Below are 72,089 nucleotides of genomic sequence, written 5' to 3'. Positions count from 1 at the left end.
ATCCATAAAATCCCAATAATTATTTCTAAAATTATTATTTTTGATAATTCATCTATTGAATTTTTATATTTATGCCAAAATATGGCTAAAGTGATTTTTACAATTTTATTTATTATTTTTAAAGCTAAATTGCACATAATTGCGATATTGGCCCTTTTAAGGTTTAAATATGTTTTGTACGCATAAAATTGGGCCCTATATTTTTAAATTATTATTTATGTGTCATAAATCATTTTAGTACTTTCAATTTATTTTTAGAAACTATTTACTATTTTTTATAAATTAAAAAGGAAAAAATGGCTATTTAAATAACAGCCCATTGGTATTTCAATTATAGCCTAAATTAGACCCCAAATGCCCAGCCCAATTTTGATTTAAACCCGGGCCTAACCCTTTTAAAACCAACCCAAACCCGGATCCCCACCTACCCTATTTAATCTAGGCTATTGATCATTCAGATCAACAACCACCATTCCACCTTACCATTTTTAACCCCAAAGGACCCCATAACCTAAATCATTTCTCACCAGCCCGCTGCCCTTGAATCCCCTCTACTATCAAACTCTCTCTAAAAACCTAAGGCTAAACCTAGCCTCCGCCACCCAAATCCACCCTAAACCCCTTCAATCCTCACTCAATCCATGGGCTCCCATGGTTGTTTGAGATGTGTACACGTCTTCTACATCTCCTTGTGGCCTGCTTTCGTGATCCCATGGAAAGATCTCAAAGAGATCTAATCCGGATCCTGCTCGACTTCCGTCTATGGTCTTTTTCCTTCTATCTATGGCTGATCGAGTCAGATCCATGGCTTTTTCGGCTAGATCTGTAACTTTTCAATGTTTTCTCACTTTTCTGGGTTCTCTGAAACCCTAACCTTTTAGATCTTTCGATTTTATTTCAGATCCATTTTAGATCTGTGTATGCTATGAGCCTCTTAAGTGTTTTCCTCAAATCTTTTCCGATTTTTTCAAAGCGACTCTCCGTCTTCAAAAATTAGGGTTTTTCTTAAACTTTTCTAAAAGACTTCTTTCTCTGATTTTTCAGTATTAGCTTATGATTTTACTGTGTTTAAACGGTTTGCTTATGTTTTTTCTTCTACCTGGTTCATCGTGTTGAAAACCCTAAGTATTTTGGTTATATCCGGGGTTCTGAAACTCTCTTCGTTTATTTTATACGCATGCTTGGTTCGATTAAGTTCTTTGTGTTCGAATCTTTTTCTTTGTTTGACTTATCTGATTCTGAGTTCTTACCATTTTTTTAACTCGACTATTGTTAAAACCCTAACTGCTTGACATTGTTGATTACCATGCTTTGAATAGTCCTTAGCCTATTCATGTCACTCCTGTATGTTTATGTTCATCTAGTTTTCTCCTTTTTGTCAATATTTTTGACCCTGCATGTCTAATACGCATGTTCATTCCTATCTATTTATATGTTGAAGTGCAGAATCATGACCATTTCTTGATTGATTTTGATTTCCTTAAGTTATGACTAATTGCAAAAAGCTTTCTTATAAACCCTAATTTTACTCATTGGTTTAAATTAATTAATTCCTTTCCTTTATTTGTTGTGACATTGTACCCCTGCTGAATCCTTTACCCAATTAAGTATATTTTGTACTTAGACTTAATTTATTTACTCTATACTTTTAATATCCCCTATATGGTCAGAAATCAATCTTTCTCAAATTGGTTTTCTTTCCTTAATTATTCCTGTCAGTATCCGTTTGAACAGTAATTCCTTGATTAAAGGAAAGTACTTGTATTAATTGATTCTGATTGTGATTATTTCCATGTTTGTGCTAAAACATTACTTATTACCTTATTTTCTACTTGTTTTCAAAGCTATAAATACCCTACCCACTGTTCTCTAAAGACACGAACAACTAAGTTCAAAAACTCACACATACACATTCAAACTCTCTTTCTTTCTCTACTACTTGTGCTAATGCCTTGTCTAGCCGGCTGGAAGCCAAGTCTGGACTTTGGAACCCTGATTACTTTTTTTTCTGCACTTTTCTTTCTCAACTGGTATGTCCTAGTTTAATGTTAAATATTCGACAACAACATGCTTCTTTATTTGTTTCAGCTTCTTTCATTTTTGGTCTACTTTTGCTTGTGGTCCTGTTAAGATACATTACCAACATGCTGTAATATGTCCCCTTCCCTTTTAGATTAATGCACTCCCCTATGTCTATTTCAAGGCATACTCTGTCAGTCACTTATTGTGTACTTGCCATCCAAAACCCCTATCGCCTCCATGTGTTTGTGTGTGGCTGGTTTGTGATTATGCCAGTATCATATATTGATGCGCATGTCCAAACCAGACCCCTGCTCATTTTATATGTTTACAATCAATTGTCTGTGTGTCCCAAATCCCTTGACCCCTTGTATGACTACAAATTCTGTATGTGATCCCATCTTGGGATTTTGAGTTTTGTTTACTACTACAATTGCTTTCAATCACCATTGTTACTGATTGCTTTTCAAAAAAAATGGATTTTACAGTCCAGTTTTTACACAAACTCTTTTTTCCAAACTATGTTAAGCACTCTCGCATATACTCTTAGAATACTAGGTTCTGCCCCTCTTGTGTGAGCCTTTCCTTAGGATCTTTGAGCTCCCTCTGAACTTGGACACATAAGAGCTGGCCCTTCCACACTGCACTCACTCTCTTGATCATGCAATCTGGGTGTGAGCACTGCCCCGGATCCTTTGAGGTCCTTATAGAACTCTGACACACCTAGATATAAGCAAGTCTATTGTTTTCCGCATGTCCATTTCACTATCACATCACTTAGAAAATACTGCTTTAAATGTGTTAATAATCGTTGTTTCTGTGATCATGTTCTTACTGCCATACACACTTAGAGATCCTGTTTTAGGCTAAACTAATAAACATATCATCTCTGCATATTCTGTAAACCATGTTCAAACGCTGTAATATTTGTGCATATAGAAATCTTGCCTAGGATTCTGCATTATTCTGCATCTCTGTACAATAGATACCATGTCTTTAGGATTTCATTCGCTTCAGCACGCTTAGGCTAACCACGAATGCATAAAAGGAATAAAATAATCTCCAACATAGTTCTGGACATAGTTCTGTATGTTGAACACCTAGAACAACATGTTGTAGGTAATATAATAATCTCCAAACTATCTTAGCAATCCTGAATAACTACTGAATACTACTTACGCCTAGGCAAGCCTTAGGTAATTACCTAAATAAAACTGGAGCTGCTTTTGTTTAATTATCAACTGCTACATCTAGTAGGCAGGCTTGATTCAGACTTCTTTTTTAATTATATAATGAATCTGGTTCTGACTTAAATACCCTGCTTTAGGATTTTAAAATCCAGACCTTAACTGTGTACGAGTCGTGCTGTCTATGAGCACTGTTTGCGGAGGTATAACTAAGCATTCTATTTGCTTATATGTTTTCCCTAATTGCAGTTTTATATGTTTTGTATGTCGCCCTAGCATTTTAACTTTAAACCTAAGGGTCAGCCTAGAACCTCCTTCTTATAGGAATAGGTGTCCTAAATCCCTCTAGGACTGATAGGAATGAGACAAATAACAACATTCAATAGAGGTCGAGACCAACCCTTGCTTTAATTACCTTAACGGGACGAGAAAGTGTAGATATAGATATGATGACCGGTGCGCTAATACCACATGTATCCCCTCTTTTGAGGAGTGTCATGCCAGGTATTGCATTGATGTGATCTATATTACAAACAAACCTAGGACACCCCCTTTATTTTTTATAAGTATGCTTAGACTAAATCTCTTTTCAAAACCTTGCTTTTATTAATCGTTTTTCAAACACTTATGTATTTAAACTTAAAATCCCCTATTACTTGAGCCTTATTTGTTTACTTGCAAATTGCACAAATTCACAAAATCTATCTGGCCGGGAACCACACTAGTGGATCCTGAGGGGTTCCTAACACCTTCCCCTTAGGATAATTTCATGCCCTTACCCTATCTCTAGTTATCAAATGTAGTTGTAGATAAACCCTGTAGGTTCCCTAACGCACCTTAAAAAATCGTTAGGTGGCGACTCTTCAAAAATACCCAATTCCCAAAAGGAAATGAGTCATTACACCCCATGAACGTCGAAACCCGGACTCCTCTCTGCGGAGGGAAAAAAGGGGGCGCGACAAGATGAGGAAAAGCCTATAGCCTATCAAAGAGTGAAAGCTTTTAACAATCCAGGGAAACTGTGGTCTGGCGAAAAACATAGAGAGTATGGGCCTCGTCAGCACTACTAATGTGAAGCCACTTCTTGAGACATTACGCCAGTGCGGGATGCAAAAGTCAGTGGATAGCACCACCTCACTCCATGGAAAGCAAAAGGAGTGAAGCGCCACACCAACTTGAAGTTAATAGAGATGAGTAGCGGTTTACAGTCCCATATCTTCTGATGCAGAAAGAATTTGAGGCGTCTCTCTCACTATTTCGGGCCAACAACAACAACAACAACAAAAACAACAACAACAACAACCCAATATAATCCCACTCAGTAGGAAAAAGCTCTAAAAAAGAGCCATGGCAAAACTGACAAAGCCGCTGCCGTATGACCTTACGATCATGGGTTTGAACCATAAAAATAGGAGTTTGGAGGAGGATGTAGATAAGGAAAAGGGTTAAAGGCTGTTGAAGAAAGACTGAACGAAGTCTTGACTCAATCAATCCCCCATTTATAAAAAGACAGTAATGTAACCGATGGTGCAATCAATGCCTTTGGGGAAATGTACCAATGACGCAATCAATGCCTTTAGGGAAATGTACCAATGGTGCAATCAATGCTTTTGGGGAAATGGATCGGCGGTGCAATCACCAGCACGACGTTATCGTAAGAGGCTCAAGAAAATCGAGGTCGAAATCGTTTCATATAATTCTATTCTTAGAAATGCGGGGACTATCTATATACAGTCAAAATCAAGGAAGACTGATCTAAGGCTTCTGTGGCAGTTCAAGCTCGGCCTTGATGGGATCCAAGGCTCGTCCCCGAAGCACTCTCCACGATAGGGCACGTCGAAGATTCACCATGGTATACCTCCAGGCAGTGTGAAAATCGATGACTGTTATGAAAAGGTGAGAAACCCTCGAGGGCACGCGATAAGGACTGATAGAGTCTGTAAGAGTTGTACAAATCTGTACCGAGCCATTATACAACTATACTAGTAGCATTTCTTCATCTTTTATTAGACGTGTACTGTGTTGGGTTTCACCCCTCCTATATAAAGTGGATCCTTGTCATCTTGTAAAGGATTCAGATTATTATACAACATATTGAATACAATACAACATTTTCTGCTCTTTACTTAAACAATTATTCTACATATTTATTGTTTATTCTTTCATTGTTGATTTATGGTTCTTCAGTTATTGCTCATTATTAGCCGCAAATGGATATATTTGAGGCCCTCATTATCATTAGTTCTTCACCGGTTGTTTATTGCTATTAGCCCCATCTAGACCTCGAGGCCCTGTTCTAGCCAGCTCAAGGCCCAACCTTGTGACCGTATTGGTTTGCTTTTCTTATTTTCTTTACTTACACTTAGCATCTATTGCCTAATGACTTGTATTAAAATAAATCATGTATTTTTAAAACCACAATATCAAATGTAATTGTAATTACCATTTTCAAGGTAAATAGTCAGCTCGAACTGCCCATCTGTCTGAGGGTGAAATACGGTGTTCAACTCAACTTGCGTGACCAACTCATGCTGAAGCACATTCCTAAAATTCCAGGTAAACTGAGTGCCGTGATCCGATAGGATAGAAATAGGTACACCATGCAAGCGAACAATCTCCCGAATGTAGATCTTTGCCAAGTGCTCCGAAGTGTAGGAAGTCATTATTGGAATGAAATGTGCAGACTTTGTCCGTCTGTCCCCAATGACACAAACAACATCAAATCTCCTTAATGTTCGAGGCAAACCGACCACAAAGTCCATAGTGATGCGCTCCTACTTTCACTCCGACATGGCAATCTTCTAAAGCAAACAACCAGGTCTCTAATGATCATACTCGACATGCTTACAATTTAGAGATCAAGCAACATGTCCAACAAAGTCTTTCTTTATCCCCTGCCATCAATAATGCTGCTTCAAATCACGGCACATCTTCGTCGCACATAGATGAATATAATACCGCAAACTATGAGCCTCCTCAAGAATCAACTCTCTTCACCCATCCACATTAGGAACACAAATTCAGCATTAAATTCGTAATACACCATCATCATGGATAGTCACCTCCTTAGCACTACCTCGTTGCACCATGTCCTTAAAAAAATGCAAATAGGGGTCTTCATACATATGAGCCTTGATTCACTCAAAAAGGAAGATTGAGATACAACAAAAATAATGAATCTGTTAGGCTCCGATATATCCAATCTCACGAACCTACTAGCCAAAGCATGAACATCCATAGCGAAGGTCCTTTTCACAGTTGGAATGAATGCTAAACTCCACATATTCTCTGCCTTCCTACTAAAGGCATCTGCTACCACATTAGCCTTCCATAGTTGATAAAATTGTGATATAATAGTACTTCAATAATTCTAACCACCTCCCCAGCCTCATGTTTAGATCCTTTTATTGAATAAATATTGAAGACTTCGATGATCCGTATAAAACTCACAAGACATGCCATATACGTAATGCCTCGAATCTTGAGTGCATGTACAATAGCTACTAACTCCAAATCATGCACTAGATAGTTATGGTGCTTAAACTGACATGATGCATAGGCAATCACATTACCGTCCTACATCAACTCACACCTAATTCCAAGCCACAAAGCATCACAATAAACCATATATGGCCCCGATAACGAAGGCAAAACCAACACTTGAGCTATAGTCAAAGCTGTCTTGAGCTTCTAAAAGTTTTCCTCACACTCATCCGACCACCTAACTGGAGCGCCCTTCTGGAGCATCTTAGTCAATGGGGCTACAATAGATGAAAACTGCTCCACAAAATGGAAATATACCCATCCAAGCCTAAAGAAACTCTTGATCTATGTAACACTAAAAGGTGTAGGCCAACTCTAAATTTTATCAATCTTCTTCAGATCCACCTTAATCCCATCACTAGATTCCACATGACCCAAAACCGCCATCGAGTCCAACAAAATCTCGCACTTGGAGATTAGCATATCACTTCTTCTGCCTCAAAGTTTGAAGCACGATCCTCAAGTGCTGCTCATACTCCTCCCTACTATGGGAATACATCAATATATCATTAATGAATACAATGAAAAAATAATATAAATAAGGCTCAAACATATTGTTCATCAAATGCATGAAGGCTGCTAGGGCATTAGTGTCACGCCCGGACCTTAGGGAATGCGACCGACGCTCAACCGAGATATCCTAGTCGAGCAAGCCTGCACAATGCCATCTACCCAATTATCCCACAAATAAAGATAAGATACATTTCATTAATTAAACAGTAATAGGTCATATGAATAACACCAGTTCATTTCCATTAGTTACATCATTAACAATTCTTTAAAATAGTGCACTACACATTCATAGTCAAAGTGGTACATATGTTACATTTACTACTCTTTCAGTTTAACTTTCCCAAAACTAAATACAACTCACACTATATGTCTACGGAGCCTTTAATAGAAACAAAAGAGTGCTATGACAGTGCCCACAAGGCCCTGGCTATACCTCAAAATACTATGTACAAGGGACAATAGATATAGGACCCCAAAATGAAGTAGGACTCACCAAGTCAGCTGAGGAGAAGGTGTGCTGCTCTCACGGATAAACACCACTTGCTATGGAACCACCTGCATCCATTAAAGATGCAACATCCCCAGCAAAAAGGATGTTAGTAAATATAGAATAGTACTAGTATGTAAAATTAAACACCGTCTCAATAGAATGAGTAACAGTACACGGAGAAGGAAACATGAAATCAATATGAGACTCAAATAGTAATAAGGTATCAAATTAGGGGAAAGGTAAATCTCAAGTTAGTTATATTTTTATGTTATGAGATCTTTAGCCTTGATATACCACCGTGTTTTTATCACGGAGTCCGATCTAAGCCTGATCGTCTAAGCCGTCTCACCCCCACACATGCACTCACAATACCACCATGTGCGTGGTATGACATCCGATATCAACCCCATCGGCTAAGACATCTCACCACAATGCCGTGTGGGTCGATATCACATCATATCTTGCTAGCAATAATCTAATCCCATTCAAGGGGAAATATATCAACACATCATTATCATCCCATATATGGAGAAACAACCTCAACATATTAACAAGGGGATTTAACCCCCAATCACTCCTATACCAACACGTGTAGTTTTGGGGTTAGGTTATTTTGACCTACCCTTCCTCGGTGACTAAACGATACTCCTAAAGCATTTATTATTTAAATGGATTTACCACTCATTTCATAATCTTTTACATATCATTTACTTCATTGGCTCCAATGTCCATAACACAATATCATTATTGGCACGTTGGTCGTATTTCATATTTCATTCTTCTATATTTCGCTTCCAAATATCATCATGGATCATCAACAACAAAGCATTTTTATTCATGATTTTAAGTCCACATGTGAGCAAATAAGAATGTTAAGCACATTGGGATTCCTTACACAATTTAGCATCATAGCTTTCATTTGAATTACGATATGAAATTATAACATTTAGACATGCAACCCATACTTCAAACACTTTTTTCAAATAATAACATATTATAGCAAGAATATTTTGGAATACCTATTGAAGATATATCTTTTGACACAAGGCTTATTCAGAATAATCAATTTATAATGAACGACTCGGGACTTACAAGGGCATGATGGGATTCTATTCTAAAAGAGGAGTTTAGCTAACATACCTCACCTTGAGCTTTCTTAAATTACTACAATATTCCAAAAATCTTAGCCACATTGATCTATTTAGAAATACAGCAAAATTGAACACAAATTATGTTACACCCCATGTTTTCGTACATCAAAGTACGCCATAAGTAAATTGATGGAGGCTCAAAAATGAGATATTACATCCCGCATTTTTGTATGTTAAAGTTTCATCGTAAGTTAATCGATGTATGTCCGGGAATGAGATTATAAGTATTATGCTATTTCAAACAAGTGACGAGTAAATTGGTGAAGTGAGAGGGTAAGCAAATCGAAGAAAATGAATTTCCTCAAAATTTGACATTTGGGATAAAATATGGCCCGAGCTAAAATACCCGGTATTTATGGACTAGTATCATACAAGGCACCACATGGCCATGATAGTAAGGTGTATAAAGTGTATTTAAAGTGAGAAGTATTTTAAGTAAGTTGAGATAATTCTTAATTATGTAGGTAATTTGTTAATTATTAGATTTGTGGATAAATATTTAAGTGAAATTTGTTGGATAATTATAAGAGGGGAACTATACGTGTGGGGGTATGTAAGTGTGACAAAAAATTGCGAACTAATCAATGCCTAGGGAGGTGGTGGCACTGCTACATCAATATCTCATTTCTTGGTGTAAAGATCTAGATAAGAAGGCCTTTATTACTTTAAAAAGTGAAAAGGCCTAACTCAGAAAATTTCAAGGTTACGGATGAAAGCTTTCACAACAAGATTATGATCAAATTCATTATTTTGGAAAGGAATACACAGAAAGGAAAAATAAGGAATATTGGTAAGGGAATTTTCGAAGTTCATATGAGACCTCATGCTACTATAGTGACGGCAGTCTTAGATTGGCAAAACAATTCGTACGAAAGTGAAGTGCGTAATAACATTTTGTAACTCAAGGGGAGTACGGTGCAATCCTTCTCAAGAATACCATATAGATTTTTCCCTGCTCCAGGTATGTTAAGGCTATCCCTTCTTTCTTTTTGGCATGATCCATACGATACAAACTAAATGAGCAAATGCCCAACTTCCATAAATGACTTTATTCATAGAAATACTAGAGATGCTTATGTTCTTGATTCTCCATGTATCATATTATTTTATCATCTGTTCATGAGTCTCAAAAATACGTAAGTTGATAAAGTTTATTTCATGATATTAATTAGAGGCATAATGGTCTTATGACGTACCGAGAGATTTTATTAACGTATTTCATATGCATTTCATGCATTTATACATGCACATTAACCCATGACCAGATGGTGTTATATGCGCATATATATATATATATATATATATATATATATATATATATATATGTGTGTGTGTGTGTGTGTGTGTGTGTGTATGTGTGTGTGTGTGTGTATGTATATATATATATATATGTATGAATGTATTTATATGTATATGGGATATGGGAAAGGTTATAGCGCTATATCGCACCACCACCTGATCAGCTGGTATACGTTGATGATTTTGCCCACAGTGACCGAGATGATATGATGGGATGCCCTCAGAGGCCTGATGATGTTATAAAATATATGCCTATGCATGACACGACATTCATACGCATATGCATGACGCTATAATTATTTCATATCTTACAAAGTTATCCAGACTTACAGATTGAGTCATTTACTCTATATTTCTTCAATGTTTGTTACGTACTTATTTATGTGCCTTACATACTCGGTACATTATTCATACTGATGATTCTTTTGCATGGGTACGCTGCATTTCATGCCCGTAGGTCCTGATAGACAGGTCGAGAGTCCTCCAGGTAGGCTATTAGCTCAGCGAAAGATGTTGGTGCGCTCCATTTGCTCCAGAGTTGCTTGTTTGGTCAGTATGATTTAGACGCGTATTGTTTGGTTTGGCGGGGCCCTTTCACACCACCAAGACTTGAAATCAATCTCTAAGTTCAAATTAAAGATGTATTACATCTATGTGAAAGGCTTCAGTAAGGTGAGCTTCATTTAGCAATGTGAGTTGCTTCAATTTCTCACTCAAATGAAACTTTGTAATGTTATAGCAACGAGATTTTGTTATTCTAAGGGAGTCCGGTGCAATCTTTCTCAAGAATATCATCTGCATTTTCCCTACTTCGATCTGCCGTTATGTGTTCTTTGAAAAAGACATGTGTTAGAGGAATTGTCAAGGGAATCGGTCCAAGTATGTTAAGTCTATCCCTTCTTTATTTTGGCATGACCTATATGACACAAACGAAACGAGAAAATGCACAACTTTCATAAATGACTCTATTCATAAAAGTATTAGAGGTGCCTATGTTATTGAATTTCCACGTGTCATATTATTCTATCATCTGTTCATGGGTCTTAGAAAAATACGTAAGTTGAAAAAAGAAGTTTAGTTCATGATATTACTCGAAGGCATAATGGTCTTATGGCATTCCAAGAGATTTTTTTTGACGTACTTCTCATGCATTGTATTCATGTACATTGACTCATGACCAGATGGCGTTATATACGCGTATATAAATATATATATATATATATATATATATAAATATATGTATATATATGCATGTATGTATATGGATTATGGGAAAAGGTTATGGCATTATATACGCGCCACTACCTGATCAGCTGGTATACGTCGATGATTTGCCCATAGTGGCCGAGATGATATGATAGGATGCCCTCAGAGGCTTGATGATGTTATGAACGCATATACCTATGCAGGCCCCACCATTCATGACTTGTGTCACGTACTTTCTTGAAAATGTGACACCTTTCCATGTAATTCAAGAGTCACCATATATATCTCCATGCGGCTTCCACGTTTTGGATTATTAATCTTATCCAAAGATTTTAATTAATCCACCGCCAATTATTAATTAACTATTAATTCCCCACTATCCAATAATTCACATAATTAAGGATTATGTTAAATTACTTAAAATACTACTCACTTTTAACACACCTTATACACATTACTATCATGGTCATGTGGTACCTTGTGCGGCACTAGTCCATAAATACCGGGTATTTTAGCTCGAACCGTAATTTATCCCAACATGACAATCTTGATGAAATTCATTTTCTTTGATTTGCTTACCCTCTCACCTTCACGAATTTATTCATCACTTGTTTGAAATAGAATAATGGTTATAATGTCGAAATAATGTTGTCCTTGAATGAAGGTCAATTATCTTACAATAATTTTACGTATAATACTACAGGATGTAACATTGTCGGAATATAATACTGCAGAGCATAACACTATCGTAGTGTAATATTGAAGGGCGTGAAATCATCATAATATAATACTGTAGGGCATGACACCATCGTAATATAATACTGATGGGCGCAATATCGACATAATATTGCAGGGCGTAACAATTCTTGATTGTCACGCTAAGTCCGTGACATTGGCGATGTATGGGTTGCTGAGGTTGAAGTGGAAATGATCTCTTGGTTGCACTCCTATCAGAGTGATTTCATTATTGAAGGCTCAACAGTGGTTGAGAAGGGATCTTTGGTGTATCTAGATATTTTCAGAGATGTTTGTTTTCACACTCCTAATTTTAAGCTAGTTCCAGCAGCAAGGGAGTTTCTGAATGTGTTTCTTACAGACCTACTAAGCATGACACCCAGAAATATTGATTTCGGTATTGATTTGGCACTAGGCACTCAACAATCTCTATTCATCTGTATCGTAGTGCTCCAACGTAGTTGAAGCAATTGAAACCACAATGGTAAGAGTTGCTAAATAAGGGGTTAATAAGGCCTAGTGTGTCACCTTAGGGGTGCACCAATGTTATTTGTTAAAAGGGAGGATGGTTATATAAGAGTGTGCATTGACAACAAGCAGTTGAACATGGTAACGATCAAGAACATATATCCATTGACACGCATCAAACATTTGTTTGATTAGCTTCAGGGTGCTAGGGTTTTCCCGAAGATTGGCTTGAGTTCGAGATATCCCAAACTGAAGATAAGGGCTTCAGACTTTCCTAAGAGTGCTTTTAGGACTCTTTATAAGCATTATGAGCTTTTAACCACTTGTACACTAAACATAGGCCGACAAGGCCATACAATCTTTTGCATGCATGACATCTGTCTACAAGCCTCTAAGAGTACACACTTAACATAAAGGTCGGGCATGGTATGACATTCATACACATATGCACGATATTATAATATTAAATGATTCATAAAGTTATTCAGATATACATGTTGAATCTTTTACTCCATGTTTCTCTCATGTCTACTAATTATTGATTTTCATTCCTTAAATACTCGGTATATTATTTGTACTGACATCCCTTTTGCCTGGGGATGCTACGTTTCATGCCCGCATATCCTAATAGACAGGTCGAGAGTCATACAATTAGCCTATCAGCTCAGCGGAAGGTATTGGTGAGTTCCATTTGCACTGGAGTTGCTTCTTTGGTCAGTATGATTAGTATATGTATTGACTGGTATGACAGGACCCTTTCCCGACCTTTATGATATTATGTATTCTTAGAGGGTTGTAGACAGATGTCATGTATATGGATACTTGTATGGCCTTGTTCCCCTATATTTCGAGTATATAAAGAATCATGTCGGCCTTATGGGCCCGTACTTTATATGTATAAGTTTGTATTCCCTTATGCTTTACTCCGGTTCATTTACTTATGATAGAATGATATGAAAGATATGTTATGTTGGTACTCGGTTGAGTAAGTTACCGGGTGCCTATCGTGGCCTATCAGTTTGGGTCGTGACAAAAGTGGTATCAAAGCAGTTCTTTCCTAGGGAGTCTACAAGCCGTGTCTAGTAGAGTCGTGTTTATGGATGTGTCGTGCACCACACTTATAAGCAGGAGGCTACATGGCATTTAGAAGTGTCACTCTTTATTCTTACTCTAGATCGTGTGGTAGAGCTCAGTTGTAAGAACTCAATTTTCTAAACTCTATTTTATTCATAATACGACAATGCCTACATTCAGAAAGACGATCGATAAGAGATATAACTGTGGAAGTGTTGACTTAGAGGAACTCAATTTTGCATCTTGCTTATGATTAGCAAATGAGAGGTCTTCAGCAGATCATGCGTGTACTAATAGGTGTACAGTTTTTGATAAGGAGCTTTTAGGAAAAAATACTTATCCATTCATATAGTAGAAAGGAATAACGAAATTGGAAGTTAGACACGAGTTGCAGCAAGTAAAAGGAGCAAGGTGAAGAAGGGTACGAGGTACCCAATTAATAAAGATTATCATTCTTTACCATTCAGGAAGGGAGATATAAGCATTTTGAATTACCTTCAACAATAATAGGTTTACGTACAATCGACCACATCTATCTCAGTCATGCCCTATGGGACCTAACGGATATGGTTTAAGGGAAGGACAGGATATCAGGATCCGGATGGGGTTAGAGTAACCCAAAATGATGGATGAATTGTTTGAGTTAGTTGATATTTCCTAAGGATATCACAAAGGTGCTAATAGATCTCCTTGTCAAACACCCAGATGGTGCACTCTAGAACATTACAATTAAATATGAATAGTAGCATGATAAAGAAAATTTAGAAGATAGGCACTGAAATCCTGGAAGGGATAAATACTACCTTAGTGTGGCTCCCATCCCTAGCAGAGAAAGAATGCTAGGCAATTCAAAGATCCAATGGATGGAGCAAGGGGAGCTAAAAGTAAAAGAATGTATTGTTCGAGTTTCAGAATAAAGTGATAGACATAGATGTTAGCAGGAAATAAGAAGTGAGTTACTAAAGTATTATGAGTAAGATATGACACTATTACAGAGTCTATAGTCAAGTAACAGAAAAGACAAAAGGTGACAAGCCTTGATACAACAAAAAAATATAGGCCATAAATTCATATCCTCATTTCGGGAAATGAGTTCGTGACTCCAACGCGAATACCAGAAGGAAAAGTTAAACCCTAGAATAATAGAAATAAGTATGGATTAGTGAACAAGATAAACTAAACATGAATTAGGAACTGAGTGATTTGATAACGGTCGGCATCATGAGAATTTCAGATTGTGTTATGTCGATAATAGAATGGACAATAGAAGAAGATTCATGAGAAATTCAGAGAATGGTCATTCAGGAAGATGCTTACCTAAAGCAAACAATGTGAGCAAAGTTAAGCTTAAAGGACTGTATGTGCCAGTTACACTAAGTGTCACCCTCGCGAGTAAGGAATTTTGTTATCCTTGGTATAAAAGGATTACCACAAGGAGTGTAAGGGTTATCGATGATGTGAAAACACGCCAAAGACGAAGAGTAAAACATATATAGGTAGATCATGGTAGCTCCAACTCTTAGCACTCCCATAAAGGGGGAATTTGGAGTGATGTCGTGTGAAGTCAGAATTTAATGGTCATAGAAATCATGGAATGGTAAAGGAAGAATCTGAAAAAAATGAAAAAATGATCAGATTGCACTTATTCAAAGCCTACAGATATGCTACGATTCCAGAACATTATGCAAACACGATATCAAGGAATGGAATTAAGGGTCCCCGCCCGAGATGTTATTGATAGATAAGGGGTCAGTGCGATAAGTAAGTTAAGACAAAGGAAATAACCCAAGAAAGATTATGCAAAATATTAATATGAGAACGGGCCAACGAGTAGTTAGTAGTTGATTCACGAATAGCCTAGTTATGGCTAAACAAGAAGCTACAAATGAGTTAGCAGATCGTGCAAGATAAACATAGTAAAACCCAATATAGTTAATTCAACCCCAAAGTTATGACATTGTAAATTTTAAAAATATTCAGATAAAAGTTGGGGTAGTTAAAGGTATCATATGAGTGTTACGTAGATAAAAGAGAGTTCCATTGGGAAGATAATCAAAATATCAGCTCAGAAGCAGCCCTACGAGTACAAGGGCATGGAGCTAAGTAACTACGGATAATTATCGGCGAGGAAGGACATCAAAAGGTCCGTCGAGTATATAATGTAATAAGCTCACAGCTTTACAAAAGTCAGAGGGTCCTCCCTAAGTACTACAATAAAAGACTAGCTGAGGAAGTAAGGAAGAAGTCTTCAACCTAATCTCAGTGACCTAAAAACGAAATGGTCTTATAATAACAGTCTCACAACAACGTTGTATGCACTCCATACGAAAGTGGCACCTACCATGGCTAATGTCACGACCCAAACTGGAGGGCCATGACTAGCACCCGACCATACTTTCCGAGCACCAACGTACATTTTATCTAACCTTTTTTTTATTATATTTTAGGGTTGATGAGATCAATATAAATGGTAGACATGGATCATGGACAACCAATAATAAAATATGATGGCATGAACATACATAGCAGGGTATGACCAGACAATCAAGAAACTACATATAAGGTACGAGCTACCACGCTACCATGAAAGACTATACAACAAAAACCAGCCGACAAGGCATACCAAACTATACATGAGTCGACACTTGTCTATGAGCCTCCAAATGAACATAAGTGCTGCAACATAGCCGGAATAGGGCCCCGACATACCCATAATGTCTATAACAAAAATGCATACCAAGACCACGGCAAGTCCGGAGAAGGTATCTCGCCAATCACTGCTGAACTGGACAACCTACTGTGGTGAAGGAGCTGCACCTGCCTATCTATTAGGGCTTGCAGCACAACATGCAGTGTCCACAAACAAAAGGACGTCAGTACGAATAAAGTACTCAGTATGTAAGGTAGGGAACCATAAATACGAACAGTAATATAAGCAGGACTATAGAATATACAACCTGGAACATCTGAGTACCTCTGAGGGCTACTGACATGAAATGCATGATACATATGTATGTATACATAAACTTTTAAAACATACCCCTCTGTGGGCATCATCATCATCATATCGTACCCAGCCATATTAGGCTCGGTAAAAACATACCCGGCCGTCATAAGGCTCGGTAGAATTGTACCCGGCCACGTGGATCTCGGTAAAACCCAACTTATTAGTGGTTGCACAATAGGTGTCGTACCCGGACGACTATAACGCGGCTCGGTAGAGTAAAATAGATACATATATATAATGTATGCTCGACTCATGGAATCACATTCTAAACCTTTCGTATTGATGTAAGGTCGGTATCCTCTGTACACGTTATTAGGACTAACTCTTCACTATGAACCTTATAAGGATCAGGAAGTACCAACAACATAGATAACATAAGAATAAGAGAAGCAACATTAACATCAATCATTCCATAAGAGGGAAAACAATGTAAGTACTGCTAGCTTCTAAGAGTAGAGTATCTTTGGAAGCTCGTTCATTACATTATGTACAATCGGAGTCGTGCAAAGGACGGAAAGGGATAGCCTCACATACCTTGTATATACTGCCCCAATCACAAGCTATGCAATTGTCACAACTCCTTAATCTACAATAAGAGAAACGATACTATCGTTATCATTTAAGCGTCATAACTATTATGTATCGACCACAATCTATTTTACATTGAAACGGATAGCACCTCCCCTATATATATGAATTCACACTATTCAAAACAATCACCAAACAGCCCAAAAAACATCAATAATAAACATATTGAGCCTCCCAAAATAGTCCACGCACAACCTAATTACATCATACATACGACGACCACCGTAGTCGTGTCAAATGACCCGGAAATGTTACGAATAACTATCATCCCACAACCCTACATATATATGGTGTTTCTCCACACCCTTCCACCTCCAAAACTCCATAAAATAGTAGTAAAACATGAATCCCAATAGCAACACAAAATAGTCCACAAAACAGTCCGCTACAAGTGAATAACTCGAACTCACAGCTTCCGATCACCGTCCTGTGAGTTCTTACATGTATAGAACGAATTACCATGAATTCACAGCAGAGAAAAATGTATGAAAGATGGCAGTAACTTACCTTACTTGTTGGATAACTCAACCCTTCCCTTGGTTCTTCAAACTATAGGTTTTACATTTAAATAGAACTTAAAAGAGAGGGAAAAACGATTAGGATTTGTGTGGGATTTTTAGGGAGGAGTTGCAGGGGTTAACTTTGGTTTTGAGGGTCTGAAATATGAATGAAATAACTAAGTTCATAACCCCTTAAAAGTTCTCTCTTGGCCGACTTAGGTCTTTTAATTTTGTCCTATCATTTTGGCAAGTAGGTGATGCACCTACTTGTCATCTACCAATCTGTGCAGGCTTGCAAAAATATTAATATCTCTACAATCCGATATCGTATTGACAAACGGTTTAATGAATTTGAAACTAGACTCATAGATCTTTAATTTTGTGGGTAGATCACCCCATAATTCCTTGTAAATTAGGAGAAAAGCTTAGACATATTTAACCTAATGTTTAAGTAAAATTATAAACCTAAGTAGCGACAACGTTTGTCGACTTTTGTTTCATAACTCGTTTGACTTCAAGACTTATGATATGGATATTATATGACTCAAATACCTTAATACATGACCTCTTGAGTGTATTAAGAACCTCTAGGTTTACCTGAAAATACGAGTTACAACATCCTTGATTCGTTTAACTTCTAACACTTGTTAATCACCCTTATACACCCTTGTATCACTTTAGACCAATAGGATTAACTTCTTATCAGCTCAAAGGTAATTCCTTCTTGGATTTATGTTAACTATGGCATGAACTAACGCGTGTGGATATAGGTTGTAACACCCTTCCCCCCTTAGGAACATTCGTCCTCGAATGTAAGGGTTCATGGGGAGTTTAAATCATCGTGGATTCCGGCAAAGTTTCTCCCATAAATAGAGGACAAACTTGCAAGCGGTTAACTCAACGTATGGCCTTACAAGGGAGAGTATTCTCAAGTTATTGCTTACCTCATAGAGCCATTTCACCTTCCAATGTATCATCTGTTCCACCAGCATCCTTGTTATCTTCATTCTGGAATAGGTACGGGTATTTAGACTTCATCTCCTTCTCTGCTTCCCATGTTATTTCTTCCATATTCTTGTTCCTCCACAATACTTTGATGGAACCTACATCTTTTGTTCTCAGCTTGCGGACTTGTCGATCTAATATAGCCACTGGCACTTCATCATATGATAGGTCCTCTGTAACCTGTACATCTTTGATAGGGACGACTCGAGAAGGGTCTCCAATACATTTCCTCAACATAGATACATGGAATACCGAGTGGACAAATTCCAATTCGGATGGCAATTCTAACTCATAAGCAACCTGTCCAATCCGTCGAAGAATTTTATACGGCCCAATATACCTTGGACTCAGCTTACCTTTCTTCCCAAAACGCATAATACCCTTCATTGGTGAGATCCTCAGGAAAACCCAATCACCAACCTCAAACATCAGATCATGACGTCGGACATCGGAATAAGATTTTTGCCTACTTTGTGTCGTCCTCAATCGCTCCTGTATCACTTTCACCTTACCAATAGCTTGGTGAATCAAATCTGGCCCATATAATTCTGTTTCACCAACTTCGAACCATCCAACTGGTGATCTACATCTTCTCCCATATAGTGCCTCGTATGGGGCCATTTTATTACTGGAATGGTAGCTATTATTGTAGGCGAATTCTGTGAGTGGAAGATAGTCATCCCAATTTCCCTTAAAATCTAGAACACATGCTCGTAGTATATCTTCCAGTGTCTGAATGGTACGTTCAGCCTGTCCGTCAGTCTGCGGATGAAATGCAGTGCTAAGATTCACTTGTGTGCCTAAACCCTTCTAAAAAGACCTCCAAAAGTTAGCTGTAAATTGAGCTCCTCGGTCTGATATAATAGATATAGGCACACCATGAAGCCTAACAATCTCCTTGATATACAACTTCGCATAATCTTCAGCCGTGTAAGTTGTCTTAACTGGCAGAAAATGGGCACATTTTGTAAGTCGATCAATTATCACCCAGATGGAGTCAAACTTATGATAAGAGCGAGGTAATCCAATAATGAAGTCCATATTAATCACCTCCCATTTCCAGGTCGGAATCTCTATATTCTGAAGCAATCCACCGGGTTTCTGATGTTCTATCTTTACTTGTTGACAATTGGGACACTGGGCTACAAATTCTGCAATAGACTTCTTCATGTTATCCCACCAGTACTGCTCCTTGACATCAAGATACATCTTTGTCGAGCTTGTATGGATGGAATATCGGGATTGATGAATCTCATTCATAATCTTCTCTCGCAACCCTGCCACATTAGGTACACATAATCGGCTCTGGTATCTCAGTGCCCCATCTCTTCCGATCTCAAAAGCCATACTTTTACACAGTTGAATGCTCTCTCTTAATCGTACTAAGATAGGATATTCATATTGTCGTGCTTTTACCTCGGCTACCAAAGATGATTCTGATGTATTCTGTACAGTAACACCTCCGTCATCAGAGTCTAACAATCTGATTCTCATATTGGCTAGATGATGAAGCTCTTTAGTCAACCCCCATCTACCTACCTCAATATGTACTAAGCTTCCCATTTATTTACGGCTGAGAGCGTCTGCCACAACATTGGCTTTACCGGGATGATACAATATCTCGACGTCGTAGTCTTTCAGTAATTCAAGCCACCTACGCTGCCTCAAATTCAACTCTTTCTGCTTGAAGATGTATTGTAAACTCTTGTGATCTGTGTAGATGTCAACATGGATGCCGTATAAGTAGTGCCGCCATATCTTCAAAGCATATATTACTGCAGCCAATTCCAAATCATGGGTTGGATAATTCTTTTCATGCTTCTTCAATTGTCTTGATGCATAAGCAATCACCTTCCCACGCTGCATCAATACGCACCCCAAACCTATACCTGAGGCATCACAATATACCACATAACCTTCTGTTCCTTCAGGAAGAGTGAGCACTGGTGCGGATGTCAATCGATTATTCAGCTCCTGAAAACTACGCTCACAAGTGTCAGACCACTAAAACTTGGTAGCTTTCTGTGTTAACTTAGTCAATGGTGATGATATAGAGGAAAACCCTTCTACAAACCACCTATAATATCCTGCTAGCACTAGGAAGTTGCGGACTTCTGATGGTGTTTTAGGTCTCGGCCAATTCTTTATTGCATCGATCTTCTGAGTGTCGACACTAATACCCTCGTCAGATATCACATGGCCAAGGAACGCTACTGAGATTATCCAAAATTCACATTTGGAGAGCTTAGCATATAACTTACGATCCTGAAGCGTCTATAATACTATCCGCAAGTTGCCCGCATGTTCCGCCTCTGAACGAGAACATACTAGAATGTCATCAATGAATACAATCACGAACACATCAAGATAGGGCCTAAATATAGTATTCATGAGATCCATAAAAGCTGCTGGGGCATTTGTTAGCCCGAACGACATCACCAAGAACTCAAAGTGCCCGTATCTTGTCCGGAAGGCCGTCTTTGGAATATCCTTCTCCTTAACCCTCACCTGATGATACCCTGAACGTAAATCAATCTTGGAGAAATACTTGGCACCCTGGAGTTGGTCAAACAGGTCATCAATTCTTGGAAGTGGATACTTGTTCTTTATAGTAAACTTATTCAACTGTCGATAGTCGATACACATCCGTAACGACCCGTCTTTCTTCCGCACGAATAGGACTGGCGCACCCCAAGGTGAAGTGCTAGGTCTAATGAAGCCCTTCTCCAGCAAGTCCTTCAACCGCACCTTCAACTCTTGCAACTCTGTCGGGGCCATTCTGTATGGAGGGATAGAGATCGGTTGAGTGTCAGGCAACACATCAATGCTAAACTCAATCTCCCTTTCAGGAGGAAGGCCTGGGAGTTCATCTGGGAAAACATCTGGGAATTCGTTGACCACTAGATTGATTGTAAAGTAGGCGGTTTCTCCTCCGCATCCCTAACGCAAACGAAATGATAAATGTAACCTTTTGAGATCATTTTCCTTGCCCAAAAATAGGAAATAAACCTACCTTTTGGTGTAGCAATATTCCCTTTCCATTCAATGATGGGTTCACCAGGAAATTGAAACCTAACCATCTTCGTACGACAGTCAACATTTGCATAGCATGAGGCCAACCAGTCCATTCCCATTATCACATCAAAATCAACCATTTCTAACTCAAATAAATTTGCCGAGGTTTGACGACTACAAATCATCACAGTGCAACCTCTATATACCCTTCTAGCAATCACAGAATCTCCTATCGGAGTAGATACCGCAAGGGGTTTACTTATCAATTCAGGTTCAATGCCAAACTTATTAGCCACAAAGGGTGTAACATATGATAATGTAGATCCCGGATCAATCAGCGCATATACATCATAAGAAAACACAGATATAATACCTGTAACAACATCTGGAGACGACTCGAGATCCTGTCGACCTACTAGAGCATAGGTTCGATTTTGAGCACCACTCGAACTCGGCACTGCACCTCTACCCCTACCACGACCTGTCGACTGCTGAAAACCCTATGCTGGAGGTCGAATTAATGAGGAAGAAGCAGACACAAATCCAGTCGGCTGAGCCATACCATCACCTCCCCTATTAGGACAATCCCTCATCATATGGCCAGGCTGTCCGCAAGAATAACATGCATCAGAACCTCGACAATACAGTCCAAAGTGGGCCTTGCCGTACTAATCACAACGTGGTGTTGTGGGTCTCGTCTGACTATTATCCCTGTGATGTTGCGAGCCTGATGCCTGCGAACTCTTACCTGGACCAAAATGGGTAAATCGATCATATCGAGGCCTCTGAAACTATGGAGGAGCACTAGCTACAGGTGGTGCCGAGCTCCTCGAAGAGTGGGGCCTGACGTTGCCTCTGAAGTCATTAGAATACCTTGAAATCTCGCCCTCTTATGTTGGCCTCTATCCTGCTCCCTATCTGCCCTTTGCTGGCGCTTAAGATCCTCTAGGGTCTCGGCATAAGCCTGAATACGGGAAATATCCATGCCCTTCACCAAGGAGGCTGTCGCACTCATTTATCAGATGTGGTCCCAATCCGTTCATGAACAAATGCACCCTATCACTCATCTCGGCCACCATATGGGGAGCATACATTGCTAAAGAATCGAACTGCATACTGTATTCTCACACACTTATATTACCTTGTCTAAGGTTCAAGAACTTATCAGCTCTAGCTCGTTGTATCTCAACTGGCAAGTAGTAACGAAGAAAGGCCTCAAAGAATTCCTTCTACCCAGCTGGAGGTGCGTTCGGACCCCTGGATCTCTCCCAACTATCATACTAGAGAACCGCTAAATCTCGTAGCCGATAAGAAGCCAACTCTACTGCCTCTGTATCACTAACATGTATAACCCGTAGTATACGATGAACCTGGTTAATAAAAGTCTGCGGGTCCTCTTTGGTGTCTGATCCGGTAAACACTGGAGGTCTAAATTAATAAAATCACGAACTCTCGTACTAACTGGTTTATCAGCAGCACCTGTATTCTGCCTTTGAGCCTTAGCAGCTACCAAGCTAGTCAATAACTGCAAAGCGCTCTACATATCCTAGTCTGTAGTGCTAGACGGAGGAACTAAAGCTGCTAGGTGCCTCCTAATATCCTCTAGAGGAGACGGGGTAGATGAGGTATGATATGACATCTCACTCTGAGCCTCACTTTGGCCTTCTCTGGCTTGGGTCACGTCACTAGTACCCTCTCCCGCAGTTGTATCAAGTCGTCTACTAATTGTTTGCTTCCTAGTGGAAGGCATCGCTGAAAGAAAACAAGGTGAATATTAGAGACGAACACTTACGACTCAACTCTACGCACGATCTAGATTCAGGAAGAAGGTAACAACCCTAGATGTCATGTAGCCTCTTGATTATAAATGTGGCGCGCTACACATCCATAATCAAGACTCTACTAGACATGGCTCATAGACAATCCCTAGGACAGACTTGCTCTGATACCATGTTTGTCACGACCCAAACTAGAGGGCCATGACTAGCACACGACCATACATGCCGAGCACCAACGTACATTTTATCTAACCTTTTTTTTATTATCTTTTAGGGTTGACGAGATCAAAATAAATGGTAGACATGGATCATGGACAACCAACAATAAAATATGATGGCATGAACATACATAGCAGGGGATGACCAGACAATCAAGAAACTACATATAAGGTACGAGCTACCACGCTACCATGAAAGACTATACAACAAAAACCAGCCGACAAGGCATACCAAACTATACATGAGTCGACACTTGTCTATGAGCCTCTAAATGAACATAAGTGCTGCAACATAGCTGGAACAGGGCCCCGACATACCCATAATGTCTATAACAAAAATGCATACCAAGACCACGGCAAGTCCGGAGAAAGGATCTCGCCAATCATTGCTGAACTGGTCAACCTACTGTGGTGAGGGAACTGCACCTGCCTGTCTATTAGGGCCTGCAGCACGACATGCAGCGTCCACAAACAAAAGGATGTCAGTACGAATAAAGTACTGAGTATGTAAGGCAGGGAAGCATAAATACGAACAGTAATATAAGCAGGGTTAGATAATATACAACCTGGAACATCTGAGTACCTCTGAGGGCTACTGACATGAAATGCATGATACATATGTATGTATATACATAAACTTTTAAAACATACGCCTCTGTGGGCATCATCATCATCATATCGTACCCTGCCATAATAGGCTCGGTAAAAACGTACCCGGCCGTCATAAGGCTCAGTAGAATCGTACCCGGCCACGTGGAGCTCGGTAAAAGCCAACTGATCAGTGGTTGCACAATAGGTGTTGTACCTGGCCGACTATAGCGCGGCTCGGTAGAGTAAAATAAATACATATATATAATGAATGCTCGACTCATGGAATCACATTCTAAACCTTTCGGAGTGACGTAAGGTCGGTATCCTCTGTACACGTTATTAGGACTAACTCTTCACTATGAACCTTATAAGAGTCAGGAAGTACCAACAACATTACTAACATAAGAATAATAGAAGCAACATTAACATCAATCGTTCCATAAGAGGGAAAACAATGTAAGTACTGCTAGCTTCTAAGAGTAGAGTATCTTTGGAAGCTCGTTCATTACATTATGTACAATCGGAGTCGTGCAAAGGACGGAAAGGGATAGCCTCACATACCTTGTATATACTGCCCCAATCACAAGCTATGCAATTGTCACAACTCCTTAATCTACAATAAGAGAAACGATACTATCGTTATCATTTAAGCGTCATAACTATTATGTATCGACCACAATCTATTTTACATTGAAACGGATAGCACCTCCCCTATATATATGAATTCACACTATTCAAAACAATCACCAAACAGCCCAAAAAACATCAATAATAAACATATTGAGCCTCCCAAAATAGTCCACGCACAACCTAATTACATCATACATACGACGACCACCGTAGTCGTGTCAAATGACCCGGAAATGTTACGAATAACTATCAGCCCACAACCCTACATATATATGGTGTTTCTCCACACCCTTCCACCTCCAAAACTCCATAAAATAGTAGTAAAACATGAATCCCAATAGCAACACAAAACAGTCCACAAAACAGTCCGCTACAAGTGAATAACTCGAACTCACGGTTTTCGATCACCGTCCTGTGAGTTCTTACATGTATAGAACAAATTACCATGAATTCACAGCAGAGAAAAATGTATGAAAGATGGCAGTAACTTGCCTTACTTGTTGGATAACTCATACCTTCCCTTGGTTCTTCAAACTCTAGGTTTTACCTTCAAAAAGAACTTAAAAGAGAGGGAAAATCGATTACGATTTGTGTGGGATTTTTAGGGAGGAGTTGCAGGGGTTAACTTTAGTTTTGAGGGTCTGAAATATGGATGAAATAACTAAGTTCATAACCCCTTAAAAGTCCTCTCTTGGCCGACTTAGGTCTTTTATTTTTGTCCTATCATTTTGGCAAGTAGGTGATGCACCTACTTGTCATCTACCAATCTGCGCATGCTTGAAAAAATATGAACATTTCTATACTCCGAGATCGTATTGACAAACGGTTTAATGAATTGGAAACTAGACTCATAGATATTTAATTTGGTGGGTAGATCACCCCGTAATTCCTTGTAAATTAGGAGAAAATCTTAGAAATATTTAACATAATGTTTAAGTAAAATTATGAACCTAAGTTGCGACAACGTTTGTCGACTTTTGTTTCATAACTCGTTTGACTTCAAGACTTATGATATGGATATTATATGACTCATATACCTTAATACATGACCTCTTGAGTGTATTAAGAACCTCTAGGTTTACCTGAAAATACGAGTTACAACATCCTTGATTCGTTTAACTTCTAATACTTGTTAATCACCCTTATACACCCTTGTATCACTTAAGACCAATAGAATTAACTTCTTATCAGCTCAAAGCTAATTCCTTCTTCAATTTATGTTAACTAATATATGGCATGAACTAACGCGTGTGGATATAGGTTGTAACAGTTAATGAACGAGAAGTAAAATCAGATGTGATATTCAAGATCATATGAGTTGTATGGAATTCCAATATGCGTGAGAACTCAGATAAGCTAAGTATGCACGCAAAAAGGGGGCAAAAAGACGAGGAAAAGCAATTTCCTACATTTGAAGAAAGCTAAAATGGAACAAAAGGAATTATTCGATTAATGATTAGCCATAGAAGACGCCGGTATAAACTGAAAGAAGGAATTCGGTCCAGGTCATAGACAAAGGATTGAATCATTAGAAGACTATATCATGGTTTTCCATAGCATCCATAAAAGGCTAAAGTAATAACTAAATGCCATGAACCAAAGATCGGAAGATAGCTCGAGCCTACATAAAGGCTAATAAGAAGAAAGAGGAAACAAAAGAATTACATCAACTAAGTAACTGAGGAGTCTGCTTATTGGACCTAGAAAGTTACAAATATCATGAATGAGAACATTATAGAATCACTATTAATATCAGAGGTACAAGAGAAATAGTACAGTAGCAATATTCTATAACGGCTCTAAGATAGAGCCAGTTAGAAGAGTACCAGTATGGAGCTACCACTAGATTGTGTATGCACCAGAGGTGCAAGTATTATAAAAGAGATTCAAGTTGTGGATGTGATTATACCTATGTGAAAGGGAGGTCATGAAAGAGATAAAAGATATGATGTGAGTCTTTAAGATAAGTAACGTAAAGGTGGACAATGTATGAGATACTCAAATACATAAGGTTGTGAATAGTCCTTACTTCGGATAGAAGGCTAGAAGTGTGGGGATTCAATATCTATGAATAATAGCGGCATCGTCAGTAGTATATCCTCTAGCCTATAGTCTAGGTATCAAGAAGCCTGATTAAGAGAATAAAGAAGAGTTAAGAGACGATGTGATGTCTCGCTTGATATTCTAGAAAGACATATGGAAATCTATGATGCAACCAAGTTGAAAGGTTGCAAGTAATATATATAGATATCTTTAGGTCACAAGCGATTGTACCAAGAGCAGACAGTTTCTCTAAGTTATACAAAGCTCACTAAAGCCTGAATGAACTCAAAGGAGTTTAAGACAAATATCACTAAGAAGAGATGGAATGCTATATAATGGGGCTGTGATTATGGTAGATAAAGGACGATGTTTGGGCCTTCGATTGAGTAATGGTCTGACGAAAAAAAAGAAAGGGACTTTATGAATTGGACAAGATTAAAATATCCACGTAAGGCGAGCCACATTGGGATGCTATGAAATACGGTTATGGAAGTATAATATCGTATCACCCAGGTGGATCACAAAAATCACTTCAAATATTCCATGATGCAGCATAAGCCCTAGTGGCAATATATTATGTAAGAAATTTCAAGTTATTAATGGATGATTGTAGATCAACATTGAGGTGAATCAAGAATGGATGGGTATACATTGCAAAGTACGAGATGAGATTGGGCCATCAACATTAAAATGAATAGTAATGAAGAAGCGTTAAAGGATTTAGCTTTATGCATATAGGATAAACAACAAGAGTGTATGTGGTGAAATCAGGGGGATCTATTTCCCGCCATTAAGCTATATTCAGAAAGTCATGTCAGCATCTCGAGGCTGTGGGATTACGATCAAGCTCCCTCTCTTGAGGATCGTCCGCGACCCTGCAGAGACTCCGAGGGTAAGGAATCCATCCACGACCCAACAAAAGTTACGAAGATAAGGGACTCCAGAGTCAATAGGCACTAGTACCATGCCTAGCCGTCCCATCCCCATGTCCCTTCATTCAATACACTTTGTACTATATGGTATTCCTTCTCCTATATAAGGGGGGATCCATGCCACTTTGTAAGGGACTGATATTGCTCCATTTTCTTCATAAGTGCAATAATACCTCTCTCTCTCTCTTTTCTTTCTATGCTTGTTTGTCTCAGTGGTCCGAGGCCACGTCAATATTCATCGCGTTCTTACTCGTTCTTCATTATATACCTTAGTATTGGTCATAAAGAGCCTTGTTTGATTATATCTTCAACTGATATCCCATCTCCGACTATCCCCGATAGCTCTAGCTCGATCCTGACATCGACCTCGAGGTCCTTCATTGACCGGACCTGTATCCGGGCAGCAGGCCCTTCGATTTGATTATTATCTCGTTTTAGCTTGCATTTAATCTTCAAACTTCATATTTTTAGCATCAACTACTCTAACAACTAACTCGGGAATAGATCATGTATTTTTAGAATCTCATTTACAAATTTAATTGTTGTTACCATTTTCACAGTAAACAGATTGGTGCCCATCGTGGGGCTAAAAATAATAGTGATTATTTTCTTGCTAGTTTCATTGCACAAATGCACATTATCTTTCACACTTTTTCTCGCTCAGAGATCTCTTTTTTCAGGACGAAGCACCTGGTTCGACTAGTGAAATGGGAAGCCGGAACCTCAAAGGCGACGGAGAAAAGGGCACGACCGACCTAGAGTCCAGTGTCCACATGATTATTGGGGGAGACAACGTTCCCCGAGGACCCGTGTCCAAACGAGCGAGAACGTCCACTATAGAGGAGGGGTCAACCCGAGAGCGCTTACCTGGAGAAACCCTCTTATTCAGCGAGGAGGATCTCGAAGCCATTATGGAACCACACAACGACGCGCTAGTAATCTCGTTTCTCTCAAACAACACCAGAATAAAGCACGTGCTCGTGGATCCAGGTAACTCGGTCAACATAATTAGGTCAGAAGTAGTAGAACAACTAGGGCTGCTCAATCAAGTTGTTCGCACCCCTAGGGTCCTCCACGGTTTCAACATGGTAGGAGAAGAAACGAATGGAGAAATCATTCTCCTTATCGACACATCTGGCACGACCCAGAACACTGAGTTTCAGGTCATCGACGACGACACTTTTTTTTCCCAGTTCCTGTACGTGGAATGATTTCTCTAGGTATGGCATCACAAAAATACATGGAGAACAACAGGTATCAAGGGAAATGTTCGCAGTCCACCACGAGATGCCAACCCTCGCATGCCCAGCCCCGGACAAGGGGGGAAGCATGCAGACTCTCGAAGACGACGAGGAAGACTTCTTTGCACCCCGAACCTTCATCACCCCCAAGGAATCCGACGCGACCAAGTCAACAATCGAAGAGCTGGAGCAAACTATTTTGATCAAACACCTCCGGGATCGCAAGTTATACCTAGGAACTGGGCTAACCCCCGAAATCAGGGAAGAGTTTATTCAATTCCTTAGTAATAACATCGACTGTTTCGTTTGGTCCCACTTAGATATGATAGGTATCTCACTAGAAATAACCTCCTACAAACTAAGCGTTGACCCCAATTTAAAACCGTGAAGCAAAAAAAAAAGACCGTAGTCCGAGGTGAATCATGCCTTCATCAAAGAGGAAGTGGCGAAGCTCCTTAGAATCGGATCCATCAGGGAAGTAAACTATCCCGAATGGCTAGCTAACGTAGTGGTAATGCCAAAAAAGGGGAATAAGTTAAGGATGTGTGTAGACTATAAAGACTTGAACAAAGCATGTCCAAAAGATTCCTTCATGTTGCCTAATATCGATCGCCTAATCGATGCTGCGGCCGGCCACGAGATGCTCACTTTCCTCGATGCCTACTCGGCGTACAATAAAATTTAGATGAACCCCGAGGATAGCGAAAAGACCTCACATATCACAAAATACGGTACATATTGTTATAACGTAATGCCCTTTGGGCTAAAAAATGCGGGAGCAACATACAAACGGCTAGTTAACAATATGTTTGAGCACTAAGTAGGAAAATTAATGGAAGTATATATTGATGACATGCTAGTCAAATCCCTACGCGCAGAGGACCATCTGAACCATTTGCAGGAAACCTTCGACATCCTTAGAAGCTACAACATGAAGCTCAATCCTGAGAAGTGCGCCTTCGGTGTAGGTTCGGACAAATTCCTGGGCTTCATGGTCTCAAACAGGGGGATCAAAATCAATCCCAACAAAATAAAGGACATCGAAGAAATTACGGTGGTAAACAACATAAAAGTCGTTCAGCGGCTGACGGGGCGGATTGCGACCCTAGGCAGATTCATATCGAGATCACCGGACAAAAGACACCATTTCTATGCCCTGATCAAAAGAAAGAACAACTTAGAGTGGACTCCAGAATGCCAGCACGTCCTAGAAGAACTGAAATGGTACCTCTCTATTCCGCCTTTGTTGCACACGCCCAAGGAGGATGAAACAATATACCTATACCTGGCTGTATCCGAAATAGTGGTAAGCAGTGTACTGGTGTGAGAAGAGCAAGGTACGCAATTTCCTGTTTATTATGTGACAATGTAGCCGAGTATGAGGCTATGATTGCAGGTTTAGAGTTGGCCAAAAGTTTGGGAGCCAAGACTGTCGAGGCAAAATGTGACTCGCTCCTCATAGTAAGCCAGGTAAACATAAGCTACAAAGCCCGAGAAGACAGGATGCAAAGGTATTTGGACAAAATCCAAATCGCATTGTGTCGCTTCAAAGAATGGACATTAGTCCATATACCCAGAGAGCAAAATTGCGAGGCCGACGCCCTCGCGAACCTAGGATATTCTGCTGAAGAGGAAGACATGCTCCCCGAAACCGTCATTCAACTTTTTAAATCTGTGGTCGAGAAAGGTCACGCCAAATTAACTCCACCAGCCTTACATGGGACTAGAGAAACAAATACATCGATTACATGAAAGACGGAAAGCTACCAACGGATCCAAAATAATCAAGGGCCTTGCGGACCAAAGCGGCCCCGTTCTCACTCGGCGAAAATGGAGCTCTTTACAAGAGAACCTTTAACGGTCCCCTGGCGATATGCTTGGGGCCGAGCGACACGAATTATGTGCTCTAGGAGATCTACGAAGGCACCTGCAAAAATCACTCTGGGGTCAATTCCTTAGTCCGGACAGTAATTAGAATGGGCTACTATTGGGACAACATGGAAAAAGATGCCAGGGAATTCGTCCGAAAATGTGACAAGTGTTAGAGGTTGGCTCCTATGATCCACCAGCCCTGGGAACAACTACATTCCGTTTTTTCACCATGGCCATTTATGAAACGGGGAAAGGACATTGTCAGCCCTTTGCCGACGGCGCCAGGTAAGGCCAGATTCATTTTATTTATGACTGACTATTTCTCAAAGTGGGTGGAAGCGCAGGCCTTCGAGAAAATAAGGGAGAAGGAAGTCATCAATTTTATATGGGAACACATCATATGCCGGTTCGGAATCCCGTCTAAAATAACATGCGACAACGGGAGGCAATTCATTGGGAGCAAGGTAATACACTTCCTTGAAGAAAACAAAATCAAGAGAATCCTATCGATGCCATACCACCCGTGTACGAACAGCCAAGCCGAATCTACAATTAAAACCATCATTGAAAATTTTAAAAAGAAGTTGGAAAGCACCAAGGGAAAATGGAGAGAAACGCTGCCCGAGGTGCTGTGGGCATATCGGACGATTCCAAAATCAAGCACCGGGGAGATACCCTTATCTCTAGTATATGGTGCCGAGGCACTGATACCGGTGGAGGTCGGAGTACCAAGCGCCAGATTCTGACACACTAGCGAGGGGTCAAACAACAAGGCCATGGCAACGGCCCTCGAGCTGCTCAACGAAAGACGGGAAGCCTCGCTGGTTCGGATGGCTGCCTAAAAATAGAAAATCAAAAGATACTACAACAGAAGAACAAATCTCCGATACTTCGGAATCGGAGACTTGGTCCTAAGGAAGGTTACCCTCAACACCAGAAACCCTAATGAAGGGATGCTGGGCCAAAATTGGGAAGGACCGTACCGTGTCCTTGGGGTAGTTTGCAGAGGATCCTATAAGCTTAGTACCATGGTGGGCGAACAATTTCTGAGTAACTAGAATGTATCGATGCTTAGGCGGTATTTCTGCAAGGGCGGCCAGATTTTGAACCCCACAAATGTCCTCGAGCAAATGTCGCACTCTTTTCCTTCGACCAGATTTTTCATCCCAAAACGGGTTCTTGCCAGTAAGGTTTTTAATGAGACGACGTCAATACATTTCCCCAGAAGGATTCGAGGAACCTACGGGATTTCTTTTGCAGTCGGTCCCGCCCCGGGAAAAAGACGAACAAGTCTCCAATAGGGAACAATGTATCGGGCCAAGCTCGCAAAAGAAAAAAGCATGTATCTACACCAAGCAATAAAAGGATATCTTTTCAGCATCTTATTCTCCAAACAAGGAAATCTCAAGTATACCCTCGACAAGGGCCTCTCCACCAAACGCATCCCGAGATACTCGGAGACTCGGCATCAGCAATTCAGCATCCGCACGACCCCGGTGTCGGAACTCTGGGCTCATAAAGCCCCTACAAGGCATCTCCAAGCTCACGAAAAGCGGTCTTCATGCTTAAACAAATTCTCTGACTCGGAGACTGTCATTCATCGCCAATCGCCATGCGCTGGAAAACCCGAAACTGTAAGACCCCTATCGAGAAGACTCGGCTTAACCAGAACTATTCTACATTACAAAAATTATAAGACTTCAACAGGCATGACAAACTGTAAGACCTCAACATGCATGAAAATCCCAAAGTTTAGGATATACGTCGCATTTGTAAGAATACCGAAAGGGCATACCCTCAGTGTAGACGCCTAAACTAACACTCGGGATCAAAAAATGGCTACGGCCAAACACATATGACTTCAGTCAAAACGGCTAATACAGCCAAACTAACGTGACTCAGGGATGCCCGAACGTCGCTACACAAAAATCGCAGGCCACTACTTTGAATATACTTCGGAAAGAGCCGGTTAAAATAGGCTTCCCTCAAAAGGCAAAAATCTTTCAAAAGACCTTAACGAGCGGAAAACAAAGCTTACAAAAAGCCCATAGGCAAAAACAGCATAAGAGCCATTTTCGCCAGCTAAGCAAGCCTCCGAGCCACATATTAAAAGGTCTCTACGACCAAACAGCGTTAGAGCCATTGTCGCCAGCAAATTTGACAACTTGAGGATTAAAATGAGCTCGAATCGTAACCCAATTCAGATACCGAATCCAAAATAATTAATTATGCAAGCCTCCGGGCCACATACTAAAAGACCTCAATGGCCAAAATAGCGTAAGAGCCATTGTCTCCAGCTAAAAAATTGACAACTTAAGGCTTAATTAAAGTTCGAATCGCAATGCGACTCGGAGACTAGACCCGAAATAGTTAAACTGCAACATGCCTAAGGGCATGACATAAATGCCACTGTCAACCAGCCGAGTGAGTCTCCGGGACACACACCTATAAGGTCACTTCGACCTGAAGCAGAAAAGTCAATCGCCATCCACCCATGCAGGCAGGAAAGAACTTGACGGTCAATTGAAGCTCGAATCACAATGCGACTCGGAGATTGGACCCGAAATGGCTAAACTATAATATGTCTAAGGGCACGGGATAAATGCCACCATCGCCAGCACAGACAAACACAAAACTCGAGGGTAAATTAAGCTCGAGTCAGGCCCCGACTTGGAGACTGAACCCTAAGGCGGTTAAAGCGTGCAAGCCTAAGGGAAAATCCGGGATCAAATCGACCCAATTTGAAACTCCAACGAGCAGAAATATAGAAAATACAAGTTGCGGGGTTTCCCCTCTTATTTGTACATATTGACGATGAAGCGCAACCTCAGCTTGCGCCGTACAATGAAAGCAATATATATACACAACAAAGAAGGCACATAATTATCATTCCACTTTTTTCTGGCAGATATAACTCGGCGGTCTCCTCCTCATCATCCTCAACATTAGACTGTAAGAACTTAGTATCGTACTCCTCTCTTTTGGCTTGCTCAATCTCCCCCGAGAGATCAAAGCCCCTGGCATGAATCTCCTCAAGAATTTCCCTCCGGATTTGCACCTCACGTACTCCTTGCTGTTGTTGGCATGATTGAGTGTCTTCTGCAACTCAACTTTAGCAGCGGCAGCACTCCTCGAATAACCCGCCATTTTCTGTCCAGCCCTGGTATTATTCATCACAACCTCGACCCGGATATTCACCACCTCGGTTTTTGCCCTTAAAATCTCGGATGAGAGTCTCACGATCATCTTTGCCCGAGCAAAATCATTCACATGGACAGCCTAAATTTGCGCCTCGAGAGCGGAAGCCCCGGCCTGAGCCCTCTCTTTGTCCTCAAAGTGGGTATTCAGATGCGCCTATAGCTCGACGAATTCACGTCTGGATTTGCCAACCTCACCCCAGAGTTGTTCCATCTTATCTACCTTGTCCTTCAACTGAAACAGCAACACGTCAAGATGGCGAGACATAAAGGGAACACAGGACAGTGCGAGATGCAGGATACCTATTTCTCCAAGAGGGCCTCCCAGGCCCGACTCCGGTCCACCTCACGCCATAATGAGACGAGCTCACATTCCTTTACCGCACAAAGAAGCTTGAGGGATTTCTCCATATCTCGAAAATCCCGCAATGGGGCCGCACAATGAAGTAGTTAGGCCTTGAGCCTGTCAAAAGCCTGAGAAAGTAAGCCAGGTAAACAAAAAGAAAACAGAGGAGCGCAGGGCCAGAACATTCTTACAACGGCAAAAACTCACCATAATGCCAAAGCGCTGAGCCTCGCCGAAGGCCGAAGCAACGTACGATGAACATCTTAGTTCATTTTATATCACAATATTTAAAACGTGGTTAAACTTCCAAGGTTCCATACAAGTTATAGTGTAGAAGAAAGCAAAAGTACAAGCTTACAACATGGTCCATTGACCTATCCAATACCCATACATAACCCACACAAACGTCTACAGAGCCTCAAAGGACACAAAAGACGTGGTAACAATGCCGGCAACAAGGCCCCGGCTATACCTCAAAAGTGAAAGTCCAAAATAAGAAGATGTACAATATAACACCTTGAAGGAGAAAGGGGCTCACCAAGACTTTGAGAAGAAGGTACTCCGCTATGCGCGATCGACACTATCCGCAATGGAGCCACCTACATTCATAAAAAAATATAGCGCCCGCAGCAAAAGGGACGTTAGTGTCATCGAATAGCACTAGTATGTATAACTAAACACCATTTTACTAGAAAGAACTATCAAGAAAGTACAAGTAAATCACATGATTAAATCAAATATGCAATTGATTCAATCCTTCATATAATTTCCAAAACTTAGTTTGGGGCATTTCTATCATATCTTCATCACTGTGCTCAATACCACCGCTATCTTGAGCGGAGTCCGATCACGACCCGACCGGAGGCATATATCTCAATCACTATTTCATTTCCCTTATACGAAATTCAATATCAGCACATTACCACCATGTGTGCGGCATGGTGTCCGATCACGACCCGATCGGCTAGGCTGCCTTATCTAGGTGTTGTTCCTTTCTCATTAGTTATCACATCTAAATCTTTATTTCATATATATATTATATCAATTCCTTGGCACTCAGGGCCACCATTATCACATCGTTTTCCATATTCAATATTCATCTTGTAGGTTGTGATCATAGGCATATACAAAAGTAATTCAAGTTACTGTACAGGTAAGTGGGCACATAGCTAGCATGAATAATTCTCAGTTTCTGTCTTGGCTTATAGCCTAAGCATTTCAACACATAATTGTATTCTTCATACTTCTTTAATTATCAAGAGTGGTACATTACTCACATTGAGGCACATTCTTCATGTATATGTGTAGTTAATTGCAAATCAATTAATGCACAATAACAATCAATACATTAACCAATTCAAATCTTACCACACTTTCGTAAATGCCAACGAAGCTCAATTTCTAATAAAAGGGGGTTATAGCCATACATACCTCGTTTAAGCTTTCCTTAAATTACTACGATGTTCCGGAAATTCTAGCAATCCCAATCTAATTGAGACATAAAAAAATTGAACACAATTTAGGAATGTATTCATGGTTTCAACTTATTTGAACATTTTATCAAATACTAGTTGAGCATCTTGATTTCAAATCTCATTTACATGGTTTCCTTCTTTCCCCAACACAACCTTTACTTATTTATGTTCAACAATCTTGCCACAAACGTAATTCGTACATGCATGTATACATAATACTATTACACCCAAGAATCATACCCTAATAACCCATCTCACAATCTCTACAACACCAACACAACCTAGGTTAGGCACCTATGGCTTCTAGTCACCATCCCATGAGTTCTAATGTATATATCATACATAAATAATCAACATAGAGTAGTTAGAGATGATAGCCATACCTCTTGTAGTAAGAATTTTGAAAATCCCCACTTGTAGAGTTCTTGATCAATTTAGGGATTTGAATGGGAATATATGGATTTTCAAGATTAATCCTTGTTAATATAAGTTTTTAGGAGTAGTAATCAACTCAAAATACTCAAAAAACATTACCTTGGATCATAGGAGGGAAGTATGGGACGCATTCCCCTTGATAAAACAAGCCCTAGCTCAAAAAAATGACTTAGGGGCGCTCCATACCCGGTCTTGGGGTATTTATAGGGCTGTTGGGCACGCGACCGCAGTTTGCCTCTCTCGGAGACAGAAACACCCAGTTTTCCTGCGGTTTGCCGCGGCCGCGCCGCGGTCGCGCATCTGACACAGGTCCGGTAAAATGGTCATAACTTTCTGTATACACCTCCAAATGACGAACGGTTTAATGCGTTGGAAACTACACTCAAAGAGATTTAATTTGATTAGCTGTGCATCAGTCAACACTTTATATAACTAGAGATATGCTTGTCCAAAGGGAGGTCTTGTGCGCATTCACTTACAACTTTAGCCTATTATGAAATATTTTCCAACTTGGCTTAGACTTAGGCCTCTCCGTAGACCCCAAATCACTTATAATATGACTTATACACTTATTAACTTATCTAATTTATATCCATTATATCATGAACCCTCACTTGCACTCAAGATAAAATAATTAGCCTATCTTGGCACCACAATATCTTAGATTACTTAGCAAAATTTTCTGGGGCTTTACATTCTCCCCCGCTTAGGATCATTCGTCCTCGAATGAGGATCAAGGTTCATTCACTAGCCATCCTTATGTAACTTCAGCTTGTTCACATCATGAAATATATCAACAGCCCCGAATTTGGCTAACTCCATAAATTTCCAAAAATTTCGCCAGAGTTTCCTTTGTAACTAGACCTATCCACCTATCAGAGGGCCCAGATACATATCCTAACAGCATATACATGTTTCATAGACATAACATAACTTGTACAACACCAACCATGGCCGCATAGGCAACACATATAATCAAAATGGAATAGTTTAACATGGATCAAATCAAAAGATAAGAGTTCATATGAACCAAATGCATAAAAGCTATTACATGACTATTCAAACAAATGTGGGTACTTCTTTCTCATTTCTTCCTCGGTTTCCCAAGTGTCTTCCTCAACCTGATGGTTCGGCCATAACACTTTTACTGAGGCAATTTCTTTATTTCTCAATCTTCCGGACTTGCATATCAAGAATGGCAACTGGAATTTCTTCATGAGATAGTTCTCCATTAACCTCAATAGTTGCAACTGGCACAATAGTGGACGGATCTCCCACTACCTTCTTCAACATAGACACATGGAAGATCGGATGTACCAACGACATCTCGGGTGGCAGCTCGAGCTTGTATGCCACCTGAACAATCCTCTAAATGATTCTGTACAGTCCGACATACCTCGGAGTTAATTTCCCTTTCTTCCCAAATCGCATAATGCCCTTCATGGTGAAAACTTCCAAAAATACCCAATCATCTTCATTGAACTCCAAATCTCTGCGACGAATGTCCGAATAAGACTTTTGGCGACTCTGAGCAGTTTTCAACCTCTCCTTAATAATCTTGACTTTCTCCATGGCCTGATGTACGAGGTCCGACCCTATCAATTCTGCTTCTCCAACCTCAAATCACCCAATGGGAGACCTACATCTTCTACCATACATTGCCTCGAATGGTGCCATATGGATACTAGTATGGAAGCTGTTGTTGTAAGCAAATTCTATTAGTGGCAAATGGTCATCCCAACAACCTTTGAAATCAATAGTACAAGCACGCAACATGTCTTTAAGCGTCTGAATAGTCAGCTCTGCCTGCCCATCAGTTTATTGATGAAAGGTTGTACTAAGATTACTTGAGTACCCAAACCTTGCTGAAATTTCTTCCAAAACTTTACCGTGAATTGAGCCCCTCGATCTGAAATGATTGAGACTGGAGTGCCATGCAACCTGACTATTTCTTTGATATACAGTTGAGCATATTGTTCCACTATGTCAGTAGATTTGACTAGCAAGAAGTTCGCTAATTTCGTGAGGCGATCCACAATCACCTAAATTGAGTCAAACTTGCACAGAGTGCGTGGCAACACTATCACAAAATACATATTGATCATTTCCCATTCCACATTTGGAATTTCAATGCTTTGTAACAATCCTCCAAGCCATTGATGTTCGATCTTCACTTGCTGACAGTTCTGACATTTTGCCACAAAGTCTGCCACCTACCTTTTCATGTTATTCCATAGATAAACTTCTTTGAGATCATGATACATTTTTGTAGAACTTGGGTGCACAGAATACCTGGATGTGTGAGCTTTTGCCGCAATCATTTCCCGAAGACTATCAATATCTGGAACACATAGGTGCCCTTGGCACAGTACGGTACCATCATCAATGCCAAAAGAAAAAGATATGGTATTGTGTTTATGAATCCCCTCCTTCAACTGTGCTAACAACGGATCGTTGTATTGCTTTTCTTTGACCTCCGCTACAAGCGACGATTCAGCGTTATTCTGCACAATTACTCCCCCTTCACTAGAGTCCGCAAGACGAACCCCCAGACTAGCCAACTGGTGAACCTCCCTGGCCAACGGCCTTTGATATATCTCCAAGTCAGCTAACTACCCATAGATTTCCGTCTAAGAGCATCCGCCACAACATTGGCCTTTCCCGGGTGATAGAGAATCTCAACATCATAGTCCTTGAGTAACCCCAACCATCCTCTATGTCTCAGATTCAACTCCTTTTGTTTAAAAATATATTAAAGGCTCTTGTGGTTCATAAATACATCAACGTGGACCCCATACACATAATGTCGCCAAATCTTTATACAAAAACTACTGTCACAAGTTCTATATCATGTGCCGGATAGTTCTTTTCATGTTTCTTGGGTTCCCTAGAGGCATAAGTGATCACCTGGCCATGTTACATCAATAGTGAACCATCTATATCACATTTCTCTTGCATATGACCTCCTAGGATTTGAGTTCTTCAATATGTTTCTTGATATGGTTACAATCATATGTGAGTACTTGCAACTTGCTATTTCAAATTCTCAACAGAAGACATTACTAGATGAGTTTTCTTATAAAACCTTCTATGTCAAAGGAATAACATCTTCTAGCCTGCGCACACACCTTAATATCATCAACATGCATGACATTGCATCAAATGTAATGTAACATCGTGCTCAGACCTTTCCTACTCAACCTCTTTCCTCCTTGTGTGCCTTATAGGATTTAGGAAACCACTCCACTTTCCCTTGTGAACATTCTCATGATATCTCTTTGCTGTCAACACCACCCAAAATGCATATCAACCCCCTTCATACATATTCAATTCAGAAAGCGCCACTGGCCCGAACAATATGTTGGTACTATCTTTTCTTTCTAACTAGAATATTCATTCCCATTCTATTTTGCCCATAGTGCATAGTTGATAGCTTTATTTTTCCAAACACTTGTCTACCTCCATGGTCTCGTGGTATCATTGTGTCTGGTTTGTTGAGTTTATCACACCACGATTTCACCACCAGTAGTCTCAGTTTCCATTGTAATATGTAGACATGAACTCCCCCTAAATATTTCTGTTGATATTCAGTGTCACCCATGTCGGTAGCGTTACGGTTAGTCCTTTATACCTTCTATTAACACTTGTGCTCCAGGCGAGTCCACCATTCTGTTACGAACTATTTTGCGATAACCATGGACATCTCAATTTATAGATTTTCTTCCCATTTCTTTTCGCCTCATTATTCTTAGCTAGTGAATAGCCACACACTCTTCCACACGTCGCGTGGTCTTTTTCCTTATAATTTTTTTTCATCCCGCTCACCTCTTAACTTTTGTTAGGATATCCGTGGGAAAGTGTATTCATCGTCATATCACTTAACACTTCTTTGCTTGTAAGATTCTTTAGAGACTCTCCATCAAGCCCAAATACGCTCTTCGGTTATTATAGCATCACATTTATTCTCCCACTAGTTTTGCCTTTCTTAACACCTTGGTACTTTGGTTAAATCACATATCTATGATTAACCCATTCTAAAAACTCGCAACCTTCCACATTTGACCTATAGTACTTCCTTAGGTTCCATTGTTCCTGACCCTCTAACAAGTATAAAATCCCTTTAAAAACATACTCTTAGTTTCTAGGATCGTTGACCCTATCATTCACATTGCCATGTATAAAGAATTTACCTTCCTTAACCTTCCACTTTTTTTTGAAGGGGTACTAGTGGTCTATCATTAGCATATCCTTTCAGATAATCACGTTATCCATTATCACCTTTCTAGACTACGCATGTCTTCAACAAAATATTCAAACATCATAGCTACATGGTCTTACTCTTGTTTTGTTGTATTTAAGTAGCCTTACTATGGCCCTTCCTCCCCCACCTAGGGCGAATGCCCTGGATTTTAACACAAGTCTGGAATTTAGCAACTTCATGGACATATGCTTCATATCTCTATCCCTCACATATATGTTAGAATATTAGGGAGATTGAAGTCAGCATTGTATTAACATAAGTTCTCTACTCTTATTCAGCCACACGGACTTGGGATTCCAATTCCTCATCTCAATATCCTTTAGGAGTGTAACACAACTTCATACAGTTATGGGATTCTTATAACATTCATAGCATAAGGGTCTTCTAATTATGGGTTCAATTGACTTGTCTCCCGTGAGAGACCTACATGTTTTTCATTACTCTCCTGGTCATGCCTTACATATATCACATGCTTATATAACAAATTTTTCGTTTACACCTTAGGATCATATACATGCTTCCCACACTATGAACAGGTGCCATATAAGCTCGCGTCTCATTTATCAAGCCAATGTCTCTTTGGAGGTGGGTGATCAATTTAAACACTTTTCTCATATAAAGTATGGTTCTGGTACTATGTACGTATCTCATATATCCGTACAATTTGTTCAACACGATACATGTGCCATCTTATTAATATTCAGGCCTTTCACATTGGTCATTCCATATGAGAACATTACTTGAAATAGAAGCAAGAGCGTTGAAACATACCTTGAAGCTCAACACACGAGTTAGAAAACAATCTTATAGTCAAGCTTTACCGCACGATCTGGAGAGTTGAAAAAGGGTCACATTCCTAAAAGTCCGTGTAGCCTCCAACTTATATATGTGGTCGACAACACACCGATAAGAAGGATTTTACTAGACACGACTCTGACATATCCTAGGACACTTTAAAACTTTAGGCTCTAATACCAAGTTTGTCACGTCCCAACTTCGGGAGGCGCGACCGACGCTCAATCGAGTGAACCCAACTGAGCAAGCCTTATCAACCGCTATCTACCCAACTCGATAGGAATAAAGAAGCCATACTCACCTTTATTTAAAACAAAGAAATCACCTATCTCTCTAAGAAATGTTCTCCTTCTATATCTTAAGCTCTATCCCTCTTAGAATCTCTCTCAGAATGTCCTACCTTCTCTCTTTTATATCTGATAGGCAACTGAAAATGCCCCTTGGATTCATAAAATGGCCTTTCAACATTTTAAAATGATTCCACTTACTCAATTAATGCACTTCTAACCCTACCACTATCAGAATTTTCTTAAGTTAGGTGAATACCCCTTTTTATTAAACAATGCTCAAGTTGTACTCTGAAATCCTACTTATTTGATCAGAACTACTGAAAATTCTGATTATTTGCAAACTTGCACATCAATTCTATAAAACAAAATCATCAAGCAGCCAAAACCAAACAACATCAATTTCTGATTATATAAGGGTTTAACATTGAAAAGAAATCAGAAAATACCCCATACATGAGTGATCAGAATTGAAACAAGCAAGAAATAACCAACGAATGAACTCATTTGTGATTTGACGTTTAAAACAATCAACACCAAATTAACTAGACCTGTTAATAAACAAATTCAAACAAATTTATTAAAAAGATTTAAGTAAACTGATGGAGTTAGTGGACCAACAACCAGAGAAGTAAAACAAAATTAAAAAAACAATAATCAAGAAAACTTACCGGCTTAACTGGACAACTTGGTATCAAATTTTCTTCCTTTTGATTTCATATCCAAATGATGTTAGTCACTTGTTCTTTGTTAAAACAAGTGATTAATATCATTTTGTGATGAAACCGGCTCTAAAATTATCAACAATTCTCGAGTTAGGTTTGACTTTAGAACTTGGACCCTTGGATTTAAGATTCAAGCAGATCGAGCCCCATTCGAAGGAAACTGGTCATGGATTAGGGAAGAGGGAGTTGTGGTGGTTCTACAGTGTGAATTTAGGGTCGATTGGGTGAGCTAGGGTTCAGGGTCAGATCTTCGATCCAGGATTCAAAGAGTTATGGGGTGATTCGAGGAAAAGGGAGCGGGGATTTGGCATGAGGGGAGTGAGGGGGTTTTGCGGTGTAATTTTGAAAGGGATTGGACCACTGGTACCATCGTGAGGCGATTTTCGGTGGGCGGATGGCGGTGGTGTGAGGCGTCATTGCATTGGGTCTCTGAAGAGACGAGAGACGAAGGAGGGGGGGTTCTGAGAGGAGTAAAGTGGTTTGGATTTTGGGTATCCAACGACTCATATTAGCTCATTAAATGAAACGGGGTCGTTTTGGTTTCATGGGGGGTGGACCGGTTCAGTTGTAGGCCAGGGTCGGGTAATAGAAATGGGGCAAAGTTCTGGTCGTTGGATGTAGATAAATGGACGGTTGAGATCTATTGAAATCGAAACGACGTAGTTTTGTCCCTATACTACGTCATTTCGATTGTTTCAGAGACTGGAAGTTTGGACCGGGTATGGGGCATGTTTTTTGGGCTGGCTTAATTGATTTGGGATTAGGATTTAAATTAAATTCGGCCCAAATTTGACTTCCTTCTCTTTCATTAATTCTTTTTCTTTTCTTTTCTTTTTTTTCTTTCAAAAATTAAACTTAAAAATCCTAAATTAAATTATAGAAGACCTAAATTAGCTTAAAATATTAATTAACTTTAAATAACACATATCACAAATAATTAAACACTTAAATTAAAAGAAAATCACACAATTTGACCAAAATACAAAAATATATTATTTTTTTGTGAATTTTCATTTTTGTAAAACACCTAATTATTAATTAATTCTAAAAAATGTAAAAATCAAATCTTAAATGCAAATGCTATATTTTTTTGTATTTTTGATGCATTAATAAAATTAAACATGCACACACATACATGCAAACAATCAGGAAAATCACACAATAATTCCTAAAATAACACATAATTAAAGCCAAGACCTAATTTTGGGAATTATTTTGGAGTAATTCGTATGAGGCAAAAATCACGTGCTCACAGCTGCCCCTCTCTGTCTGGAAACACGAAGAGTTTTCATGCAAAGATAAAGTGAGCGGATACGAGCGATTTTTGCCTGTTTGAACACTCCGTGGTAAGCATTTTTTGAAAGATTTGACCGAACCTCTGCTTTAAAGGTTTCCTACATATCCTTGGCTATAAAGGAATCAGGTCAATGTAGTTCAGGAAGTTTCAGTAGCTGGGACTACCATGAAGCTGTGGTTTTATTGTTACTGTTGTTGCTGCTACTGATACTGCATACTAACCTCCTTATTGCACCATGAAAAAAATGAAGAAGATAGACTAAGATATAATCTATGCTTTACAAAGATTTATTTCCAAACTTGATCTTGTAGATGATGTTGCCTCGTTGACTTGTATCTTCCTCATAAATTCCTTTGTGGCTGACTTGAATGGTATTCTTTGAAATGCCTTCCCTTCTTCTCCAGGCGGGCACCTGATTGCTGACCCTTTAAATGTCTTCCTTTGAATATTGTTTCCTTTCCTCTGTTCTCCAGGCGGGTTCCTAATTATTTGAAATTTGAATTGCTTCTTCCCTTTGTTCTCCAGGCGGGCTCCTGACTACTTGAAATTTGAATTGTATTCCCTTGTTCTTTAGGTGGGCTCCTGATTGTTGCGACTCAAAATGTATTCCCTTGTTCTCCAGGTTGGCTCCTGATTTCAACAAAATAGACAAAAGCAAAGAAAAATTTCTGCCCCAGTTTGGTAGATGTGCATATATAATCATGTTACCAAATATCAGTAAGAACTTGAAAGTGGAAACTTGAATTATACTCCATTGTTCTCCAGGTGGGCGCCTGATTGTTGAAACTTAAATTGTTGTTCCTTGTTCTCCAGGTGGACGCCTGATTGCTGATACTTCAACTGTTGTTCCTTATTCTCCAGGTGGACGCCTGATTGGTGATACTTTAACTGTTGTTCCTTGTTCTCCAGGTGGATGCCTGATCGCAACAAAAATAGACAAAACAAAGAAAGTTTTCTGGCCCAGTTTGGTAGCTGGGCGCATCTGTGAGTGTTAAACTGAAGCATATTACCAAATATTAATAAGAATTTGAAAGCTAGGTCCTATTATCCAGGGGGTCCTGACAACTCTTAACTAAACGACAATTTTAAATCTAAGCTACATCTTTTAAAGGCATGATTTTTGCTAAATCTTGTTATCTAAACTAGTTTTAAACTATGTTCCATTATCCAGGAGGGTCCTGACAACTCTTATGCGAACTTTGAAACAAACTTATATTCCTTTTGGTGCACATTTGTCCTATATTTACTACTTATGATTGTTTTAGGGTTTAACCTAGGTCCCATTTTCCAGGAGGGTCCTGAAAACTCTTAATTAACGACTATCCTAACAATAAAAGCTTTAAAGCCAACTTATATTCTTTTGGGGTACATTTATACTAGATCTTGCTACTCATGATTGTTTTGAATTTTAAACTGGGTCCCATTTTCCAGGAGGGTCCTGATCAAACCTGCATGGTACTTGCTTTCCTCACAGGGTACTTCCTGAAACAAATGCCATCTTTGCCCCTGTTTCAAATCAAAGAAGATCTTGTTAGTTTAAAACGTGGTGGTTAGTTGTGGCATTCTTGCTGGGGAGGGTTTTCTTTTTGCCATGCTTTGCTTCAACAGACTGCCTTGAACCGGTCGAAAGGACTGTTTTGACCTCATGACTGATCCTTAACTGCGGGATCCCCAACTGTTGTTTTCACTTCTGACCCTTCTGTCTGAACTCGTATATATCCCATGACATTAATGAACCATTCCACCGATTCCACTTTTGCTTACACCCTATGTCTCATTTTTCATCATATTATCTCCAGCATGTCCTAGTCGTATTTTGCTTTGTGTAATTTTGAATCTTGGTAGTATACTTCGAGATTCCTTCTTATTTGTCAGAACAAAGCTAACCTTGGAAGAGCTTTAGGGGAGTAAAAATTAACAGCAATGAAATGCGACGATTTTGAGAATTAAGAATAAAGAAGAAAATACATATTTGGATGACTGTTGGAGATAGGAAAAAGGAACTTATCTGAGTGGAGTCACTGGAACCAATGATCATGGTATGCATTTTGGATTAATCAGCCCAGTCTATTTAACCAATCTCCTTTCCAATTGTTTTACTTTGTTCTCCACGATTTCCGCAATCCAATTTTACTTTCCGCCAACTTACGGACCTTGTTCTACTTGCAGTGCGTTGAAGGGTTTTCACCAACAAACCTCTCTCATTCGTTTGTTTATCAATTCCTTGTCGCCTTATAGTGCCCGCGAAGGTTTTCACTGATAAGACTCTCTTATTTTTACTTTCTCTAAGCTTTCGTCGCCTCATGGTGCCCATGAGGGTTTTTACCAATAAGATTTTCTCATTTACATTACTTGCTTGGACCAAAGTGTTATCCTGATATGAATCACCTCTATTTTCTCAACTTGGAATCTCTCGAAGACTGATCGGAAGGTCTTTCTTTGGACCGTAATGTGGGCTTTTGGATGGGGTTCGAAAAAAGGGTATCAAAGACTCAAAACAATTTGACTTGGGTTTAAAATTACAACTCTTGGAATCACATTTCTTATTACAAGTATAGCTTCTGCCCCAGTTTCTTGCTCGGGGACCTTTTGCTATTTTATTTTACTATGACCGAGGCGTGAGGCTGCCTACGTATCCTTAACAGGAATCAGGTCAAACGTAGTTCACACCTGAATTTCCTTGTTGTTATACTCTCTCTTTTCACTTCTTTTCTTTTCCCTTTTCTCTTTTTCTTTCTTTTCCTTTTCTTTTTTTATTGATCCAAAAGAGGGGTATGAAAGAAATAAATGCGGCTCAAAATGGGGAACAAAGTGTTATGCCCCGCAATATTACGTCAATATTACGTTCAGCAGTATTATATTACAATAATGTTATGCTCTATAGTAATATATTACGGTGATGTTTCGCTTCGCAGTAATAAGTTACGACAATGTTGCACCCTACAGTAATGTACGTTGAATTTGTCGTTAGGTAATTGACATCAGTCCAAGGAAAAAATTATTTGGAAATTATAAAGATTGTAAGTGATTAATAAATTCGTGAAGGTGAGAGGGGAAGCAAACCAAAGAAAATGAATTTTGTTAAAATTTGGTATTTTGGGATAAAATATGTATCGGGCTAAAATACCCAGTATTTATGGACTAGTACCATACAAGGTACCACATGACCATGATAGTAAGGTGTATAAAGTATGTGAAAAGTGAGTAGTATTTTAAGAAAGTGGAAATAATTCTCAATTATGCGGGTAATTGGTTGATTACTGGGTAACAGAACATTACCCAGTTAACTAATAATTGGATAATTTTTTGGATAAGCCTTATAGAAAATTCAACGTGGCAGTCCCTACCTTAACATATTGATGACTCTTAAAGTCATATGAAATGTGGCAAAGTCGTGGAAGTACCCTAGCCTCTAGCAATATATATATAAGGAGCGAATTCGCATATTCAGAGATTAAATTTGGTCTAGTTCGTTAGATACATTATGAAAGAAAGTAGGTTCTATTTTTCAAAAGATTTCCATTGTATTAGTGGATTGGAGGAAAGAAAGGGAAAATCGGTTTAAAAGAATTGAACCAAACCACCGAATATTACCCATTAGAAGGCTTCAAGTCATTATTTTTTTTTAATCCCAAATTAGTGTTTATTATATATTCGTTTCAAGCAGTACTATATAATGTATATAGACAAAACAAGGAACGAAGGTGATGGAGTTTTGAAATTCATACGAAATTGTACTGCGTAATAACAACGGGATTTTGCAATTCTAAGGGAGTACGGTGCAATCCTTCTCAAAAATATCATACGGATTTTTTCCTAATCTAGGTATGTTAAGGACCTCCCTTCTTTCTTTTGGCATGGTCAAAATTATACTGAAGAAACGAGCAAATACACAGTTTCTATAAATTACCCTATTAATAGAAATAGTAGGGGTATCTATATTCTTGATTCCCCATGAGAATTATTATTATCTTCTGTTCATGGGTCTCAGAATAATACGCAGTTGGAAAAGTTTATCAGGAAGGAATATCGAGATTATTATGTATTTTTCATGCATTTTACTCATTAATACATGTGCATTGACCCATGACCAGATGGTGTTATATACGCATATATATGTAAATATATGTATATGGTATATGGGAAAGGTTACAACGTTATATACGTACCACCACCTGATCAGCTGGTATATGATGATGATATTGCCCACAGTGGCTAAAATATGATCCAAATGGCGTTATATATGCGTATATATGTATGTATTCAAACGGCGTTATATAAACGTATATATATGTGTATATATATATGTATATGGGACATGGGAAAGGTTATGGCGTTATATACGCACCACCACCTGCTCAGCTGGTATACGATGTTTATTTTGCCCACAGTGGCCGATATGATATGATGGGATGCCCTCAGAGGCTGATGATGTTATGAAACATGTACCTATGCACGACATGACATTCATATGCATATGCATGACGCTAAATTAATTTATGATTTACAAAGTTATTCAGAATTACAGGTTGAGTCATGTACTCTATATTTCTTCCATGTCTCTTATGTACTTATTTATGTTCCTTACATACTCGGTATATTATTCGTACTAATGTCCCTTTTGCCTGGGGACACTACGTTTCATGCCCACAGGTCCCGATAGACGGGTCGAGAGCCCTCCAAGTATACTATCAGCTCAGCGAAAGATCTTGGTGCGCTCCATTTGCTTCGGAGTTGCTCGTTTGGTTAGTATGATTTAGACGTGTATTGTTTAGTATGGCGGGACTCTGTCCCGAGCTTTATGACATTTATGTACTCTTAGAGGCTTGTAGACATATGTCGTGTATATAAAAGATTGTACGGTCTAGTTGGCCTAGGTTTTGAGTTTATAAAGGATCATGTTGGCCTATTAGGCCCGTATGTCATGTGTATATGATGATGTAATAAGAAAGATACGTTACGTTGGTACTCGGTTGAGTAAGATACCGGGTGCCCGTCGCGGCCCATTGGTTTGGGTCGTGACACAAAGGGTAAAGTGTTTAGATAGCAGAACAAATTGCCTTCGCCATTCCAATATTTGAAACAATGCCAAGTACAAACAATCAACAATTATAACAAAGAAATCATACATAATATCGCTTGACCGAGTCGGAATTGATGGCCATGTCTATGTATTTTCCTTCAATATCTGTTAAACATAAAGCACCATTGGATAATACTCTGGTCACAATGAATGGCCCTTGCCAATTCGGGGCGAACTTACCTTTTACTTCAACCTGATGTGGAAGAATACGTTTCAGCACTTGCTGACCCACTTCAAACTTTCGGGGACGCACCCTTTTGTTGTATGCTCTTGCCATTCTTCTTTGATATAACTGGCCATGACATACTGCTGCCAATTGTTTTTCATCAATCAAGTTCAACTGCTCCAAACGGGTTTTGACCCACTCATCATCATCAATCTTAGCCTCAGCGACAATCCGAAGGGAAGGGATTTCAACTTCTGTCGGTATTACTGCTTCAGTGACATATACCAACAAATAAGGAGTTGCACCTACCGAAGTGCGAAAAGTAGTGCGATATCCCAACAACGCGAATGGTAATTTTTCGTGCCATTTCCTCGAACCTTCTACCATTCTCCGAAGTATCTTCTTTATGTATTTGTTGGCTGCCTCAACTGCTCCATTCACCTTAGGACGATACGGGGTAGAATTGCGATGTGTAATCTTAAACTGTTGACATACCTCTTCTATCAAGTTACTGTTAATATTAGCACCATTATCCTTGATGATCACATTTGGGATTCCGAATCGACAAATGATATTTGAGTGAACAAAATCGACCACTACTTTTTTGGTCACTGATTTGAATGTTTTGGCCTCGACCCACTTGGTGAAATAATCAATGGCTACCAGAATGAACCTGTGCCCGTTGAATGCTGCTGGCTCAATTGGTCCAATGACATCCATGCCCCAAGCAATGAAGGGCCATGGTGCCGACATTGTGTGCAATTCCGATGGTGGAGAATGAATAAAACCTCCATGTATCTGGCACTGATGACATTTGCGCACAAAATTGATACAATCTCGCTCCATGGTAAGCCAATAGTAACCTGCTCGGAGAATTTTCTTTGCCAACACATATCCGCTCATATGTGGTCCGCAGACTCCTGAATGTACTTCGGACATGATAGTCGCAGCTTGTCTAGCATCTATGCATCTTAATAATCCAAGGTCTGGTGTTCTCTTATACAAAACTCCTCCACTTAAGAAGAATCCATTTGCCAACCATCGAATTGTTCTCTTTTGATCCCCCGTGGCTTGCACTGGATATATCCCATTCTGATGTACTCTTTGATATCGTGGAACCATGGTTCGCCATCAAGTTCTTCTTCAATCATGTTACAGTAAGCATGCTGATCTAGGACTTGAATATGTAGTGGATCGACATAAGCTTTGTCCGGATGGTGCAATATTGATGCCAGGGTATCCAAAGCATCGACGACCTCATTGTGGACCCTTGGAATATGCCTGAACTCCACTAATCGAAACCATTGACAAAGATCATGCAAACATTGTCGGTACGGTGTGAACTTCAAATCTCGCGTTTCCCATTCTCCTTGAATTTGATGTACTAGAAGATCTGAGTCTCCCAAGGCCAAGACTTCCTGGATATCCATGTCTGCAGCTAGTCTTAGACCCAAAATACAGGCTTCATACTCAGCCATATTGTTGGTGCAATAAAACCGAAGCTGGGTCGTAACAGGATAGTGATGCCCTATTTTAAAAATAAGCACAGCTCCTATCCCGACTCCCTTCATGTTGGCAGCCCCATCAAAGAAAAGTTTCCAGCCTGGTTTTTCTATTTGCTCCAGTTCATCGATATGCATCACTTCTTCATCGGGAAAATAAGTTCTTAATGGTTCGTAATCTTCATCGACCGGGTTTTCGGCCAAATGATCGGCCAATGCTTGGGCTTTCATCGTAGTCCGAGTCAAATAGATGATGTCAAACTCTTTGAGCAATATCTTCCACTTCGCAAGTCTCCCTGTCGGCACAGGCTTTTGAAAGATATACTTCAACGGATCCAAGCGCGAAATGAGGTAAGTAGTGTAGGATGACAAATAATGTTTCACTTTCTGAGCCACCCAAGTTAGGGCTCAACATGTCCTTTCCAGCTGAGTGTACTTAACCTCATAAGCCGTGAACTTCTTGCTAAGATAATAGATGGCATGTTCCTTTCTACCAGTGATGTCATGCTGCCCCAGTACACAGCCAAATGAATTTTCCAAGACTGTCAAGTAAAGAATCAAAGGTCTTCCTGGTTCTGGCGGAATCAGTACGAGTGGGTTTGACAAGTATCCTTTTATCTTATCAAATGCTTCTTGACACTCATCAGTCCACTTAACCGCAACATCCTTCTTCAGCAATTTGAAAATAGGCTCACAAGTTGTCGTGAGCTGAGCAATAAACCTGCTGATGTAGTTCAACCTCCCTAACAGACTCATCACTTCAGTCTTGTTCCTCGGAGGTGGCAATTCTTGGATGGCTTTGATCTTTAATGGGTCCTACTCGATGCTTCGCCGGCTGACTAAGAATACCAAAAGTTTTCTGGATGGAACACCAAATGCGCGCTTGGTAGGGTTAAGCTTGAGGTTGTACCTGCGAAATCTCAGGAAGAATTTCCTCAAATCCCCAATGTGGTTGGCCTGATTCTTTGATTTTATGATCACGTCATCCACATATACCTTAATCTCCTTATGTATCAAGTCATGAAACACTGTAGTCATTGCTCTCATATAAGTTGCCACGGCATTTTTCAAACCAAATGGCATTACCCGGTTGCAATAAGTTCCCCACGGCGTGATGAATGCCGTATTTTCTGCATCTTCTTCATCCATTAGAATTTGATGATACCTGGCGTAGCAATCCACAAAAGATCCTATCTCATGCTTGGCATAATTATCGATCAAAATATGGATATTGGGTAGTGGAAAGTTATCCTTCGGACTTGCTTTGTCTAGATTGCGGTAATCGATGCATACTCTGATCTTGCCGTCCATCTTAGGCACAGGCACGACATTAGGCAACCAAACAGGATATCAAGTGACCCGAATAACCTTTGCATCCAACTGTTTGGTGATTTCTTCTTTAATTTTCACACTCATATCAGTTTTGAATTTCCTCAACTTTTGCTTGACGGGAGGAAACACTGGATCGGTGGGCAATTTGTGGACCACTAAATCAGTGCTCAAGCTCGGCATGTCATCATATGACCATGCAAAAACATCTTTGAATTCGATGAGTGCTTTGATTAACTCTTCCCGGATCTTTGGCTTGAGGTGGACACTTATTTAAGTCTCTCAGATATTATCTGTGTCTCCTTAATTGATGGCTTCTGTATCATTCAGGTTGGGTTTGGGTTTTTCTTCGAAGTGAATTAACTCCTTACTAATCTCTTCGAAGGCCTCATCCTCATCGTATTCTGATTCGTAATCACAACCTACTTCTTGAACTATTATTTCAGAATTAGATTGATTTTTAAGACTGGGCTGAGGATTCCTTATGTATGCCATATCACCAGAGCCAGCGTAAAAAGAACTGTATATAAAAGAAAAAGAAAAAAAACTATCAGGAATGATAAAGAAAGGGAAACTGCATTTTATTGAATGAAACAAGGTTTGCACATTTCAAACAGACTGGAAGATAAAAATCCGGATTACAACCCTAGAATGATCCAGACAGACTGAAGGAAAATCATAATAAACTACCAAGACTCCTTTCGAATGGGGAGAGGAGTGGCTTTCCAATTTTAAGCTTTGTTTTTGGCCCAACGAATTGAGTTTCTGCGTTGCTAGGACCTTCACCACTTTCCACCATGTTCACACCATCAAACAACTTTTCAAATCTTTTAATTAACTCCTCGTCAGGATTAATCATAGAATTGGGAATTGTTGTTACCGGGCGACTTCTGGTACCGGACTTGACAAATGATTTGGAAAGACATGGGACTGGCTTTGGAAGGAACCAGGCCTTCTGTTTTAGCTTTCTGGCCTTTCTTATGTATGCGACAATGGGATTGAATCCCAAACCAAATGTTTCCAAGTTTTCGGAAAGAGACACTGGCTGTATGATGCCTTGCAAAGACGAGCCCAAACCTTTACCGAGTAAAAAACCATTCTTCAACATCTCATAGGCTACCATGACTGATGCGGCGGTTATCTTTGGATTTGGAATGTATTTCCCCTCCGGAACTTTGTCTACCAACATCGTGTCAGAAACCTGGTAGACCCTTGGTCCCTGGTCATCTTCCATCTCAATGACTGGTACGATGGCATTGTTGCGAGCACATAAACTATCTTCCCTATGCACAACTATTTCTTGTCTATCCCATTCAAATTTGACTACCTGGTGTAGTGTTGATGGGACCGCTTTAGCGGCGTGGATCCAGGGTCGACCCAACAGTAAGTTATAGGAAACAGCTATATCCAGCACCTGAAACTCCATTGTGAACTCGACTGGCCCTATCGTCAGCTCCAACTCTATGTCCCCAACTGAATATTTACCTCCGTTGTCAAATCCCCGCACACAAATACTGTTCTTATGGATCCTCTCATCTTCTATTTTCAACTTGCTTAGAGTGGAGAGACGACAGATGTTTGCGCTTGACCCGTTGTCAACCAATACCTGGGTCACCACAGAGTTTTCACATTTTAATGTGAGGCAAAGAGCTCTGTTGTGCTCAGTACATTCTATAGGCAATTCATCATCAGAAAACGTGACTCTGTTTGCTTCGAAGATTTTGTTGGCTATTTTTTCCAAGTGATTCACGGAGATCTTATCAGGAACGTGCGCCTCATTCAAGATCTTCATTAAGGCTTGACGATGCTCGTCCGAATGAATCAATAATGACAATAGGGAAATTTGAGCAGGTGTCTTTCTTAATTGTTCCACGATAGAGTAGTCGTGCAGCTTCATTTTCCTCAAGAATTCTTCTGCTTCTTCTTCAGTTACGGCTTTCTTTATAAGTTCTAGATTATTTTTAGCTCTTCTTAGCTCTTCGGGAATAAAACACCTTCCCGAGCGAGTTAACCCTTGTACTTCGCAAACTTCTTCTTTGACTTCCTTCCCTTTGTACATCACTGTTACCCGTTCGTAATTCCATGGAATAGCCTTGCTGTTGATTATTGGTAAGTGGGTTACTAGCTTGATAATAACCCGATCTGCGCGGGCTCCTTCCATTATTATGATGGGTTTGCTGGTTGCTCCCGGTACAATCACCTTTACCCCTTCCTGTTTCGTTTTAACTCTGCTTAAAGACCCCTTCTCTACTGTCGCAGATGGCTCAACACACTTTTTGCTCTTCTTGAGCACCAACTTCTCATCTGCTGATTGTTCATCTGTCTTGACTCCACTAGACCGAATCATCATGACGGTCTGTGATGGCTTCTTGGGTTCCCCCTCAGCATGCACTATTTCGATCATATTTGCCTCCTGATGGGCTGGCATCGGATTCCTATTGATGTTGGGTGCTTTGGGAGCTTGAACTTCAATTCTATTGGTATCAATCAGCTCCTGTATAGCACTTTTCAAGTGCCAGCACCTTTCTGTATCATGACCCGGAGTACCAGAACAATACTCACAGCTGACAGTATAGTCAAGATTCTTTGGAGGAGGATTTGGCAGTTTGGACTGTATCGGCCTTAGCATATCTAGCTGTTTTAGCCTGTGAAGCAGACTAGTGTATGATTCTCCCAACAGAGTAAAGGTTTTCTTTTTCTGCAACCTTTCACCCTTGAGTGCTTGACTCGGCCTGAAACTTGTTCTGGGAGTGTTTTGGTAGGCTCGTGGATGTGGATAAGTATTTGGTAGGACAGGAGCACGCCATTGAGCGTGGGCAGGAGGTTGGTTGTATGCTTATGCATGGTGGACGGAAAAATGAGGTTCTTGTGAGGGATAGTAGTGTTGGGGTGGATTGTGGTGATAAGTTTGTTGGTGGGGTCGAGGTTAATTGTAGTGGTAAGGTGAACCTCTAGATCCAGACCAAGTTCCTGAATCAACCATTGTCGCTTCCTCTCTTTTCTTCTTCCCAATCCTTCCTATGCAGCCCTGAATAGCCTGAGTAGTCGCTTTGATAGCCGAATAGCTCATGATTTTATTCGACTTGAGGCCTTCTTCTACCATGCCCCCCATCTTTACAACTTCGTTGAATGACTTTCCCACAGTTGAGACCAAATGGCCATAGTAAGTAGGTTCCAAAGCTTGTAGGAAGTAATCTACCATCTCACTTTCTTTCATTGGGGGATCTACTCTTGCTGCTTGCTCCCTCCATCGGAAACTATATTCTCTGAAGCTTTCACTGTGCTTCTTCTAAAGTTTAGTCAAGGACAGTCTATCTGGAATGATCTCAAGATTATATTGGAAATTACAAGCAAATGCCTGCGCCAGATCATCCCATGTGTACCATCTCCCATGGTCTTGGCGGGTATACCATTCCAATGTTGATCCACTCAAACTCTGACTGATGTAAGCCATTAACAATTCATCTTCTCCTCCAGCTCCTCTCATTTTGCTTCAAAAACCCCTCAAGTGCGCTACTTGATCGCCGTGCCCGTTATATAGATCGAACTTGGGCATCTTCAAACCTGCCGGTAATTACACATTCGGGAACAGACATAGGTCCTTGTAGGCCACGCTGACTTGACCTCCCAACCCCCACATGTCTCTGAATGATTGTTCTAAGCTTTTAACTTTCTTGAACATCTCTTCCTGTTCGGTATTTTTGACTCGTTTATCAGCTTCTATCGGGAGGTCAAAGCGAGGAGTATATGAATGGGTTTCTGGAGCTTTGAAAGTGGGCTCCGAGGGGTAGTATTGGTTGTCTTGGGCCTGGAACATAGGCTCGCTAGGATATTTGTGGAGTGTAGCAGGTGGATGTGCTACAAAGACATGAGTTACTGGAGGAAGAGGGTATGGAATTGGTTTAGGGGGTGGAGATTGTGGTGCATGAGAAGTGGTGCCCTGGTAGTGCTGGTAAATGGGAAAACTCGGGGATAGATCGGTGGCAGGATGATCTTGAGTTTGAGTCGGTGGTGGGGTAGAAGCAGGGTTAGCAGGGTAAGCTAGGGGTGATTGTCCTTTAGACCAGGCCTGATACATCTCGTCCATCTGTTGCTTAAGTTTGAGCATCTCCTTTTCATTTTATTGACGTCCAACTCCTCTACCTCAACACTTGTGTCGACATCCGGGATAGACATGATTTCTGGTATTGGTCCTTTTGATCTGGTTTGGTAATGATAATGTGTCAGTATACTCTAGATAAACTAACTGCTTGAATTCTGTGAAAAACAACAAACTTGTTAGTTTTTAGATTTTAACACATATGCAATTACATGTTGGGATGCAATGCACCTAGTCAATTAACCATTTTCTATCATGTATTTGCGCGGTTGCTTGTGTCATCCCAGCTTTTCCTGACCTTTCCCTTTTATTGTCACTCACGCCTATCTTTTATTTCCCTCCCCTTTTATTCTTTTCTTTTGGTTGTGGTCGAATCTTATGAAGATTGCCTACGTATCATGACCCTGCATGAATCAGACCGAACGTAGTTCTTGTGAAAACAATTATTGTTACTTTTATTTATTTTAACAAACGAAACAATACAAAGACATAAATGACATTAAATTTGGACAACACTTTAAGAAAATGGTTTAAAAGATTCAACATGGACTTAAACTAAAACATGACTATTATATGAAAAGTTTCAACAACTATGACTACGCTTTACTCCATAATCTTTTGCTTTTAATCACTGGAACATCTGCTCACGGTGGGGCTTGACCCGGCTGACCTCCTAGTGTACGGTACATCCTCTCTAACTCCATTGCCGGATGACGGGCAAAAGTAGGTGCATGCTCTAGAAACCTTTCATAATCCATCCCTTGGCAGTTCACATAACTTTCAGAAGTATAAACGGCCAAATCATGGATTTGTGCTCTGAAATATTGGAGATTTTGGTCTTGGTTTTGCAATCGTTGTTGGCGAGTGGTGGCTATATCTGTTATGTGGTCATCGCGATCTAAAGCTGATTCCAATTGAGCTCGAAGTCTGGCCTGATCGGGTCTTGCCTGTGCTCTCTCGCTATCAATATCTGTGTGTTGATGTTCTCTATTGTACCTTCTCATTTCTTCCAACTGTGCATGGAGTTGAGCTTCTGAATGTATCCAATAGTCCTTCTCTCTGTTGAATTGAGCCATTTCTTCTTCACATCTCATTACTTGGCGTTCCTTACTAGATTTGGCCTCCTCATTTAACTGTATGATTTTTTCCTTAGCTTTGTCTAACGCTTTCTCAGTCTTTGTCAAGATGGAGTCATAATCTTGCATTTTTTCAATAAGATTGGCAATGATTTTCTGATATTTCCAACTTCTCACTGGCGCTTCAGAGGCTTTCTTCATCTGTTGAAACTGAGCGCGGAGAGTTTTATTATCGCTAATCAGACTCTTCTTTTCACCTTCTGCTTCTTGTGCTTGTAAGTCTCTCTCCAAATTGAGTTTCCTCAGGCTTTCTTATAAGGCACGAATAGTTACTTTGTACCTCTTTTCCTTTTCTCCCCAAGCCAACCGTTCTTGGATTTTGTCATCAAAGGCTTGAACATGCGGTCTTTTTATGGGCCTTTTAGGATCAGGTTCTGGTGCATCATCCACACGGGATCTTTTCTCAAACCACCTAGCATAACCCGGATTTATCTCACCTTTTGCAGGATCTGGAACTTGGGTATCATCTTTCAAGTATCGACAACCATCCCAAATCCGCTGGATTAAAGCCTCAGGGAGAGTGGCTTCGGGGTGTAGCTCAATCACTTGCACACTCAAATCTTCATCATCAGGCACCACTTGGTATCTCCCTAACTGTCTTAGAACTCTCTATGGCACATACGGCTGGACACTTTTTAAACCCAACAGTCGCAAATAACTTTTTAAGGTTGACATGTGTATCACCTCTCTTACCGGGAGCCATCCTAAAGTCCACTCAATTTGACTTGCCATTCAAGATCTTAAGTGGGATATCCAGGCTTCCACCCCTTCTGGAGATTTATAATCTTTTATTTTTTTTCATAACTCTCGATGAAATTGTCCTTGCTTGGACCATACTGCATGAACTTGGGGTGATGTCGGAGATGTTCAGTCAACCACATTTGCAACAAAATATTGCAACCTTTTGCCCCAGATTTACACAAAGTCAATGCCCGATAAATGTCTAAGAGAATGATCGGGGCAAGAGTGTGATGTTCTTTGGTAGTGAGGACTTGTACGACTCTGGCTATGCAAATATCAATCGTCCGCTCTTTGTTTGGGAAGACCATAATTCCTAGAAAAGCCACCGTGAAAGCGAAGCGACGGTGAATCTGCCAGGTGTCCTTGTTTTGTTTGTTAGTAAGGCCCTTTTCATGAATTTCAAATCCATCCGACTTTCCGAACCTTGAATATAGGAAGTTGAAAGAACAACACCCTTTGACAACGTTGCTTTTTCTGATTTGATTACTGATATTCAGAAGACCAAATAATCGGTGTACTGAGGGAGCCTTTGGGAATATAAGATTCTGGTTTCTCAAATCTCTGTCAAAACCGGAATATCCAGCTATTTCTTCTAATGTGGAAGTAAGCTCGAAATCAGAGAAACGAAATACATTGTGAACAGGGTCCCAAAAAGTCACTAGTGCCGTAATCAAATCATCGCGTGGTTTAACTTCCATAATATCTGTGAGAGCTCCCAAATACTTAATGACCCATTTCTGACCATCTATTCCTAACTCACGCCACCACATCTGAAGCCGAAATAGAAACTCATTTGCATCTGTGAACGGTGGGTTTTGGACGATGCTCATTTTGTACCTGGGAGTGATTTTATTTTTTTATTTTTTTATTTTTTTAAAAAAAAACAAAATCAAGACTCATTTTGAAAAAAAAACATAAATAAAAAAAAATTCGATGAAGAAGCTTTAAAGGCTTTGCTTGCTAACTGGCAAATTTTTTTTTTCAAATGACCAAAGGCGGTTGTTCTTGCAAAAACAGCCTTCCGGCGCCCTTTTGCGGACATTCGGCATATTCTGGACAAGCATGACATCGCCTTACTTATGACAATGCAATGACATTTATATACCCACATTTTAAATTATTTATTATTTATTTATTTTTTTATTTTATTTTTTAAATAGTTGGGCCCGATGTGGGTTGCCTACGTATCTCACATCCGGCGAGAATCAAACTTACGTAGTTCGTAATAATAAAATTATTTTTAAAAGAAACACAAAATTTCCTTCTTTTGTTTTTTCAAACTTTGGGAAGAATTTCAACATATTTTGGAAATTATTTTTTCGAAAACAGCCAATTTTCTTTCTCGGTTCTCACATTGATTTTCCTTTTCTAACTTTTTCCTATAAGCTGGTCAACATGCAAATCCGAAACAAATGAATGCACAAGTAGCAAGTAAGATGCATCAGGATGGTCTTTTCATTTCGGGTGCACCTGTCCTAGACAGACCCAAACCCCTGTGTTGAGTCTCCGAAGTCAAATGCACATGATGCAAACAAACGTTCCTACTAGGGATCCGACATGAAGCTGAGTTATTCTAAGTGTAAAACCTGGGATATACTGTTCTAGACGTGGCTTACCCAAGCGGACAGCTTGAGCCGAAGTGGGGGAAACATACCGGGAGCACGAAAGTCTACCCGGCCTAGTTACCTGGCCCAGATTCGTTCTATTTGGTATGACTTCTAACAGAAAGGTGGGCCACGTGCACATGTGCACCATAAATTCCGAAGACTCAGAAAGAAGAAGGGTTTCGTAACAGTTTAATATACAGTTCAGATAATATCAAAGCGGTAAAAAGCAACATTTAGCACATTAGGCCCACACATGTGAATAAACCAGATAATAAATAAAGCCAAATATAAAAATTATTCTAAGCTCAAATTCTTGAACCCTGAACCAGAGATTCTGGGTTCGGTTCCCCAGCAGAGTCGCCAGAGCTGTCACACCTCCTTTTCCCTACACCCGAAGGTATATAAGGAAGTTTTTCGAATTAAAATGACAATCGAAACGGGATTATTTTCATTAAATTCAAAGTCGCCACTTGGGAGATTTATGGTGTCCCAAGTCACCGGTTTAAAATCCCTAATCGAGGAACGGTTGACTCTATAATACAGTCCGCGAACCAGAAATCCGAATAAGAAATTATGTTAACTTGGGAGAAGGTGTTAGGCATTCCTGAGTTCCGTCGTTCTAGCACGGTCGCTCAACTATTATATCCGACTTAATTATCTTATTTAGAACCATTTGAACCTATGTGCAATTTTAACTTTAACCGTTTTTTAAATAAGAAAATTATCTTGAAACGGGTCACGCGTACGTGTGCCCGTTTGTTTGGCGCGTCAAAAATCATGTCACGCAGACTTGTTCCCAATTAGTAACGCTTTATTTAAAAAAATTGACCGAAGTTGCACGAACGCATACTCCGATTTTGTTTTTAGAAATTATAATTATGTCACGCGAACGTGTCCACGACCACTATAGTATATTAACGTGCCTAAAGCAAAATACAAACATTTGTCTTTTTTATATCTAAATTAATACGAGGGCCATGGAAATTTGTTAAATGGCACGCCTCGATTTCTAAGGGTTAAAATATTATTAGTTGGACGAGGACCATGCAATTAAATTTTTTTATTCGGCACGACACACCTCGATTTATTCCGGAGATTGTACTCAACCAAAGTAAACGATGGATGTTCAAGATTATTCCTTTCCTAAATTTGAGGTTATTAAATGTCAAGGAATTATGAAAATTAATTGGGTTCAAACATGAGTTCCACTAAATGGACATAAGTTTTGAGTGTATTTTCCTTGGAATCAATGATCTTATTACATGTTAATAAACCATTATTAGCAAATTGAATGAAAATCTGCTTTATCCAACTTAAGTAAACAAAACAGTGGTTACTTCTTTAAATTTTACACAGGTTACTTCCAAATCTTAACACAAAACCACGGCATCAAATGGACATAATAACTGGAATAGCAATTCCAAATACATATGACAAGAAACCAACATTTTAAAAATAAATAATAAATTCAACAGTAAGATTATACTAGTTCACGAATCCATTCACTAGCAATATTAATCTAAGCCGAAACGCATCGCTAAAGAAAATAACACAGAACATCGAAATTTAGCAATATTGATCTAAGCCGCAATTCCCATTTATGAAAGAACCTCAACAAGTACTCTTAAAAAAATTCAGCGAAGTAATTTTAAGTTTTAAACTTATTATGTGTGTGATTTAAAATGAAATATCTGCATTTGACCAATCATTAGTCACCTGTGAACTTTAGCCCCATGTAAGCTGCTATAAAATTGAGACGAAGTCCTTAGCTGTATAAATCCTAAGTCGAAAATAGATCAAACCGAACATAAACAAACTCCTTCTAACGTGGACTCTATACTACTCACATTGATAACTCAAATTTGAACATACTCCTTTCGACAATACAAATATAGAAGCTAACTTACATGCTGATCGTCAAATGGACTAATTATCAAGTATTATGGACACATACGACTTTGAAACATTATCAAGCGTTTAGCATGAATTTTCATGCTCTCTTGATGCTCCATGATGAACTACCAAGCTAATACTACTACAACATTCCATACTCAGATCAAACACAAAGAAATATAAGAAGATCAAGCTAAGCTAAATAGTTCCGAAAGTGCAGAAACATTGAATAACCAACTGCATTAGTACAAATCTCAGTTAAGATCAGATGAATACCTGGTAACAAACAGCAACACAAAAGGAGAAAAACTGAGTTAAGATCAGAACATAAACAGCAGAAATCGACAGCAGAAACAAAATAGTCTCAGTTTTAATCCAAGAAAAACAACTATTAACCCCAGATAGTTCAATGAAACAGTATATGGAAGATGGTTTCAGCCAATTCCAGATTGAAATCCAGAAAATAGATATCAATGAAACAGTAATTTCTAGTTTTTTTTCCAGTGTTTTCAGAGTTATTTTTCTTTGTATTTTTAAGTACCAGCCTCTCTCTTCTATTTCTTAAGCTCTATCCCTCTTAGAATCTCTCTCAGAATGTCCTAAATTTTCTATTTTATATCTGAAGCTCTATCTTATAGGCAACTGGAAATGCCCCTTGGATTCATAAAATGACCTTTCAACATTTTAAAATGATTCCACTTACTCAATTAATGCACTTCTAACCCTACCACTATTAGAATCTTCTTAAGTTAGGTGAATACCCCTTTTTATTAAACAATGCTCAAGTTGTACTCTGAAATCCTACTTATTTGATCAGAACTACTGAAAATTCTGATTATTTGCAAACTTGCACAAATAATTCTATAAAACAAAATCATCAAGCAGCCAAAACCAAACAACATAAATTTCTGATTATATAAGGGTTTAACATTGAAAAGAAATCAGAAAATACCCCATGCATGAGTGATCAGAATTGAAACAAGCAAGTAATAACCAACGGATGAAATCATTTTATGATTCGACCTTTAAAACAATCAACACCAAATTAACTAGATCTATTACTAAACAAATTCAAACAAATTTAATAAAAAGATTTAATTAAACTAATTGAGTTAGTGGACCAACAACCAGAGAAGTAAAATAAAATTAAAAAAAAACAATAATCAAGAAAACTTACCGGCTCTTTGTTAATCACTTGTTCTTTGTTAAAAGAAGTGATTAATATCATTTCGTGATGAAACCGGCTCTAAAATTATCAACAATTCTCGAGTTATGTTTGACTTTAGAACTTGGACCCTTGGATTTAAGATTCAAGTAGATCGAGCCCCATTCGAAGGAAACTGGTCATGGATTAGGGAAAAGGGAGTTGTGGTGGCTCTACAGTGTGAATTTGGGGTCGATTGGGTGAGCTAGGGTTCAGGGTCAGATCTTCGGTCCAAGATTCAAAGAGTTATGGGGTGATTCGAGGAAAAGGGAGTGGTGATTTAGCATGAGGGGAGTGAGGGGGTTCTGCAATGTAATTTTGAAAGGGATTGGACCACTGAAACCGCCGTGAGGCGATTTCCGGTGGGCGGATGGCGGTGGTGTGAGGCGGCGTTGCATTGGGTCTCTAAAGAGACGAGAGACGAAGGAGGGGGGGTTCTGAGAGGGGTAAAGGGGTTTGGATTTTGGGTATATTAAAATGGGTGATTAATTCGGGCTGTTGTATAATTGGAATCCAACGGCTCAAGTTAGCTCATTAAATAAAACGGGGTCGTTTTGGTTTCATGGGGGGCGGACCGGTTCAGGGGCAGGTCAGGGTCGGGTAATGGAAATGGGGCGAAGTTCTGGTCGTTGGATGTAGATGAATGGATGGTTGAGAACTATTGAAATCGAAACGACGTAGTTCTGTCCCTATACTACGTCGTTTCGATGGTTTCAGAGACTGGAAGTTTGGACCGGGTATGGGGCTTTTTTTTTGGGCTGGGTTAATTGATTTGGGCTTGGGATTTAAATTAAATTTGGCCCAAATTTGACTTCCTTCTCTTTCATTAATTCTTTTTCTTTTCTTTCAAAAATTAAACTTAAAAATCCTAAATTAAATTATATAAGACCTAAATTAGCTTAAAATATTAATTAACTTTAAATAACACCTATCACAAATAATTAAACACTTAAATTAAAAGAAAATCACACAATTTTACCAAAATACAAAAATATGTTATTTTTTTGTGAAGTTTCATTTTTGTAAAACACCTTATTATTAATTAATTCTAAAAAATATAAAAATCAAATCTTAAATGCAAATGCTATATTTTTTTGTATTTTTGATGCATTAATAAAATTAAACATGCACACAAATACATGCAAACAATCAGGATAATCACACAATAATTCCTAAAATAACACATAACTAAAGCCAAGACCTAATTTTGGGAATTATTTTGGAGTAATTCGTATGAGGCGAAAATCACGTGCTCACAGAGATTATAAACATTATGCTATTGCAGACAAGTGATGCATAAATTCGTGAAAGTGAGAGGGTAAGCAAATTGAAGAAAATGAATTTCGTCGAAGATTGTCATGTTGGGATAAAATACGGCCCGAGCTAAAGTACCCGATATTTATGGACTAGTGTCATACAAGGTACCACATGAACATGATAGTAAGGTGTATAAGGTGTATTTAAAAGTAAGTAGTATTTTAAGTAATTTGACATAATCCTTAATTATGTAAATTATTGAATAATGGGGGAATTATATAGTTAATTACTAGTTTGTGGTGGATTAATTAAAATCTTTGGATATGATTAGTAATCCAAAACATGGAAGCCACATGGAGATACATATGTGACTCTTGAATTACATGGAAAGGTGTCACATTTTAAAGAATGTATGTGACACAAGTCAAGAATGGTGGGGCCCACACCACCAAGACTTGAAATCAATCTCTAAGTTCAAATTAAAGATGTATTACATCTATGTGAAATACTTTAGTAAGGTGAGCTTCATTTTGCAACGTGAGTTTCTTTAATCTCTCACTCAAACAAGACTTTGTAAGGTTATAGCAACAAGATTTTGTGATTCTAAGGGAGTCTGGTACAATCTTTCTCAAGAATATCATATGGATTTTTTCTACTTTGATCCGCCGTTATGTGTTCTTTGCAAAAGACTAGAGTTAGAGGAATTTTCAAGGGAATCAGCCCAGGTATGTTATGGCTATCTCTTCTTTATTTTGGCATGATCTATACAACACAAACGAAACGAGAAAATGCAAAATTTCCATAAATGACACTATTCATAGAAGTATTAAAGGTGCCTATGTTCTTGAATTTACATGTGTCATATTATTCTATCATCTATTCATGGTTCTCAGAAAAATACGTAAGTTGAAAAAAAAAGTTTTCTTCATGATTGATAATAGGCTAAATTGTTTAATATAGCCTATGTTTTAGCTCAACTTAAGGATGGTTTACTATTGTAAATGTTCAAATAATGCAAAAATTGGCTCTAATCATGACTTTAATGTATCACAGGAGTTCAATAAACAAATGAGGATTTATGATGGTAATCAAGTGAAAAATGGAGTCAAATGACGAAAAGTTGAGCAGCAACATCTTAACAAGAGAAAACCCCACTAGCGCGGGTCATGCGCTGGTCATGCGCTCCCACGCTAGTTCAGTGATTTGGACAGAAAGAAACTCGATATGCGCGGGATGTGCGCTGGTCATGCGCTCCCGCACTAGTCCAGTCCGGGAAATCAATTATTTGGGGGGAAAATGGGAAATATGAGAGGATCCACTCAACTTACATAAAGTAAAGCTCCATTATTGAGAAGAAGATCAGATTTTGAGGGAGAAAAAGCCATAGAAGAAGGAGGAGCTTCATCTTGGAGCAAGGATTCAAAGAGTTTTTCTAAACTTTCTTCTATTTGCTTGTTAATATTATGTTTAAAACTTTTATTGTTGATTTTTGTATGATTATGAGTAGCTAAAAACTCTAGTATTCTTGGGTCATGGATGTTAGATAATTATGTTGTTTGAAGCTTAGATTGAAGATATTGAATTTATTGTTATGGGTTGTTTATTTGATTCTGCTTCTAATTATTTTATTGCGTAGCTAACAGTGAAATATTATTTACGAATCTTGAGTTAAACTTGAAAAAGGAAATTCTTGATTGCATATAGAATCAAATAGAGCAAGATCCGGATCCTGGGCATCGGGTGAAAGATTCGCATTTAAGATAGACATATACTTAATTGCCTTCCTTGGTTGAAAAATAGGAGTTGTAAATGCATTTGAGTTAATATTAATACCATAGACATATAGGTATTAATTTAACTTGAATAGGTGCATAAGGACTCGACAGATTCTTATGAGTATTATTAACCCTATAATCAATAACCCGGATAATTCAATAAATCAATCTTAAGCTAAAATAGTAGCATGATCTCTAGCAAGTCCATGACCCTGGAATATCTTTACCCAAATTGTTATCAAAATATTGTGTAATTGGTGTAGTAATTTTGTATTGAATTATTGTTTAATTACTAAGTAAATTGTAAATTGGTTCTTTATATATTTTGTGATAATTTAGCTTGAATTGATAATTGTTTGAGTCTACATCAGTCGATAAGTTGATCACAATTCCTCGTGGGAATGATACTTTACTTACTACTATATTACTTGTCGATCGCGTACACTTGCGTGAGTGTTTTGGTCGCTACAAGTTTTTGGCGCCATTGCCGGGGAATTAGACATTAACTATTCTTCTGGGTTAGACTTTTATTATTATCTTTACAAGTTTATTTTCTTTTCTTTTTGTAAATATGCTATTTTTATAACTATTTGATTTTTCTCTTAGTATTTTTCTAGTTCTCTCAGGATGACATCTGAGGATGAAATATACAGAGGTAAGGTTAATGATGAAGACGCTTGGTTAATCAAAGATTTTTATGGCCCGTATTTTTTTGCTAGTCATGTCCTCACCTCTTGGACATCTGAATTTGAATATGGGAGTAAGGGTTGGTATTGGGACGGATATTCTCGATTAGTGGATTCTGCGAAACGACGTTGTTTACTAACAACGGTGATGAAAGATTGGTCTAAGGAGAGAGATGAGCTTGCACAAAAAAGTGATAATTTTGGCTTGGTTGTGCATAACTTGGATTCAGATTTGAGTGCAAAGGTTGATGCGTGTAACGCCCAACAATTTAATGATGAGTTGTATGAAGCTGAAAAAAATCTTCTAGACCAAATAGAGGAGCTAAAACAAGAATACCAATCATTAGATCATATTTTTCTTGAGGATGTCCATGTTAAGAAGAATGCTCTAGAGTCATGTGAGGGAGTAGATAACATTACTTTAGAAGAATTGAGTGTTTGTATAAATGGGGATGTAAATAGTATTATCATTCATGAGTTATGGCGCATTAGACCTCATTCCAATCATTTTTCCACATTGTGTTTAGATAGTAAGATAGTAATCGAGCCACCTGACCCTGTGGGGAAGTCAAACAGTGAGGATGAAAGTGTCTATATTCTTGAATTTATTGTGCCAAAAAGCAAAAATTACATTCCCCATCCAAAGGCCGAGAAGTGTCGAGTGAAAAATTTATTACTTGGCCTGGTTATCTTTGTAGCCCCACCAAAGAAGCATAGCGACAGACTTGATGCCTTTTTAGGGGTACAATTCATAAGTTCAAGGTGGAAGCAAAAAGTGGTTCACATTGTATATTGTCTATGTAGGATTTGTATATACGCCTGTGTAGTATCTTTTGTATAATAATTTTGAATTTTGTAAAATAGACTAATTTCTTTTTATGTTTATTGTTTATATTTTCAGCTTAGTTTGTAATTTTTATTTTTATGTACAATTGTAGTAAGTATCTCTAATATTAGGTAGACCGATAAACATTATATCATTCTAATTGAAGAACAGGGTAGTCTGAATCCCTGTTATACACACTAAGTGTCAACATGATATTAACATAAGTGTGGGGTATTTACTCCACCTGCTCTTAAAATGATTTTTTTAGCTAATATATCATGTTGTGCATATAAAATGTCTAGGTGCCCAAGCAAATGATCAAACATTGGACTACCTGAGGTTGCATCTAGTAGCCGACAAGGATGGGGATGGGGACAATGTTCCTTCAGAAGACGAGGAATATCTGCGCACATTTGAAGAAGAAGATGCTTAGGCCAATGGCCTCAGGGAGTATTTTTTCTGATATTTTGTTTTTATTTTTCATTAGGGACAATGCAAGTTTTTAAGTGTGGGGTGGTTTGCCCCTATTATAATGTATTTACTTTGTCAAATTGCTCTTTGTTTGATTGAGTTTAATTATTTTTTTTAATGTGTTAAAGTTGCATTTAGTTTGTTTTGTTAAATTACAGTATTGAAAGATAGTTGTCCTAATTTCGAAATATTGCTACTAGATTTTCTTGATTTAGTCGAAAAATAAAAATAAAAAAAATAAATCAGAATTAATTCGAAAAAAAAAATAATATATTTTTGTTTATTTTATTTTTCAGTTTAATGTACGCTAGTTTTGGTTTAATTTAAATAATCCCCCTTGGTTTTTCTTTAAGCCACGGTTCATTTTCAAAGGTTTATTTTGAACCGAGCATATGTAGTTTTTAATTTCTTTTTTCATTTTTTTGATTTGTATATTAAATAAAGGGATGCAAGCTATAGAAGAGAACTCATAGCGTTGGCACACCTGAACACATTAGACCCTAGAGTGTAACGCTTAGTCCTAATTGTTGAATCTCACTGAAAGTGCCTTAATTTGTATGTTTGTACTGAATTGAATGCTCGTAATGGAGTGTATTGATGAGCTGATCTGGAATGAGTCATATGCCATGTGTGGTGAGTATTTGTGTAGTCCATGTATTGTACTTGTGTCTAGAACTTGTCCGGTATGTGAGTTGAAGCGAAATTTGAGGTGATGCTCGGTTTGAAAAATGATGTTAGGCTTTCTTTGACTTTTTTGAGCTTAATTGCTTATTAAAAATAAAATTTGTCCCTAGTTAACCCTTTTTAGCCTTCAGACTTTTTGTTTGGCACCCAAATTACAAGTCTATACCCTTTTGTTCTTAATTGACAGTGTTTTGATCCTTTTACCTCTTAAAGCACTTTAATTGTGAGAAGAGCGCTAAAAGAAGTAAGAAGGAAATAAGTGTGGGGTGACTTTTGAGTGGAACCAATAAAAGGATGAAAGGTGCACTTATGTTGTAAACGAATACACCACTAGCAGAAATTGAGTGACAAGAAAAAAAAAGGAGATAATTACATTGTATTTTGCTCTAGCTAGTGGGAATGAATTAATAGAGTGCTTAAAGAAGAAGGGCGTATTTGTGGGATGATATTGTGTATAAATGAGAAGTGGGTTGAAGAATTTATGCTTAAAATTGCTCGTGTGATGTGTTAAAGTGCTTAGGGGTTGAGTCACTATTCCTAAATACATCCTACCCGTCCCTTAGCCCACATTACAACCATGAAAAAGTCCTAATTGATTTTAAGTCGAGCTAGCCTAAATTAGTAGAGATTTATATTACGGGCAAGCTTATGGTACCCATTGCATGCATGTGACTTCTATTGTGAGAGTGAGTGCTTTAATTGATTATTATAAGTATATGACTTGAATGTGCGGAGTAATTACCAAATATTTCTTGTTGGCATGATGGTGAGGGCATATGACTTGTGACAGAAAAGCAAATCTTGACTTTTGTGAAGAGTAAGTTGAGGAAGTTTGAATATTGCATAGCACTTGAGAGTTGACTTTGAGGCTAGGATTGTTCACTGCTAGGCGTAATATATGTACAATGTTCTAGGTGTAATGCGTGAGGGGAAATGGTTGAGTGAAGAATTCTCTAAAAAGAATATAGTGGATTGCTCGAGGACTAGCAATAAGCTAAGTGTGGGGTGTTGATAATAGGCTAAATTATTTAATATAGCCTATGTTTTAGCTCAACTTAAGGATGGTTTACTATTGTAAATGTTCAAATAATGCAAAAATTGGCTCTAATCATGACTTTAATGTCTCACAGGAGTTCAATAAATAAATGAGGATTTATGATGGTAATCAAGTGAAAAATGGAGTCAAATGACGAAAAGTTGAGCAGCAACATCTTAACAAGAGAAAACCCCACTAGCGCGGGTCATGCACTGGTCATGCGCTCCCGCGCTAGTTCAGTGATATGGACATAAAGAAACTCGATATGCACGGGATGTGCGCTGGTCATGCGCTCCCGCGCTAGTCCAGTCCGGGAAATCAATTATTTGGGGGCAAAATGGGAAATCTGAGAGGATCCACTCAACTTACATAAAGTAAAGCTCCATTATTGAGAAGAAGATCAGATTTTGAGGGAGAAAAAGCCATAGAAGAAGGAGGAACTTCATCTTGGATCTAAGAAAGGAGAAGAAGAACAACATCTTGGAGCAAGGATTCAAAGAGTTCTTCTAAACTTTCTTCTATTTGCTTGTTAATATTATGTTTAAAACTTTTATTGTTGATTTTTGTATGATTATGAGTAGCTAAAAACTCTAGTATTCTTGGGTCATGGATGTTAGATAATTATGTTGTTTGAAGCTTAGATTGAAAATATTGAATTTATTGTTATGGGTTGTTTATTTGATTCTGCTTCTAATTATTTTACTGCATAGCTAACAGTGAAATATTATTTACGAATCTTGAGTTAAACTTGAAAAAGGAAATTCTTGATTGCATATAGAATCAAATAGAACAAGATCCGGATCCTGGGTATTGGGTGAAAGATTCGCAATTAAGATAGACATATACTTAATTGCCTTGCTTGGTTGAAAAATAGGTGTTGTAAATGCATTTGAGTTAATATTAATACCATAGACATATATGTATTAATTTAACTTGAATAGGTGCATAAGGACTCGACAGATTCTTATGAGTATTATTAACCCTATAACCAATAACCCGGATAATTCAATAAATCAATCTTAACCTAAAATAGTAGCATGATCTCTAGCAAGTCCATGACCCTGGAATATCTTTACCCAAATTGTTATCAAAATATTGTGTAATTGGTGTAGTAATTTTGTTTTGAATTATTGTTTAATTACTAAGTAAATTGTAAATTGGTTCTTTATATATTTTGTGATAATTTAGCTTGAATTGATAATTGTTTGAGTATACATCAGTCGATAAGTTGATCACAATTCCTCGTGGGAACGATACTTTACTTACTACTATATTACTTGTCGATCACGTACACTTGCGTGAGTGTTTTGGTCGCAACAATGATATTGCTCGAAGGCATAATGGTCTTATGACATTCCAAGATATTTTATTGACGTACTTCTCATGCATTGCATTCATGTACATGACCCATGACCAGATGGCGTTATATATGTATATATATATATATGGAAAAATGTTATGGGGTAATATACGCACCACCACCTGATTAGCTGGTATACGTTGATGATTTGCCCAAAGTGGCCGAGATGATATGATGGGATGTCTGTATATGGTGAAATCGGGGAGTCCAATTCCCCCATCATTAAGGTGTTTCAGGAAGCCATCTCGAGATCTAGAGGCTGCAGGATCGCGATCGAGTTCTCTCCCTTGACGTCCATTTACGCCCGACCCAGCGACGATGCTGGGGACATGGAGCTCCCATAACGAGCAGATAGCATTAACAGAGCATAGAGTCACATCTAGTCGTCCCATCTACATACCTTTACAATTAATGCATTTTGTACTATGTTGGGATTCCCCTCCTATATAAAGGGGATCCTTGACAATTTTGTAAGCTCTCCGGCTGTTGCTCCAACTATTCTACATGAGATAAATAATAACACTCTCTCTCTCTCTCTCTTTTCTCTCTAACTTACTCTCTCGATATTATTGCTCATATTTATTGCCTTCATACTTGTTCTTCATTTATTGCTTGTCATTGGCCATAAAGAGCATCCCGTAATCATATATTAACTGTTAGCCCCTTCCCAGTTATCCTCGATAGCTCGAGCCTGAGCCCAGGCATCGACCTCGAGACTCCTCATCGGTCAGTCCGAGGCCTGAATTGCTAAATCCCCGGTTCGATTACAATTCCATTTTAGCTCGCATTTCATCTTTTATCTTCATTTATCTAGCATCAATTGCTTAACAACTAGCATAAAAGTATATCACGTATTTCTAGAGTCCCATCAACAAATTTAATTGTTATTACCACTTTCACGGTAAACAATTTGGCGCCCACCGTGGGGCTAAAAATAATAGTGATTATTTTCTTGCTAGTTTCGTCACACAACGCAAGTTATATTCCACACTTTTTCTTGTCCAAGACCTTCGATTTCAGGTCAAAATGTCTGGCTTAGTAAACAGAGTTGAGAACGACAACCTTGAAAACCACATAGAAAACGGTGTGGTTGTTCCAATCGTTGGCACGCCACCACAGAACCCTGATAACGCACTTGCACTAATTCCAGTGGACGCGAGTTTGCATGACGCACAATAGGTCAATGAAACCTCACACACCAACAGTAGCATACAATATGGCGTCCAATAAGAAACCCAAAAAAACCCTGCTCGGGAAGAACGGGAAGTTAGTCTTCATGTTAGTTTTGAAATATTGCAGGCACAACAGTTG

At 39.0% G+C, this 72,089-nt stretch overlaps 2 protein-coding genes across 2 annotated transcripts; both read right to left on the bottom strand.

Moving 5' to 3' along the window:
- Positions 1-37,719: 37,719 nt before the first annotated feature.
- On the bottom strand, positions 37,720-38,130 carry LOC138883079 (uncharacterized). The gene is made up of 2 exons (XM_070163739.1): positions 38,023-38,130; positions 37,720-37,914 (listed from the first exon to the last, which is right to left on the bottom strand). Exons 1-2 carry the CDS (start codon positions 38,128-38,130, stop codon positions 37,720-37,722), a joined length of 303 nt encoding a protein of 100 aa, XP_070019840.1.
- A 51-nt stretch (positions 38,131-38,181) lies between these two features.
- LOC138883078 (uncharacterized) lies at positions 38,182-57,307 on the bottom strand. The gene is made up of 2 exons (XM_070163738.1): positions 57,050-57,307; positions 38,182-38,364 (listed from the first exon to the last, which is right to left on the bottom strand). The coding sequence occupies exons 1-2, from the start codon at positions 57,305-57,307 to the stop codon at positions 38,182-38,184; spliced, it is 441 nt and encodes a 146-aa protein (XP_070019839.1).
- Positions 57,308-72,089: the final 14,782 nt, after the last annotated feature.

The sequence above is a fragment of the Nicotiana sylvestris genome, chromosome 12 (genome assembly GCF_000393655.2).
Source record: "Nicotiana sylvestris chromosome 12, ASM39365v2, whole genome shotgun sequence".
Classification (NCBI taxonomy): Eukaryota; Viridiplantae; Streptophyta; class Magnoliopsida; order Solanales; family Solanaceae; genus Nicotiana; species Nicotiana sylvestris.
Note: the sequence above shows the minus strand (reverse complement) of the source record. Positions and strands in the feature narration are given on the sequence as shown.

Excerpts from the sequence above, each read along its gene's own strand:
- LOC138883079 (XM_070163739.1), bottom strand. The coding sequence starts at position 38,130 with ATGGAGAAAGTCAAGATTATTAAGGAGAGGTTGAAAACTGCTCAGAGT. Across the intron at positions 37,915-38,022 it reads AGTTCAATGAAGATGATTGG|GTGGCATACAAGCTCGAGCT; the intron begins GTATTTTTGGAA and ends AGGATTGTTCAG.
- LOC138883078 (XM_070163738.1), bottom strand. The coding sequence starts at position 57,307 with ATGCAAGATTATGACTCCATCTTGACAAAGACTGAGAAAGCGTTAGAC. Across the intron at positions 38,365-57,049 it reads TTGATAGCGAGAGAGCACAG|GCAGAGCTGACTATTCAGAC; the intron begins GCAAGACCCGAT and ends ACTGATGGGCAG.